The sequence below is a fragment of the Pezoporus wallicus genome, unplaced genomic scaffold (genome assembly GCF_028554395.1).
Source record: "Pezoporus wallicus isolate ANWC-B61680 ecotype Strahan unplaced genomic scaffold, APGP_CSIRO_Pwel_v1 contig_3858, whole genome shotgun sequence".
NCBI lineage: Eukaryota > Metazoa > Chordata > Aves > Psittaciformes > Psittacidae > Pezoporus > Pezoporus wallicus.
The window spans coordinates 273590-345678 of NW_026638754.1; the positions used below are offsets into that span (position 1 = coordinate 273590).

General features: G+C 39.3%; 2 protein-coding genes across 2 annotated transcripts; one reads left to right on the forward strand and one right to left on the reverse strand.

The window, feature by feature from the left end:
* Window positions 1–5915: 5915 nt before the first annotated feature.
* Window positions 5916–32839, reverse strand: PPP1R3A (protein phosphatase 1 regulatory subunit 3A). Its single transcript, XM_057412192.1, has 4 exons — window positions 32018–32839; window positions 11551–11609; window positions 11305–11441; window positions 5916–9115 (listed from the first exon to the last, which is right to left on the reverse strand). The coding sequence occupies exons 1-4, from the start codon at window positions 32809–32811 to the stop codon at window positions 6596–6598; spliced, it is 3510 nt and encodes a 1169-aa protein (XP_057268175.1). The 5' UTR covers window positions 32812–32839; the 3' UTR covers window positions 5916–6595.
* A 9669-nt stretch (window positions 32840–42508) lies between these two features.
* LOC130600675 (defective pharyngeal development protein 4-like) lies at window positions 42509–43698 on the forward strand. The gene has a single exon (XM_057412182.1). It carries the CDS (start codon window positions 42568–42570, stop codon window positions 43414–43416), a length of 849 nt encoding a protein of 282 aa, XP_057268165.1. The 5' UTR covers window positions 42509–42567; the 3' UTR covers window positions 43417–43698.
* The last annotated feature ends 28391 nt before the right edge of the window (window positions 43699–72089 follow it).

Below are 72089 nucleotides of genomic sequence, written 5' to 3' on the forward strand. Positions count from 1 at the left end.
TCTTGGGTTATCCATAACACAGAGGGACAGACAACCATGTAGCTTGTATGAAAAAATAAGGAGTTTTGGAGGAGGTTGATCAAGACTTTCCCCCAAACAGGCCACTGTTGTATTTAAAGAGTTCAGGCTCCTCCTAATTGTCCCTAATTGCCCTGGGAGTGGAAAGTGTTCCTCCCTCGTAAAGGAGCCTTTATTAGAGAGCTGGGTCTTTCACTGTCTATTCCTTGGCAGTTCTCGTCCCCTCTTCAGAGACACTGGGGGTGTAGAGCAGTATGGAGCAGTCTTCTGTCCTCCCCTGGAGGAGGCAGTGCCAGGAGCACAAGCACTTGACACACTCAGCCCCAGAAAGATCGTGTGTTGGAGAAAAGAAATTCCCACATAAATACAACCAGTATAGTGTGGCTCATGTGAGTCTGTATGTCCTGTGATCTCCATGCCATTACACATGCACAAGGCACACTTATGCCCTGTAGACCATGGGAATCTGAGTGTTCTCCTGGAGCCAGGTACAATAAAAAGAAATGAAAGCTCCTAGGTGTCTCTGAACTACACTAGACAACATAGGGATTGTGGTAGATTAACTATTCACAGGCAGTTTTATATTCTACACTAATAAGCACAGGCTGACAAATACTCTTGTTTTCTCCTGATGTCCACAGCATCATGTTGTTGGGGACTTACTTACTTGCGTAAATGGCCACAAGGCAAGTTTGTGGCTTCAGATGGAGGTCATACCTCCTTGGAAGGCTATAGCACCCTGAGAAGAATCCTGTGTTTCTGGTCCTCATAGCTATGTTCTAATCTTGAAACACTGAATATTTAGGTCAAGGGCAAGATAATATCCTCTATAATTCCATTAATTGGTAATTGATAAGTTACAAAAAGAAGTTAGCATATACTTTATTTTTTACTACTTTATATATCTAATACCATATTTGTGTTAACTGTCTAACCTACTCAGAATTTATTAAACTTTCACTTCTCTAGAGAAGGCTGTTCAGAAGCTTTGCAATTAGCCTTTTTGTTTATTATTTCTTCTCCATTCACCCATGAAATCTAGTTCTCACCTTTCCACTCACTTATCCTAGTGCTACCCACACACATATGCATACACATATCTCATATATACCACTAAGTCACATATACATCAGTCGTTAGATGACTCAGCTCACCTAGCTCATGCCTGCTCAGAATGCAGAAATTACCAGTGTCCTTCCATGTACACATCCTGTTTCACAAATTCAGTTCTCACTCAGGCATATGTAGTTTTGGTCAAAAAATCTTCTCTGATACTCAAAGAAGACTTGAGCTCTGGATTACTACCTCAACTCTGAGTGCATCAAAACATCTTAGAATAGCAAAGCACCCTGAATTCTGTCATTGTCCATATACTTCTATGATCTCCTTTGCAGACCGTGCTCTCATTAAGACCTTCAAGTCTTACAAAATTTAGCTGAGATTCAGAAAATGACATGGTTTTCTGAAGTGGGACTGTGGTGGGATTTAAGCACCTTTGCAGGTCTAAAAGAAATCCACAAATTCCAGATGTCTTTAGATATTTACACATTTTACTAGTCCAGTTCCTTGTTCCAGTCAATTTAACTGAGCAGAGCAACGTTGACTGTGCTGGAAAAGGAGGGACCTGACCTTAAAGTACATCTATAACATCAAGCTCTTCAAAAAGCACAGTGGCTCAGCCACTGGAGATGCTACTCCTTTCCCTGTGATTTCTTCATGGCTAGAACGACTGTCGAGTCCCAGCTCTTGAGGCACTGGTGTAGGCTTGGAAGAGTGACTTTATAGACTAAGGAAGAAGTCGACTTCACTTAGGAGACATGAAGGTCTTCATGTCAGTTTTGCATTTTATCTAACTAGAATTTCACACAAAACGCACAAGTTTTCCTTGGAACAGCAATATGCAAGTACGTCCTCTTAGATGAATGTCCCAGTCTATGCTTTAAGGGCTTAAACTTTGCCCTTCTTCAGTCCCAGAACTCTCGGATTGTTTTCTACCAAGTCCTGTTTCTGAAAGCAGCAGCTTAGGTACTTCACTGCACAGGAGGTCTGCAGTATATGAAACCTGATAGGAATAAAAACATGTCCCTGCAACCCAGCATTAAGTACCTAATCCCTCTGACAAGGGCAAGGGTATAAGACTTAACTCTGCCGTCAGGGTTTCCTATCAGATAACTTTGGCAGCTCCCTATTTAACACATTGTCTATTTTGATTCTCATTCATAGGTTCAATGAATAGAGAGCTTAGGCTTTTTATTCTAGGATGTAAATACCACCTAAAATTTAGTATCATGGCTCTGAACATTATCTCTTACATTATCATTAACTAATAACATATTAACTTTCCTTTAGGGATCTTGTTCATACTCCGTCCCCTTTGTTTTTCATTTCCAATATTAAATAGGCCTTTAAAGGCTGTAGCTTGTTTCTGTAGCTTATTTACTGTTGAGCCAGAAGTCACTGACAGATACAAAGGAGCAAGCAGTTAGCAACAACAAATATTTGGGGCATTAGAGATGTAGCTTGCTTTCACTATCCCTTATGAAGGTATCTGGATACAGAACTTCCTCTGACTCCTCTCCCTGCTGCCCTGAATATAGTTTTAAGTAAATTCAACAGATTTAGATGCCTCAATAGGAAAATTAATTTATTTGTTATGCTTACCATAACATGTTATGCTTACCAGCCATGGAAAAAGCCTCCTACAGTATAGGATGTCTGTAGCAGTGCAAGCAATCCTTTTTCCATGATATTATTTTTAATCTATGGTTTCTACCAGAGTTCATGGCCTTTCATGACCAAGGGCTAGCCACAGAGGATTATGATTTCTTTCTGTTGCATAGCCTGAAGAAATAATTGGAAGCTACTAGAATTGAAAGCATTAACTAGAAATATGTTATTGAGGCCTAGTAGGCAAGCTAAATATGAATCATTGCAAAACCACAACATAGCACTTACTCCCTCAAATAATTAAAAGCCGAATATTTTGCCAGTGTTATAAAGGTGTTGCTTCCATTTTACAAACAAAAGTAAGAGGACTTTTAAAAGATAACTTATCAAATGATAAATAAAAAAGATAAAATTACTTGCTTTGTTGTTTTAAGTACATAAGTACTTAAAAGTTCGGGCACCTGTGTTCACAGATCTGTCTAGAGACCTGTTTTGCAATAGTAAGATGTGATATGATGACTAAATATCTTAAATATAGAACAAAAAATCCCATTCCAAATCTGAGAAATGTTAACAGTATTCCACTTGTATGTAGATGAAATATGCCTATTCAAACATTCAAATATTTACCTTAAATTCCAATTCTGAATGACTGTATGTGTTAAAATGGGAGACCCAGATGTTTAACCTGTTGGACACAGAAATACAGCTGTTTGAAGCTAACTTTCTGTAGAGATTGAAGTGATTTAGCAGAATTTTAGCTGATATTTAGCAACTGGTTCAGGTATATTATGGCATACACTAAAAGTCCACTAACTTTTAATGAATGTCTGTATTAATAGATCCTCTCTATTTATCCCCTGCATTCTTTTTGCAGGTCATATTGACTCTCCTGGGCTCTCTGTAACATTTTTTGCTGTTCTCCAGAGATGGATTCAATCCAATGACTTATTTCCATTCACAGTCCTGGGCCCATCAATTATGCCTGACCCCTTTTCTTGCTGTCCAGTCAGACCAAATATTTTGGGTTGAAATAAATGAAAGAAACAATTTTCAACTTGCACATTACATACAGAGGACCAACACAAGGGTTCCCATGTCAAGGCTCACAGGTAAAAGAACAAAAGATTCCTCAGAGTGCACACTCCTTGGAGTCCCCATGATTAAACAGAATACAGCCTCTCCCACTACCATGGTGGCTGAGCTGCTCAGCTCTGCTTGCAGTAAGGCCTGTGTCCAAGATGTTTAAGGTTTTTTAGCTATTTCAGATGCTTAAGTATTTGGACTATATCTGATCAATAGTTCTATAAGAAACAGACATTACTTGCCTCTTTCAAGACCAAATCTCTGGGAGAAGGAAACTCTCCTGGGATGTGAGCTGCAAATGAAAGTGTCTACCCTCAAATTGGAGAAAAAGTAGCTATTATTTTGTTCAGATAACAACTTTCAGCTTAACAGCTCAGAATGTAGGAACCCACCTACACAAAGAGGTATTTCTAAACCCTAGGGACCAGAATCCCCCTGAAAACAATAGTGGTCCAATGGCTGAAATATATCCTGCTGGATGGAAGGCCCAGGTTTGGTAAAGCTGAAGATATTCAAGCAAGGATTTGAATCCTGTGGCTTAGTGAATAGACCATTTATCTAACGAGACAGGAACCTGGGGTTTGGTCCTTACTCCTAATTTTCTGAATTTTGCTTTAAACTGTTATGGGGTACATAGATTGAAGGATATTTTGACTTGGGCATTGAATATAAAGATTCTTATTTCTGGCATGGTGGTTTGAGCTATTAGGCTAAAATTCATCTTATGTGCTTGTTCTCTCTTCCCAAGAATCTGGTACTTGACTGCATGCTGACACTTCAGCAGGACAGATGCAGGGTGTTTTGTTCACTTTTTTAACCGTCTAACTGAAAACCTTGATCCTGTCAGAATATATTAGACACTATTTGAGAACTTCCATTGTACTGGAAAGCAAAGCAATACCTGACATCTCTATCCCAGTGAGGCTGAAATTCAGAAACAGACCAGGGACTTGTCATGCTAGAGAAAGTGAACCACCAAAAATAAGGGAATGCCATGCTTTTTAAAATAAAAAGTACCTGTAAACATCGTGAAAAGGCTAGGTTTTTTTAACATTTGTAAAGAAGTGTTTGCTATCATTATTTTGGACTTAACACAGATTCAACCTCAATCCTCCTTTAAGTCTAAGCCTAAGCTTTTTATTGGATCTAGCTACTAATGCCTACTAAATTAGTTTCTTTATCTCAATGAACATTTTGCTTCTATATACCTTTGAAACTCTGGATACAGACTTCCATGTCACTCTTGAATTCCTTTAGCCCACCTCTGTAACTCATGCATGGGTTTCTGTCAAAAGTTTTCAAGGTATCCAGCCATCAGCAATAGATTACCCACACACATGCTTCAAAATTTTGTCCCTCTGGAGAACAAGAATGCCAAGGTGCCTCCTGTAGCAGTCTCTTAACATCCTGAAACATCTGAATAAGTTTTAAGTAGACTTTAAAAGATTTATTTGGTTGCTAGACAGCTAAATAGCTTCAGCTGTATATTGCAACCATGCCTTTTACTGTTGGTGTGGTATTTCACAGTGGCAGTAAGGACAGACAAATGCAGCTTAAAACCGGGTCTTTTTCCTTCATAGTTTCTAGGGCTCTAGTAACATTATGTAGCCTTGGTGCATCTTTTAACAAACTACATAAGATGGCATTTGTGACCATATCCTGGGAAATGGCTGAAGCTCAAAATAATCTATCCATCCTTTTCCTTCTGGACAATCTCCAGGCATGACTCTATGTGGGACACACTCAGCGTTGGAAGAGTGGAGCCACCAGTGTGCCTGCCCTGTAGGACTCCTACTGCACAGGATCAATCTGGGCTTTCCTTAGGGCAGATACCAGGCTTTTGCACCTCACCCAAACCACAGGAAGTAGTCTCACTGAAAGCCAGGGTTATTCCCTGTGCTTTCAGTTGGTGTTTGATCAAATCTAGGTAACAAGCCATAGAAAAAAGCAGTAAACTGAATTCAGTCATGGTCAACACTGTCATAGCACTCTTTTGTAAAATTTATTTAATGCTTTGTAGATATGCCCAAGCGACACTGATGAAAAATGTTATCCAAAAGGGTTTGTCTGGAATAACAGATCAGTGAAATTCTCAGTCATGTTACACAGTCCTCATTTACAAAAAATGAAAACATTCCTGCACATGAGTGAATAGTAAAATGCCTGGGCCTTTAATCTCCTCAGGGTGGAAACAGCACATCTCTTCTGCTATGCAGTTACATCCTGAAAGTTACATCATGTTACTGAAGTGAAAGCCTTATGTTCTTCCAACAAGGGTACCACTGGAGCTTTAAGTCAAAACAGTGAAATAAAAATTTGGAAAAAAACATTAACCTATCAACAGATGTCATATTTCTTAGAGCACTGGCTAATTACGCTAGCAGATTATCAACTGCAGTGTCAGTACCAAAACACTGAGTTAGTTTTTATATCGTTCCTTGTGTTGTTATGTATTACACAAAGTCTTAAAAAAAACCTTCCAGAAATATATGAAGCTTTACTGCAGAAGAAATTAATGCAAGAAAACAGTGGTTTTAAGTACTACAGATATGAAGCATTGTTTCTTCATATCCTGCTAAGGAGAAAACAACTGTACTTCATTTTAACTTGATGTGCTTCAGAACTTATATTCATATAAGTATTTAATGATCCAAATATTATGGTCCTATATAGTATAATTACTTATACGAAGGCTCAACTTCATATGTAATATTTTAAAAAAGATGCTTTAGTGGAAAACTTTCTTTGGTTCTAACAATGAATAAGCTGTGAAATGCTTTGGAGGCTATTGACCATAAATTTTGAGCACAGTTGACAATCAATGCTATTCCTTCTTGAGAGACTCTTTGCTTCTTCCTCCTTTGCAGTATAGCCAACACAAGGAGAACAGGTAGAGTGCAAGACAAACCATCAAATCATAGTGGTAAAGTGTTGCAGCAAAAAGAAGAAAGAAGAAGAAATAAAAGATTTTGAAAACAACATGTTTTAAACCTGAAGACTCACTAGGTAACTTAGGCGCTTCACTCTTCTGGTTAGAAATACCTGCAGAATCAGAAATGTGCAGGTTTTCCTTCTGTGAGTCATCAAGCCAGTTTGGTGTTTTCCCCTCAGTTATTAAATGGACAGATTGAAAGCCTGTTCCTTCAGCTTCTTTTGTAGGCATACTAATCAAAACCTGTGGACTCCATGACTTCTCCTGTTTCAACTCTGCTTGATGGAAACATTGATCCATACTTCTTCCTCTTCCTTCTCTAGAAATTGCTAAGTCTGAAGTGGAAGTTACTTCTTTTTTCTCAGCTTCAGGATATAGGTTTTTATTAATACAGGTAATTTCATTTGCTAGATTTAAATCATAGCCTGACTCAGCAGCAACCTTATCAAAGTCTCTATACAGATGCTCCATGTCTCCTGCCCCAGTGGACATTTCAGAAGATGCCAGTGAAGAGCTTATGTAATGGTAGCTGGGCACAGTATTTGCACCAGAAGGTGGCATTTTTGTTTCAGCTTTAACATTTAAATGGCAAAGTACATCAATGTGTCTTTCTTCCCTATAGAGCTTTTCTGCTTTCTCACTGTACAGGTGCTTCTGAGCGCTCAGGGGACACTGAGATACTTCTGAACATAAGCCTTGCTTCAGATCCTCCTTCTTTCCTGTGGAAGAAGCCTTTACTGTTTCTCCTACAGGTAGAATATTGCCCATGTCTGGTTGTGCTTTGGCACGCTTTTCCCTGCTATTGCATACAGACATCGTTTCTCCTTGCAGTGTTTCATGTACGCATGCATTATAAATACCTAAAACTGATTCCTTTTCAAATTCAGTGTCATATAATACACCCACTGTGTTGAGTTGACAAAGAGCATAATGTGAACCATCATTTCTCCCTTCATGTGTATCAAACGCTGTTTCCTTTTCCTCTGTGGGCCTGTCACTTAGTGCAGTCTCTTGAGGTAGCTTAGCAATTACTGCTTTTTCACTGGCAGACATTTTTTCTGGAGCACTTTCTGATGTTGTTTTAATTATATAAGCTGTACCTGCCTCTGCTTCTGCTGTAATACCCTGCTCAGAGACAGAAGACTTCTCACAACTCTCTGCCTCCTGGCAGGTAAACAACTCCCTTGTGGAAGCCGTACTCTGAGGCTCTATGCTCCCCCTTGCTCCCCACCGAACCTCTCTACCGGTTTCTTGCCAACTCCACTCTATGGGGTTTGCTTCACTTTCCTTTCCTATCAGTCTTCCTTTACCTGTGTGTTCTGACTTCTCTCTGTCTTTTAACCTCCTGAATCCTCTGTGTTCCCGCGTGTCCTCAGTTCTTCTTTCATCCGCCAGAAAGGACGCTGGCAAATCTGCAGACCCGGGTGGCTGTTTGTTGTCTTCAGCTGACAGAGGCATTGGGCTCAATGCTTTGGTGGCATGTTTTCTATGTGACTTGAAAGGCTTGGGTGCTTCCTCCTCACCAATTATTGTTAAGTCTGCTACTTCGATGACTTTCTTCTCATTCCCTGCATCAGTGTTATAGTTCTTTCGTGACATTTCACCATCTCCTTTTTTTTGTGTATATTGGCTTTGTGTGGAATCTATTGAGACATCAGCACGTGCAAAAGTGTCAGCATATAAATCTCCTCTTAAGTGTACCTGAACTTTGCTTTCAATCATCTTGATTTTTCCTTCATTTTTGTCAGCGCCTGACAACAATGAATCCAGAGGTTGGTGAGACATTTGCAGTGCCTGGTGCTCCAGAGCTGGATTAGCATTGCCATCCAGCGTCCCTGCTATGCATACATTTAATTGTATAGATTCATCATGCTCTGGAGAAATGGTTTCTGGCCTCGTTTCACAGGCCCCTTTCGAGGTATCAACATCATCCTCACTGATGAATAACCTCTCCATCATCTTACTTCCTGAGGCACTATCTCTTTCACCTTTTGAAATATCTGTGTGGCTCTCTCCTTGTCTGCTTGAGACAGTAGCTGTAATATCGATAGCCTCATTCTGCTTTGTCCCAGGAAAATATTTTGCTGATAAAAGGCTTTCACTGGTACCAGTACATTCCAAAGACCGCTCACCACTCTTTACTGAGCCAGCAGCAGCTTCTTTCCCTAATGGCTGACTATCATAACCTCTTAGGGAATACTTGACTTTATCTTTTAATTCTCTTATCCCTTCTGAAGCGTTTTCAGATGAGGAACTGATAGGCACAGGGTGCAAGTGACTGCTTCTTTCTGTCCAGGTTAGCTTTTCCTCCAATCTTTCAGTTTCACTTGGAAAATTAACTGGTTCTATTGTGTGTAAGTTTCTTTCATCTCTGGAAGAGGTACCTCTAGCTCTTGTGAAGTGCTGACTTAGCTGAAACAATAGAACATAAAAGAATGATCAAAAACTGCTTTTGCAAAAAGATTTCTAATGAAGAAGGCAGGATTTTGTTATGGAAAGTTTTGTTTTCAATAACAAAGCTTTTATGGAAACATGTTCCAAACCATTCGCAAAATTTGCATTGTATGTATTTTTTAACATAGGTAATGAGCTTTAGGGTGGTGTTGAAAGGAGTGGGAAATAAAATAGCATTCAGAACTCTCTCTTTATTCATGAGTTCAGTAAGCTCCTAGTGCATTTTATACAAATTAAATCTGAAGAGAATATTTCCTTAAAGGGAGGCTAATTCAGTCTCTATAAATTTGGTTCTAGGTTTGGAGGGAGGGAGTTGTGGGGTGAGGGGGGAGGATTGGTGCTTAAATAAGGGCATTGATATAGTACATCAAAGCCTGGTAATGTACAGTATTGTCCAGTAAAATAAAGACACATTTCACACTGACAAATACTGGAAGGATTATCTGTGCTTCATTTCTCCCAGGGACCATTTTACAGGCTTCAAACCAGACTGTTTTTAGACAGTCTGGTAAGACATGAGTTGGAAATGAGATTAGCAAAGTAAAAGGCCAGAAACTAATCATTCTTCCTCCTAGTTCCCAAATATCATATTGTATTATTCAGCTATGCCTGCTTGTCATTGCACTCACTTTTCACTTTAGCGTAGTCACACTGATAGCACCAGCTAATCAATTAGAGGCTAGCTTCTTGGGCACCCCTTTATGCATTTGCACTTGCTGTAGATACTCCCATTACAGTTTCTCTTATTAATATGTTTTCTGCAAAGCCTCTGCAAACTATTAATAGTAAAACGTCACTCAAAGAAAAGTGAGGGAGCTAATGTCTCTGCAAATTCTGTTTTAATGACCCTCTGCCAACCAGTGCTCAAGTGTATTTGAGTTCTTCGGTGATGCCAACTGTCAGGATTTAACAGTGAGATGCCTGTGTTTTTTTCCCCTCCTCATAACTGACATTTGCATGATCTCAATAATTATATGCAAATCTTACGATTTCCCCTTCTTCTCACATAAGGCTCATGTTACTTGTCAACTGCACAGCTGTCTTGTGAGCCAATGCCTGTGCGTTTCAAAGATTTGGTTGTATTTCCATCTATTATAAGCCTTCATTGTTTAATTCATTAAAGAGAGCATAGTGCAAATTAACATCTAAATTATAGCCCCCCCTTCATTTATTGTATGGACAATCCTGGCAATCGACAAACAAATGGTTATATTTGATCCTGCTTTTAGTAACAGGGTGGACTGAGGACAACAAGGGATTTTAGAGGTCCTCCTTTATATGTTTCACCATTTAAAAAAAAAAAGGTCCCAAAATAGGCAACAATTTTCAACTTTTTAAAGTAAAAGATAAGAAAATTTTATATTCAAATAAGAGGAATTTATTCTCTATCAATAAGAAAAAAAAAAAAAATGAATGATTCTCATCTTCCTTCCCTGTCTGATTCAGTATTCACATTTTCACAGGTGATAGCTATTATAATCTATGATTATGAATCTATGCACCCAAATGATATGAGCTGAGAACAGACACTGAGAATAATAGATTGCTGTACGTGTCTCATTTATTGCCATTTTTTCTTTCATACTGAAAAATGCAAGCCAAAGCACACACACACAAATCCAAACACATTGAATGTTCACTGAGTGTGCAATTTATTTTAAAAAATCTAATGTCGAATACAGATATAGAAAAATCTGCTAATATGAATATATATATTTATTTTGCTCATATAGCATGTTACAGAGTTATCCTTTGAAAAACCCCAAAAGCAAACAGTACCATAAATATAAGAATTTTGCCAAATACAAAACATTTATTTAAGAATATTCCTATCGTACTTTCTAGGAGGACAGGTTTTTAAAATATTACTCTTATAATTCCCTCAAACTGTCATTTAGAGGCTCTGGCAAAGAAGTAAAATGGAGAAGTCATTAATTTAAGACCAGAAAAAGTTGATGCGCTATGTTGAAATCAAAGCACCTTCTATTGTTGAATCGGTTAGAGACTCAATGAAAGTACAGACCAGGGCTTTACATTTGTAAATTAGTACATCAGTCAGCTCTGTTAAAAGGGGGCATTTCACCAGCTTTGAAGCGTAAATGGATTCAAATCATTTAATACTGTAGATATAATTGTATAACACTTACCAGCAACTCTAATTCTTTTTCATCTTCTTCATGATTACCCTGGTTGTATTCTGCATTTTTATCTCTTCTGTTTTCTTTATCTGGTTTGGTGTCTTTGTCTTCTGCTTGTGAATAAACAATTTCTGGGATGTTTGTGCCTGAAGGGTTAACAAAACATACTTGAATAATTTCCATGAGGTTGTTTGTTACACTATTTTTTAATTAACATGTGCAGTAAGGAAGAACTAATTAAACAGGGTGTTGTACCTGAAGTCCTTGAATTATTCCACGTGTCATTGTCAGACGTTGTCACTATTTCTTCTTTGCTGTTAAAGAAAAAGAAACTTGCTGTGTTATTCTGCAAAAATTATTGTTCTAATGTCTCTTAGAGCCAGATATAAAGACCATTAGTTGATTACACAGTATTTTGAATGCTGTTTGAAATACTGAAAGTAACAGCTTTATAAAATATAGCTTTTTTTCTGAATGACCTGATATTAAGCCTTGGTCAAAGAAAATTGGCCAAGAAAATGAAAATGTGTTGACCTTCAGATTACATGGCAAAGCTGATGGGTTTTCCCAGGCCTTTTCTGAGAAAGCAGCACAAAAGTGATTAGATGGGTCAGTGACAGGAGAGCGCAACTTTGGGGTCAAGCAAGGGTCTGGAAGGATATATGTGTTCCAGAGACAGCACCTCTCTCTTGTTTGTATTTTTCAATACATATTTTAATATTTGTACATACGCAGAGATCACTGGAAAAAGACATCTTTGTTACCTGAAATAAATCAAAAGCTTCTCCCTGTGTGTATACAGTATAAATCCTGTTGCTAAGCTGTGCCTGGCCAGCAGGAATGAATTCTACTTCCCTGCAGCCAGTGCAATTTTTACTGCTGCTTTGCTGGCTGTGAAAAGAAAGGCCAGGTCCAACATGACAAACACCTACAGAGAGATGCTGAGCACCTGCAGTCCTTGTCAATATCAATGCAAAGTGATAGCAGTTTGAATTGTGTGCTTATAGGGATTAACCTTTAGTGGAAAGGGGAAAAAAATGTTAAAAGAATGTCACTTATGTAAAATGTAAATTATTGGATCACTGCTAATGACTTCTCTATGAGGAGCCATTTTTTTCTGTAGGTCTTAATTTATGCGTTTGTCAACCAGCCGTCCACCTCTGTTACTGAAAATTACTTTCTAATTTTCAAATATTAATCTTTTCCCCTTCTATTTTCTCACAGCATTTTTCATTTGAATTGATATAGCATTAACTCTGCTACCTAAACGCTTCATTCAGAAGGAGGATGCTAAATTTATACTCTGTTAAAATAATCTAGACATCGACTGTCACAAACTTCTTAAAAACCAGCCTTTATAGGGATTGCCAGGCTAAAGTAGACAGAAGATCCTGCCAGCCTAGCATCTGATCTCTGACGCTGGCCACCATCAGATACCTCAGGAGAAGATGTAAAGCTCTTATATGAGGATACTTGGAGTAGTTGGCACTGCCCTATTAAATTTCCTCTCGGCCTTTTGTTGTTCAAAGCTGTGCTTGGAGCACAAGTTTTAAATCTCTCTCAACAGCTCTTTTTCATCATTAATTGCAGTAATGCTGAATATTCTTTCTATCCATGTGAATGTCATGTCACTCCTGAATTCTGGTACATGCATAGCCTCCGCATATGTCTCACTCTCCTACTCACACTAAGTTGTACTTTCCCCTGCTAGCAGTTGCTACAATCTGCATTTCATCCTGAAAAGGCTTGCAGACCCATACCTTCTTTTCAATAGATCTGTGGGGAGTTTAAGGTAAATCATTATTGCTTAATATTTATACAATTTTAAGGGTTTTTTTTATGATTTAAATGCTTGTCTTACTGTAACATCTTGTTCCCAATTTTCTTTTTCTCATTTGCATCTTTTTCACCCACCTGCTCCCTTCTTCCATAAGCCTAAGCACTGTGTATCTTGGGGCTTAACCATGAGACAGATGCATTAAAGTATTTAGGTGTCAGTAGGGTATATGCAAAAGCCCTGAATTAGGAGCCAAGACAGGTATAAAGCATAAGTGAGTTAGTCACCCAAAATGATACCAAAACCACATGGATACAGCAGAGAACCTCCTAATACTATCCAGTGGGGTCAAAAAAAAGGAGTGTCTCAAAGATTTTCTTTCAGTGTAACTGGCTACCTGCAGCACTCAGCCGTGTGCAGCAGGGCTGGAACTAGATGATTTTAAGATCCTTTCCATCCCAAAACATTCTATGATTCTGTGTGGATGCAACTCTTGGGGAGCAGGGATTTCATCATTTGCTGCTAGAAGGGGCCCTCATCTGTTTCTTAAAGGAATGGATTTTGACATGCTGTTTTCTTTTAAGAGCCATTCCCAGGAGGGGAGAGGTTGATGCCCATATCTGACATTATAGTCTACTGGAAGCCAGAACTTGCACCCAAGATGCAGAGACACTGTTAGCTTCTACCACACCCTGATGTGATTAAAAATTCCACTGCACACACATCCAAAGAATGACCAAATTACCAGGATGTAGACAACTTAGGGAGAAACTGGAGGGCAGATTTGCTTATTGTTCTTGAAGTTGGATATACAAGCAGGATCCTTAGTCTTTAGCTTGTTTTTTATTCTCTGGAGAAAAAAGCAATCCTGGATTCTGTCCCCTGTTCCCTGTATTACCTATGCAGTAACAATTTGAGGGGTTTTATTAGCAACTTTTCAGTGTAAAATATAAACACAGTGTTTGAATTAGGATGCTAAGAAGGAATACCTATTTTCTAAACCTTTAAATGAACAGGTATAAAGCTGCTTAGAGCTGGATGCTTACGGGCACGTGTTGGCATGGGGTTAACCTTATCTAGCTGTCTCAGACAGCAGTGTACATCACCCCTATCTTCACTAGAGATATTAAAACTTAAAGAGGGAGATGATCTATTCCTTCTGTCATGGGCATCACAAGTGAGATGGAGTGACTCATCCTTCAAAGGAGCTTCTCTGCCTCTGGAAGAGACTGACCATAGGAAAACCTAAAGTGACTTCCTTAGGCTGGAATGATAAGTTTTAAATAACTGAAATTAGCTGACTGAACCACACCTTGGAACTCTAAATTCAAACTAGAATATAGCTATTGAGTTTCAGTGGCTGGGGCTGTTAGTGTGTGACGTGGTCCCCTCGGTTTTATTTCTGTTGTGATTAGAGTTGAGTTTGTCCTTAACTCTTGTTCCAATAGAATCTGGAGCCCTGGTCTGCAAGTTTCTTTTCACAACTGCAACACAGGTAATAAATACCAATGATGATAAAGCTTCACAGACTGGACCCACACTGCAAGGCTTGTAACACAACTTCTTGTATGTTGCACTGAATTTTATAAAGATTGCTGGCTTAAAGCCCATTTTCTGTGCACACCTATCCTGCAAATACATCACTACAGTGAAAGTCAGTGTAGCAGCTATTTTCCTTATTTTACTTGTACATCAGAATGTCTGTCCTCATATAATTATTCTGCTGGGAAATCTAAAATTAACCTAAACTGAGGATACTAACACTGAAGTTTTTGAGAATCCTTTGAGTCATTTAACAGCACTATTTCAATCTAAGAAGTGATATGAAGATGCTGAGACTATGAGTGCATACGAATATAGAACAATCTCAAACATATATGTACACCCTAAAGAATTAAATACTTCCCAAAACCTAATGAAAATTAGCCCCTTCATCAAGCAGTGGCAATTAGAAAATGTTTCTTTAGTTAGTATGATTTTTGACTGACTTTTTTCTCCATATATCTCTGAAAAGTTCCTAGCTCACTATCAGAATTCCACGAGTAGATTTTTAAATTATAATATTAATTAAGCATTTGGTTTATAAATTAATTATCTTGCTGTGTTATGGAAAGTGGTCTAAAAGTGCCTACATTTTATAGTGAAAGGCACAAAAATTGTGTTCTTTTAAAAATGTTTACTTTTATCTTTAAGTGGTCCAGCCATTCTAACAACAGTGAAAGTCAGAAAAATCCATGTTATCAGCTGGTGCAGTTCCTTTCCAGCATAAGTATCTGTACACCTGCAGAAGCTCGGTTGATTTTTCTCCTTCAGCTGAGACACATCCTCATAAAGTAAATCAGGAACTAAAGAATTTCTAACAGCTTAAAAAAAAAAACAAACTCCTTATGCTCATATAGTTCCTTCTTGATGGAATTACCATTCACTTGAACTGAGTGATAAAAAGAAATCAAGAACGAAAACAGGTCATCGCTATAATTTTTCATTAAAAAGAAAAAAATGGAAGTTCAGGGGCCAGTTAGTAAAACTGAGAGGACTGAAAAGTTGGTGGACGTAATGCAGAGGAAGTCCTAAAGTTATGTTGACTTGGCATCCCAGAGAACGTTAAACTTGAAACCTAAAGATGTGAGGAGTAGATAGCATCTAAGTGATAGGGGGAAAAGAATTATTTAGCCAATAAACAATACTTCTTTGACTTCAGAAAGGGTTTGGATAAAATAAGACATGTCCAACCTCTGGAATTAGTCTTTTTAAGGTAAATAGGATTTTTTTAGAAGTTTAAAAGTTTGATGAAAATTTCAGATAATCTATGTATAACTCCACAACCAAATACTTCTCCTAAGCTCTTTTTAACACAGCACTAGCAATGGGTCAGAATCTTGTAGGAACAGAGATTGTACAGGGTACAACTGATAGGAACAGAGATTTAGAAAATTACATTATTTCACCCAGTCTGGGAGCAGCACTTAGTGTTTAAATGTGGTCCAATTAAGAGGAGAAGATAATATCCAACCCAAAATACTGAGAGACCCAAAAGAGGGAATCACACATTGTTTTAAACTATTTGCTATTCAAATCTATCAAATTATCCTTGATGCTACTGTAACAGTCTCAGAAGACTAGGAAAAGTAGTAGCTATTTTTAGGGAAAAAAAGAGAAGTAGTGCCAGGGCAACTACAGACCTAGGTGTCATCAAAAAATTTTTAAAAAGATTTATAGCAAAACTTAATGAGAGAATAAATAGAGATAAATGAAAAATGGCATAAAAATGCCAGACTCACCTGATAATATCTGGTTTTGGTAAGATTACTACATTTCCCTTGTCTAAAAATCTAATCTATCCGGACTTCATTAAAGCATTTCTTGTGTAGCCACATGGGAAATTTATTAATTAAACTGAAGAAGAGGGAGATGAGTACAAGAGCTGGGTGGTGGGGGAGAGGCTTGGTGCCAAGTGAGGTCCCACAAGCTGGGCTGCGCAGAGCTGGCAGACATCACTGGGGAATTGGAGAGGACCGGTTGTGTAATCAGACTTACTCAGTCACGTTATTGCAGACCAAGGCACAAAAAGTCAAACTTAAATTAAATCTGTGACAGATAGGAAGTTGGGAGGCATCATCAACACAGAGGACGATTGAATGAAATAGGTGGCCCGGAGGATCAAAAAAAGTAGACCTGGGATGAAAAAAACAAAATTATGAAGTGCCAGGTTATACATTTAGGGACTAGAGTTTCTGCCACAAAATGAGGGCTCTGAAATTGGAAGAAACATTAAAACAAGAAAAATCTGAGTTTGCTCTTGGCAGAAAACATTTCCAAGCCACTGGTGTGAGATGGCTGCAGCAACAAGTTCTCCAGTAATGTGTCAGAGATGGTTTTTCCAGTAATAAAAGATTTACAGGAAAGATTCATGTCTCAGTACCAGGCACTAGTAAGAACTCCTCTGAAACATTTGTATACGATGTTCAAGAAAGATTAGTTCAAATTGTAACAGGTGCAGAAGATGACTACAAGAAGACTGGCAGGATGAAAAATCTATATTAAGCAAGGAGACAAATTGAGTATTTCTATTTTCAGCCTAGCAAGAGGAGAAATAAACGCCCTCTATTCTTACAGCAAAGGGGTAAATACTGAGAAGGCAAAAAAGATATTAGGCAGAAAGACTCTAATAATGTACTAATAGAAAGATTTCACAAAAGCACTTGTTGTGGAATCTTAAAAGAAGATCTGTAAGCACTGGAAAAGTATACCTTGCTATTTTTCAGTGCAAGTACCAGGCACAAGAAATTAAGACGGTCTTGGTATGGAAACATGGATACAGTTTTGTGAATGGGATTATGCAACACATTTTCCACAGGTTAAGACATCATGGTCCCATAGTTCCAGTCTAGCCCTATTTCAAATGCTCCTATGCAGATACATGCCCTCAGAGTTATGCTTTCAGGAGCACATATTTCACTGTGAACAGCAGGTGCTTTGGTCTGGTCTGAAATAGGTTTGGGAATATAGCCAGGAGCTGCCAATCTCTTCATAATTCGTGAGGTTGTTGTAACTTGCCTTAGTTTTAATACACGCAACAATATTTGGCAAAAGTTGTGTATAATCAGTAGCACCATTCACAGTGTTCTGTGTTAGATCCACTTAATACTTAATTCACAAGATGTTTCTTTTACAGAGTGTAAAGGCTAAAAATTTTTAGAATACAGAATATGGAAAGATGAAAATATACCTGTAAAACTCTTAATGCAACTTGAACAAATTTATACTATCTCAAATTTAAAAGAAAATGTGGGACTATATTATTTAGCCTGAAATTTAAAAAGAGGTAAGGGGACATTAAAGTATTTAAAGAATACATTTCTCAAATATTTAGTTAAAAACACTCGAGAGGGAAAAAAGTTTTCAATATAATTTTATTTTTAAATCCAGATAGGCTTAGGGTCTCACAGAATCTTTCATGCTTCTGTTTTTTACTTCAAAGTGGATTCAAAATCAAAGCAATCTTTTTCTACCTTGAAGTTGAGGTGAAGCTGAAATGTCCTCATGAAAAGATCTGGCAAGATATAAGCTGCTAACCAAACAGTAATTCTATTTTAATTTCAGGTCAGATTTCTAAATTTAAGAGTAGCCTAATACAGCAGCAACCTTCAATATAACTAGTGCTTTTGGATCTCGTGCTGAAAATAGCCAGCCTTTCTGAAGAATGATGCCACTGGGATGTAAACAACGTAAGAGATCCTTCAAAAGAAGTAGTTAAATATGTCAGCAATGTTTCACTGAGAAGAAGAAGAGCAAAAAGTAAATTAGTGCAGGTAAGTGCCCAGGTTTGAGGTATCACTGGAGCCAAACAAGCATCCTGCACAAAACTGTAACCCCAAAAGAGCTGGGGAGAGGAGGAACACATGGAGTAGGAAGGGCTGGCAGTTTGGTTTGGTTATTTTTCTGTCATTAGCAACAGACGTCATGTCAAAAGGAAGCATAGAACAAAATAGCTGCATTTATTAAAAATGGAACAAAACAAAAAAAAAAACCAGACCCAAAACAAACAAAATCAAAACCAAGCAACAACCAAAACTATTTTTAGTTGGATGTGCACATCGGAAGCAGAAAGTCTGTAACAGGGTTGGCCCTTTTGGGTTAAAAGAACATTGATGAGGAGGTAAATGAAGGACTTTCCACATGTAATTCTGAACTTCCATACTAGCGCAGGCGATGCCATTCAAAACCCACAAACTTGCAGCAAAAATAAATTTTCAAGGCAGAAGGAATTTTGGAAAGCAGTATGAAAGATTTTGTATGTGTAAAGTTCTAAACAGAGCTTTAAGGTTCTACGAAATTGTTTCTAAGACTCAGTAGACTAAGAATTCAATCCATTTTTTTACTAACATAACCCTCTGCCCCAACAGTTGGCTTACTGGAAAATTACATCATAAATAGTGGTCCATTTATACTGGACTTAAAATACCAGTGGAACAGAGGAGAAAGTATTATAAAAAACAATTAATGGAGAGAAGAAAATGCAAGATGGGAAAAACAATTGGTACTATGGGAAAAAAATGGTACTTGAAAAAAAGAAATTAAAAACATAACCTTGATTCTGGTCTCATTCCCATAGTGAGACTATCACTGAAGATACATCCCATCACCCTCTGGGATCTAGACCTCTCTGTCTTCATATGACGACTCATGAACACCCGTTGGGAGCCACCCAGGATGCTGGTGTGACTCTCCAAACTGCAAATTTTGACTTCTGTTCTGATGGTGTCTCCATAGTTAATTCTGTTACATCTCCCTCACTGAATATATGAACTGAATATTTAACAAGCAAGGATAAACTCATTCCTTGCCAGCATAAAGCTCAGTCCAAAACTCACTACAGGGACAAGTTTCCTACTGATTTAAATTGACAACCATCTTATCTGCTGTTAAGTTGTAGTCTTATAGTACAACCACTGCACAATTTCTTATCGCACATGGTTTTTAGTCTCAAGCCCTACTGCTGCTAGAGAATTCACAGCCTAGCTCAAGAAGGGGAGGTACAACCTTGGCTTGAAGCCACCTTTGTGCTTCCCGGGGCCTCTCCTTATTGCACCTCAGCACAAGCCATGGTCTGTAAGGTAGTGTGGAGATGCACAAGGAGGCTGACAGCCCGTGTGCTGGCATAAAGGAACATATACCTTATTTTTCCTCTGGAGAATTCCTAATGTGGGAGACTGCCTGCTGGCAGTGTGCCAAACAGCCTCCCCACTGAGCAGCGCTTGACCTCTTATTTCTGGACCCCTGTAAAATGTGCATGCCACAGAACACCTGCAGCAGAGCCACGTGTGTTGGGACACCTTTATGTGCAGCCACCTATGTGTTGTGAAGTCATTAAGTGTGTGCTCAGCTTCCTAGGAGCAGACCAGCTCCAGGCACGGAGGCTCCAGTGCCCAGTAGGGCCGGCAGTGCTGGCCATGCTGGAGCCAGCCTGGCTGGTGCACAGCTGCGTCTGGCCTCGCCCACAGGTCTACCTGCAAGTTGGCAGGCTTGGAGCTCCCTGTGGCTAAAGAGAAAGAGACTTGATAAAGCTAAGGAGCAAAATCATTGTTATTGCAGGAACTGCTGCTTATTTCTGATTTGTTTACCTGCACGTTTTGTCTAAACAAAGGCAGAATATTATTTTTATGAACAGTATGCTCTCATTTGGAATTGACACTAATGAATGCAAGGCCCTTTCCCCCTCTTGTTTGTACCATCAAATTAATTAGCTCTATTGTGACATCAGTATTTTTCTCAAGCAGTTCAAGGCCTGAGCATTTTCCTTTCTTTTCCTAAAGGGCATCTTCAGTGCCCTTTGTCTACCATAAGAATCATGCATCGCTTGTATTTTTCACAACTAATGCTGTTTATTATAAAAACTGATTGTGATGTGAAGATTGCTATACTGTGTGGCAAATTGCCCAAACAATTACTGTAAATGCATGAGCCATAAACTGCACTACCAAGGACACTGGTAGGTTAGCTCCTATAAAAGAAACAATTAGAGTCTGAGGTGAAAATAATAGAGATGAGATGACAGTTATTGAAAAGGCAGAACATCCAGTTTAATGTTGTAAATATAGGTTTGTGGATTACACTGATGGTTTTAAAGTGTTCATGTCTTATTGAATGGAATAGAATATTACATACTTTAGAATGGGGCCATAATTATTATTCCTTTTTAATTGTGATGTCTGATGCATTTGTGAGCAGTTGTTGAGAACATCCTCACATTATACTGATTCTAGCTCTAAATTATCATCTTGCTCCAAGAGTGTCTTTTTTTTTTTTTATTTAACTTTTTTAGCATTTTGTTGTTCAGGGTCTGTTCTGAGCAAAGTATTTTCTCTTGAGGAACTTAGAGTGCTTAGAGGGTTACAGCAATAATTATTTCAGTTTCAGCCTACACACTTCACTGCTTTAAATCATCATTAGAAGTTTCATCCCTCAGCAACTCCTGCTGAGACAGTCTTAAACTCTTAGAAACAATTAGATAAGAATAGCTTATCTTTATAGCAATTTGCATATAAAGGTATTGATAAGAATTTGCTAGAAATTAGGGAAATGCATTCTTTTCTTCAGAATCATCTAAATGCACAATAAGGCTTTTTATGATTGCTAAAGGATTTCAATCATTCAAACCAGATGTGCAACATATGAAGATTAGGGTGCATAAGAAAATACGTGCACCCTACAAGAACTGCTGTGGTAGACTATGGTACATATGAAGAAAATACAAGAAAAGTGACATTGCTTCATGAGCAAATTAAATGGCTCTCTGCTCTTTAAAGATAGGACATAGAGATAAAGCCCAATGAAATAAAATTCAAATATTAGACCCTATGGAAAGCACTAAACAACTGGACACAGAATTATGACTGGACAAAAGGCAGAAATGCTGGGCATGTAAAATCAGAACTGGGGAGAGTCAGCCCAGTGTTCGGAGGAGAGGACAAAGTGAGCACAGTGCAAAGATGGCAACCAGCAAAAGACAGTCGGTGTCAACACTGCAACATGTGTGAGCTCTGAAATGCATTGGGGCGGGGGGGGGGGGGGAAGCAGTAAAATGGCTCTGAAAGAAAGTTGCAAGGAAACTATGTACACAGCTGCATCACCTTTTAGGGAAATGTTCTAAGCCATTTTCAAGCTTTTACATCCTGTTAAGGGAAGCTGATCTTAATGCTGGGTAGGGCATCACAGCCCTGCTGGAAACTGATGGTGCTGGGCAGCAGTGCAGGGAGGGGTTGGGGAGCAGAGCTAGGGAGGTGGCTGGGCTGTGGGCCTGGGCAGCTGGCTGTGTCCTCAGGATGAAATATCTGCATCCTACAGAAACTCAAGGTAGAGTCCTGGGAACTAGACTGTAGGTACAGCAGAAACCAACAGCTGCACAAGTTACAGACAGACGAAGACTGCAAATCAGTGTGAGCATGGCATGGAGCATTGTTGTCCATGCTGCCAACAAAGCAGAGAGTGACTGAAGCTCAGTTAACACCATTCCTCAGTTCTGGGCCCCTAATGTACACACCTGAATTTCTACCTGCCAGGTGGCTTTAACCTGAAAAGAGCCAATTCCTACCTAAAAGCATTTTGGCTTCAAATGACCTCTCCTTGTGGAAATGTTGTATTATGCACACCTGAACCATGTAATGTGTGGCAGTATCATTGCCTTCTGTTTATATGGGGTTCTTTGTTTCAGGAGCTATTTAACAAAGATAATCACAAGAGTAAAATAATTTCATTTAAACAATGCAGAAAATAATAATTTAAATTACATTGTTAGATTCCAAACTGACTGAGACCACACAGGAAAAGATTCAGAAATTAAAACAAAAACTGTGAAGAAAATCAGCAGCCATAAATGAATAGCTGAGTGAACATTAAATAGAAATTACTGAATAATATTTTAAAATATTATGCCATTACAAGTGATCCTATTAGAATGAAGCTGTATGTAAAATCAGAGCCCTTATTACAAATCTAGACAAGATTGATTTCGTTACATGACCTTCAGCTACCAGCAGTGTTAGGGAAGGCTCAATCTAGTTCTTAATAAATAGGTGTCACCAAACAAACAGGACTGACACTAATTAGCTCCCTTGTTGATAGTCAGGACACAAAGGAAAGAGGCAGAGACACAAAATGACCCGCTCATCATTAGAGCGTAGGTGAGGATATTTGCACACTGGCATGGCAATGGAGGCTTGAACTGCTGCTACCATTTTGAAACTACGCTGTGAATAGAAGATTGCATTATCAGGACAGTCAGTCCAGCAACCTTCACAGGTATCTTGCATGAAAAGAATAGAAGATCTACTTTAATGTTTGAAATCTGAGGAAGAGAATATTGATTCATAGTATTTCTCCACCTTGAGGAAATAAATAACCCTTAGTTTTAGTCACCTCATCTAAAGGTCTGACACCAGAACAGAAGAAAAGGTAGGTCTGCAAAAGTACAGTAAAGGACTGCTAGTAACTTCTAAAGAAGGAGAAACTGGAAAGGAAGTTTAGAAAGAAAAGTGGAAAAAAATGATCAGAATAAGTGGTATATAGTATGATGATTAATAGTATCGAGAGGGACAATTGATCAAGAGAGCAGCTGTAAGGGAATTCAAGTATTTTTCTGAAAAGGTAATTCCCAGTTGGGTTCAGGCAATGTTTGCAATAAACCTATTTTTATTAAGATTATTGGATTGGTGCTATCCAGGGGATTATATTTTCCAATTACTAATATTTTCATTTTTCAGTCTTAGTTTATGATTGAAGCGGGGACGTAGGTGGCACAGAACAAAATGCATTGGCCTGGTTTGGGATGAGAATAATCATAGCCTCAAAGCAAACAGAGTCCCAAGAAATTAGTCTTTATTTTCTAGCTCATTAAAAAAGACCTTGAGTTTTAATGGCAAAACATTTGTACATTATTTTTTTTTACCATAGACTTATATCTGTCTGTTTGAAGCTTTTAGTGCCATACAGTCTGAACAGGGGCTCAACACCAGTTTCATGCCAGGCTTAAACCTTTAATATAGCCCTGTCTATCTGCAAATCTCATGCCTATAGGTATGAAGACTGCAGAAACCCCCACGTCTAATAAGTCACTTATACCTCAACTGTAACTGAATTGTTACAGCAATTATGATTATGATTATATATTTTTTCAGATTCCTTTATAGCTCTGTCATGATTCTTGTAGCTTATTACAATATCCAAATAACAATGTTGAAAAGAAGACAGTTCAAAAGTCATGTTACGCAGCTGTTTAATACATGGATTGGTCAGAAAATTGTTTAAGCCCTTTGATGAACGGGTTAACTACTTCAAAAACAAAGAATTTCTTTGAGAATTAGTAATGCAGCCCTTACTGTTGAGATGCCTATCTCCAGAGCCAAGCTGTTGAAAAAGAGGAAAAAGTGAGTCAGGACTCGAGTTTGGCCTAAGGTCAGAGAATATGCTTCTTAGGTTGCTATTTTGCCTGCAAGTGGCATGATCAAATATCAAAACGGTGTTGTTGAAAGGAGCTGGGAGTAAAGCCCCTCTGTTCTCTTGCTACTTTCTCCCACTGCTTAAAAGACCGGAGAGTAAAGCAAGTACCACCAATGGGTCTTGAACTTCAAGTTTTTGGATACATCCAAGAAAAAGACATTACCCTGTGTTGCACCTGGTCTTTCCCTCACATGGAAAAAGTAGAGAAGGAGCTGTTCCCTAGTGGCATGCCAGAAGAGTCATTTCCTAGAAGCTGACTGCAGTATGCTGAGACACCTATGCATAAAGGTGACAGATGCCTTAGAGAGACATCTAGATAGATGGCACTCAGGTGAGACTAAGACACAGGTACCACCCCTGGGGAGGAGAACAGAATGGGTGACCACAAAAAAGACTTAGCCAGTCACTCTTGAGAAAGGACAACTATAATCCAAATCTTGGAAAGCATTGTAAATTCAGTAAGTATCTCAGTAGGATAAAATTCCCAGGTTGTACCATGACAAGAGACTTCTATAACCTTTATTTTTATTTTCACATGTTATCTTACTACCACACAGGAAGAAGGCAGCTGTGTAATAGGTATTAATATTTTTATCAGGAAGACATGTAATATAACCTAGGAGACACTGTTGCACATTTACTAGGGTAGCTGGGGAGAGAGGAAGACTGACAAGCTCCCCAGCCCTCTACCTCAACATCAAGTGACCCAGGCTTGAACATCTTATGCTTATCATCCAGCAACCATAAAAATTATTGTAGGGTCAATTATTATACATCAAAGCAAAATGTAAATTCAAAGCCACTTGGTGCACCTAAGTGTAAGGCAGAGAAAAACCTATCAGCTTCACCCAGTTCACATTGATTTGCACAGCTCAGTGCTCTCCAGTGTTCTTTAGGACTATTAGTAACCAGCAGCAATAAATCTTTGGGTTTAGTGTCAGAGTATCACCTGATTCCACAGATCAGGAGGAGGGTGGAGAGACACTTAGAAAACCAAGCCCCCCATTATGCTTTGGCATATCAACTACTGTTTTCTTGTGTGTCAACTGAAGGCCTAGGGATCAAATAGCCACTTCTAAAATGCTCACATGGTGTTTAAAAGGTCTTTCTCTTCCTCTGCATTAAGACAGGGACTGCATTTAACTTGCAAAGTATTTGGACTGTTTTTTCCATTTTTCCTAACTGAGAAGATAATCCACATTTTATCTCAAAAAATATGATGGGGGACTGGTTCTCTGGACTTACAGTATAGCTGAATCAATTGCTTCAATTTCAGAGCTGCAGCACTGTGGCTGGATCACAGCTTAAAGTTCATAATCAGAATAAACAGCTCAAATGACACTGGTAGTGAATGCATTGATTAAATATGACTCCAGTGCTCTCAGTTAATGTTTCACTGATGTTAAACATCTTTTCAAGACTAACATTTAGCCAAGTCAAGGTGAATGTAATGGAACATTTTTTCCCAACTGAACATTTATGAACTGCAATACCTGAACAGTGGACAGGAGACAGATTATTGAAATGGTCATTACCAGAATGGTTCAATCTGTAAAACAGATATCTCCCTCAACAAAAGAGTCATTAAATAGAGGAATATGGGTGTTCATTTAGCAATTCATTCTATTTGTCTGAAGGTTCTTAATCAGTGATCTGAAAGAGTGTAGAACTAAGCTCTAGTCCTGTAAATATTAACATTCAAGGATAATTTTACACATGCAGAGTTCTACAAAGTCCAGTGAAACTCCTGATGTTCATTAAATTATTTATTATGCCTATTGCAGGATCAAGACAGTTGCTGCATTAAAGAGCTTTAAGAGTCAGTTGTGATAGTATTACAGTACTGGCATATGTAAATAACCTGATGAAATAGTAGCAATTGCAAAAAAAGAAAATAAAAACTTTACAAGTGTAAAGCCAAGCAATGCATCTATAATTACAAGTACTTACCATGTGGTTGAGAAATGATACAAAGCATCAGTTTTATATAGTTCTATGCAAACAAGTGAAAAAGTTTTATAGCACAAATTTCCGTTCTGTAACATTGGTGAGAACAGTTTCGAAAGCAGGTCATGGAAGTGAATGAGAAACCACTGATACTAAGATCCAGAGTAAATACTGCACCAAGACTGACAGTAAAGTAACATGCTATTTTCATATGTTGATACTTAAAAATTTAGAAACTTCTTTTAATATTTCTAGTGCAATAAATGGATAATATGCTAAAAAATGAGTAGCACAGTTCACAAACAGCAAAAGGAAAAGTGAGACAGTTTGTCCATCTTCACGTATTCTCTAATTAGGAGACTGTAGGTATGGTTAGCAGGTGTTTATTTGCTTGTGCAGGCCATTCTCATCCATAACTTCCACCTGTTTCTTCAGCATTTCTGTGATAGCATTCAAAGCTTTATGCCATTAACTTAGATACCTATCTTTAAGGTCTTTAATATATTTCGTACTTCAAACAGTAAGTATGCCTGGATTTTGGAATATTATGATTGAACAGATAGAAAAAAAAGGACTATGGAGCATAGTTCCTGGCCAAGTAGGTTTGTTCCCGGCAGAACATTTTTCAAGTGGTTTATCTTAGCGTATTTTAAATGACTTTGGAGAGTTATGCTGCAGCAATTTCCTAAAAGATAACCCTAGAGTCCCCATTAAGAAGCATTCCTAATACTCAGCCTCAGTTCCACAGCTTGCTTTTACTCCTCTTGTTTGAATAGTATATTTTTGATCACCTTAAATAATTATCCTGTGTCCCTGATAATCAAGTCTTCAAGTACCTGAAGAAGTCTTATTTTGGTGCCAGTGCTACCTACTTCTACAAGACAAAGACTTCTACATGGCAAAACTAGCAATGACCAGGAGGCAAGAGAAGGGCTGGGAATACTACATCACATTGAACAGCAGAGGAGTGCCGCTTTTAGCTGGCTCCCTGTGAATGGATAGCTTCTCAAGCAGCTGCTCTCCTGGCAAAAACAGTGACTGCAGTCACTTCCTAATAATAGTAATAAACTTTAGTCAAATCCCATATCTGTATGCTGATCAAGGTGTAACTTGTGACTTGAGATGTCAGAAACAACACTGAGATTAAATAGCAATACACAAAGATTTTTTTTTTAACACCTTTTCTGCTCTCCTTTCCTCTTTCTGATTATGATGTGCAGTAACCAAAGGAACAAGGATTAAAGAGGAACATAATTTAAATGCATATTTTAAATGGACCAGCTGGGAATAATACAGTTGTAGCGAAGTACATGCAAAACTATTTCCAAACATCTAACTCAGAAGTCTTGGATTCTTTTAATTACATCATGGGGTTGTGAGAAAGGCCAAGAAGAGCTGATGCAGAACTGCTTTTCTGGGGACAAGCTAGGCACTGCTCTGCCATCTGCCTGAGGAAAACTGGCTGAGCACAGGGCAGTCCTGCCAGGCTGGGTCTTCAGCAGCTTACTTCTTTGCCTTCCCTCAGAAAGGGGTGAGACAGCAATTGAAGATGGGAGAGTACTCATGCACAGAAGTTTTTTCACTGGCAATTGTTCTAAGACCGTTCAGTATTTATGCTCCAGAAGTTAGCATTGGCAGCCCACAGATGCAGGGGTTTTAACTCCTCCTTCTCCTCACACATTGTACATAGAGCAGCTCTAGTACAAGATATTGCCTTATTTTGTGTTCTGTTTTAAAGTGGCATCATGAAGAGAAGTGAATTGATGCACTACCACTCAAAGAAAGGTACAGTCTAGCAATTACAAAAAAAAAGCACAGGACCAACATCAGTTCAGGGTGGCACACTTGTGGACTCAGAGTGCTAAGAAGAGGATAACTCTAACAGTTCTGGTAAAACCAGTAGCTTCTCCTTTCCTTGTCAGAGAACAGGAGTCCAAATGCACATTTTACTCTTTTGTGAAATAAGTCTCATGCTTGTCAGCCATTTTCCTTGTGCTCTTGCTCCAGCTGCTCTCTTGACAGATGGCAAACCAGGACCAAGCACAGTAATGGGGCGCAGCCTCACCAGTGACGGGGCAAACGGTTTGCAGGTTGTTATCACTGCGCCGTGCAGCATGATCTACAGGAGTTTGCCTCATGCAACACACAACCAATCCCTGTCTGATCAGAGCGATGCAGGAGCCTGGGGTCCACATCAAAATCATGTGGTCCAAACCTGACGACCGGGAGAAATTTGTGTTCAGAATCATTATCCATGTCCCAAAAGCATGAGAGTCAAAAAAAAGAGATAAGAGTGGAGCTGATACAATTAATTTACATTTTTCTGAATGTAATATACAATAGAACTCAGGGCAGTTTACTGACAGAAGCACTTTCTTTTCGAGTGACAGCCTTAAGGTTTTTTTCCCAAAGTATATTTATGAATGTAAGTTAAATGCACAATTTCACATAGACTAAGACATAAATTAATTAATTCAAATGTTATCTTTTCTAACTTTATTTTGTGCCTATGAATCCTTTTTTGAAGACTACAAGAATTACTAACGTTTAGGTTGGAAAGAATTTTAGCTTGGAAAAATGCATTTACAAGCAAATACTTTCTGAAATTTTACGAGACGACTATTTGTTCACACCTAGACAGAGAAGCAAAAGCAAATGAAACATGGAACGAATCAGCAGGGTTTTAAGTCATGTGGTTCTGAATATCTAAATCTAGACAGTTTTCAGTATTAATTACTCCATGCAGTTTTGCTTTCCATTATAATTTTTTTCAGTGCAACTTTTTAGGGTTAACTTCATTTTTATTTTAGTTCTTAATAATGATGTCAGAAGCCATCCCATTGCCCTCATTCACACAACTTTGTCCTGGCTCATATTCATAAGGGTAACGCGATATGGTCATATTGTGTTTCCTCAGTAACTTCCTCTGAAAGTGCATATTATTCCTTTCACTTAACTAATACAACTAATCCTCACTAATGACATTTAATAAGACACACAAGTATGCCCTAGAGTGTATCAAACTCACTGCTTAAGAAATATAACTCTTTAACAATCCTATTTTTCAAGTGAAGAGGTAAATTGCACATTTTAAGAGCAAGTATAAATATCTCAGAGCTAAGATTAAATTAAGGAAAAAAAAGTGATAACAGGTTTCTAAATTTTAAACAGGGGCCCAAATAAGTGTCCTGTTAAAATATCCTTCTATTCAGATTGCTATAAAGGAATCTTTAATTTTAGATGTCCAGCTCATGGGCATGGATAAGAATAGTCCTTGTCTGTGTATTTATTGTATGAACTATAGGTAAAATTGTTATGACTTCAGTGTGTATGTTTACATTGCTGCAGCTCCTAAAACAAGCTAGTTACAGTCCAGGACTCCCACTTTGCTAAGCGTTCTCTAAACATCCAGCACAGCATATATAAACGCTGCAGAGCTTATTATCCGAACATAACACATGAGGTGAGAGGGAGTTGGGCTGGTGGAGTAGAGCTGGGAAACAGGCAGCACTGTTCAACATGATATGAAGGAGTCATAGCACATCAGGAGCCTCCCTTTGCCAGTTTTGGAGGGTTTGTTTTTCTTGCGCTTTTTTCTAGGCATCAAAGCAAAGGAGTTTTAATGAGGGTCTGAAGGAGAATAATGAGGTACTTTTGCAGATGTCTGCAGGGTGTTCCTCCTCACTCAAAGGGGCAACATGTACAAAGACACTTTGAAAAACAAGTGAGCAATGGAGGCTGGCATCTTAGTTCTTTTGAAATAAAAAGCCCTGATGCTGACCTCATTTACACTGGTGAAAGCTGTAACTCCTGTGAAGTCAATGAAGTCCCTGTAGCATAAAATTGGTCCTGGATTACAGTCTGTCAGAACAGTCTATCAGAAGCCTTGGCAACCACTGAAACCATATTCCAAAAATACCTTCAGCTCATTTTTGCATTTACTGCAAGGAGTCTCTTTACATCCATCTACCACTAAAGAGGGCCTTGAAACAGTTAACTATTTGCCAAAAATGTGTAACAGATCTTTACGTAAACAAGAATCTGACCACTTTGGCTTTAATGTCACAAATATACATACATGTATGTGTATATATGAGCAAATATGCACATATACATATATATACATATATACATATATACACAGACATACATATATTCCTCTGCAGGCTGATATGGAAGGAGAAAACTTTGCACTCTGATTAGAGACAAGGTAATTTCATGTTAACTAATAGATATGTTATCTCATTTCTCATTTTTAAAATGGGGACTTAAACTTTTAGGAGTCATTTGACCTTAGAAGTCAAATTGTACCTAAATTTGTAGGTCAATCCTGAAAGATCCTGGAAGCTCAGGACTCACATAAGTTAAGACTCTCCATGTCCATCATCTCCTCTCTGTGGGCTACCTGAACTCAGACTGAAGTCACACTGCCTGCATATGCTGTGGTATTTGATATCATGGCCCTTCTGCAGGGAATCTCAGGCTATCTTATTTACCCAGAATGGGTCGTGTGACATTTCTTGAAGGACACAACTGATGTGCAGAAGGAGGCACAAATGTCAGGATCTAACCACATGGCAGGTAAGGCTTCCTTTCCTCTGCTCTGATGTACTGGGATGTTCCCTCATGGAAGCACCATCATGGTGATCCCAGAGCTTGCCCAAGTGGCACTTATCAGGATAGCTTTGTGGGCTGGCTATGAATCTGGCCTCAGGTTAGCCCCAGAGCTGCTCTTACACCACAGTGTTAATGCAGGCACTAAGCCATATTGCACACCTCTCCTCACAGGGCTGATGTGTGGCATTAGGAATGGCAGAGGCTCTCAGCACCCTCAGTCTGGGTTTTGGGAAGGCTGTTTCTGCACAGGGGAAGCCCTGGCTGTCTCCCTTCTTACGCTGCCACCACTGCTGCAGTTTTGCTCCCACTTCCCCACCAGCTCAGTCCAGTAGAATAGCACCAGAGAAATCAAACAGCACTGCCTTACTTGGAAAGAGTATAGGAACTAAAACCTGAACATGGATGCAGTTCTAGGATCTAAGTATTGCAAAGGCCACTGCAGAGAACATAAAGATTCAGTTCTACAGAACTCCAACTGATTTGTAGCAAATTTGGTGAGCAAAAAATTAAGACTAAAGTTTTTGCAGAGGCAACATTGTTTTGCTTACAGAAAGAAATCAAAAACAGAGTAAGAAGCCAAAAGTTATTATTCCTGAGTGTTTCTGTTTATGTCTGGTTAAGTTATAAGAAGTTAATCACTGCCACTTTATAATTAACATAATACTTGCCTACATTTAATTAGAATAATATAAATGAGAGAAATCCTATATATTTTTTCTTTAATAGATTACCAATTCTGCCTTATCAATCATTATTCATTTCACCATTCATGAAATAGAAATATCAACCAGTGGCAGGAAAAAGGAATTATTACCGTAATATACAGCTTCCGGAATAGCCCAACCACTTGCAGAAAAGTTTGTATCAGCTATTCTAATTACAACATGATCTTTCCCTAAGTTACCAGCTTCCTGAACCACCAGTGTAATTTCTGTTTCAATAATTGCATATACAAAATGAACCATGAAATAAATCATGTGAAAAACCTGTTAAACTTTTGTTGTCTTACTAAGGAAGTGGATGTAAAGTGTTTTAACTGTACAGCTACCTCAGTCTGGAGCAAAGCTCTCACTTATGTCAGCTCAATTTATACCCTACAGAGACCAAAACCAGTACACTCCATGATTTCTAGTCTATCACTCTACTTTTTGATTGAGAGGCATGCATGCCATATATTAAAAGTATGAACCAATCTGTCTGCAGAAAACTCCTCACTGATATACACAAGAGTTTTACCAAAAAAAAGTCTTGGTCTAATATATCATTAGAAAAAAAAATGACAGAAGAAACCAGCATGGGCAGTCTTAGCTCCAGCAAGCACACTTAGAAAGTTAGAATTAGTCAGCTCTGTTTGAATTAACAAAACTTAAGGCATAACCTCACCTGCTTTGTGTCGTCTTTAGGCAGCCTTTAAGTTGTCTATCAGTAATCTCTTTGTGTGGTTTATTATCCACCTTGGACACAGTTTCTTTCTTGTGACAAATCAGCGTGTAATTTTTATCGTTGTTGTTTGCCCAGAAGGTACCAACCGATGTCTCGTAGCGTATACAGAACTCCACCTTAGCTCCATCTTTCTGGTAGGGAGGCACCAAAGAAATCTTAAAGCAGAACTGATCAGTTTCACTGCCACAAGAATTAGGCATGAACTCTGCAAGGATATCATAATAACTGAGCCAGTTATTCAGTGTCATTCGAACGTACACCAGTTTTTCAAAGGATACATTGAGGACTCGTATAATGCCGTTCATACAGGTAATCCCAGGCAGGAACACGACTGACTCCAACAGTACTTTCTGCTCTCTCACTTTCTGCAAAAGTTCTTCTTGTGAAGCAGGCAACATAAACTGTTGAGAGAAAAAATATTCCTCCTGAGGGAAAACTTCATCTTCTATGCTGTCATTTAGACTTGTGTTTGGAACTTCCCAGGTATCAAACTCTTTAACAGACACGAGATCAAACCCAAATGCATCAGCAAATGAAACTTTTCTTGAGATGGTGGTGGGGGTATCTGCCTCCTCCTCTGAAGAAGAAGCAGAATTCCGCCTTCGGGGAAGTGGAGAGAAACGATGTTTAATATCAGGTTTAACATCTTCATCCTCTGAAGAGAAATCATTTATTGTGGGGACTTCTAAGAAGCTAGCCCTGCTAACCCGACTAGGTCCTTCAAAAGACTCCATTGGGCTCTCTGATATAAACTGAAAGAGAACTGTACAACTAGTAGCAGCTGATATTTGAGACACTGTGATTTAAAACAAGGATTAATGTTACAGTTGACATTGCAAAAAGGAGTCAGGCCTATTAATAGATGCTGTGGTGTGTGAGCTATGTTGGCCTGTTCACCATCTGAGAGTATTAGGTGTTACAATTTCAATGAAACATTTAAAATTTTGCATTCCCTATTTTTAAGTGGCTTTAAGTGTCAAGAAGTAAAGTAGTATTTAACTTTGCATTGTTAAATTGCACATATGGAACTACTTTTAGATTACCAACTTATGTTGCACAACAGATTTATCATATTACATAAACAAATCTCTAATTAGGATGTATACATCATCAGGTAAATAGTTTCTGTATTGTAAACCATTCCTACATAACTTTTTAAGGCCATGTTTTTACTGTATTTTCAGACATAAAAGGGCAATGTCACATTCTACCCTGGCTTCTTACCAAGTTAAGTCAGTGGGCCATATCGTAGGACTGTTAGCTTTTTCAAGCTATGGACTAGCCATAATAATTTAAATGAACCAGGAATGCTACGAAACCTTAAAGTGAGTACACTGGAGATGAATGTGCAATGCTCCATTGTAAATATGACTGAATTCACCACTAATTAGATTATGAAATCATCTAGTGCTTGACTGCATTTATCATCATCCAGCCAAATGGAGAGAAAAGCAACTCACAGAATTAACTTGTGCAGCCAGCTGTGAAACACAAACCCTGTTGCCACACAGCTATAAACAAGAGGAAGAAACACAGTGCACTGCTTAAAGGGTTTTCAGCCTCTGTGCAGGACATCGTCCCATGACATGAAATAAAACTATGGCTTCTCAATTGTCCTCAGCATTTGGCTTTTACTTTAATGGCATCCCCCGCATGGAAAGATGCAGTCTTTTCGGTACAAAGAATATGAACTCAAATGTCACAATTTCCCTTCATATTATTTAACCTCTCCTATTTCCCCCCTACCTATGTCAAATGGTAAGCCTAGATTATAATGTAATGGCACAGTGTGAGCTAACAAATATAACAAGCCACATCAGAGACTGACAGCATTAGTGGCCTCATCAAAGATCTCAGCACAGGCTAGAAACCTAGTTCTTCACTCACATTTTCAAATGGCTGAAGTCTTGCAGGCCATTTTGAGTCCCTCCCATAACCACCACTTCTGCCTGCTCCCACTTACTGCTCTGCACATAACTGCAAAGATGATTTGCCACATGCATGTTTTGGCTTTCTACTGTGTGAATTAGGTACAGTTTGGAAAATGAGGCTTCTTGCTCTAGGGGCAACTCAATTTCTTCTGTCAACACGTAATCTAAGAAAATATTACTGTAGTAATTATGCAAACAAGGAGAACTTTTGACACTGTTACCTTAATGGTTACACCTGTTTCTGTGAAAAGCCATTTCCCCTTTCTCATTCTGCATGTTTCTTTAGAAAAGGCTGCATAGACAAATGTAAATGGGAAGGTAACTTCCCCAATGGACTCTGGTGGATTACAGAGATAAGAGGTGCAAGCAGGAGGAGGGCTGCCCACCAAATGTGCTCAGGGAGAAGAAAAGCATACCTCAGACAAAGATGTGATTTGAGAATGAGTTCATTTCTAGTTGAACATCAAAGAAGCATTGCTGCTAGACTGTAGGAAAACAGATTAAAGTTTGATTAAAGAGGGGTTTGATCCATTTATTTGCTGTTGATGTCATTGTTGCTGTTGTTGAAACCAAAACCAAACAGTGATTTGTCTTGGCCCAGTTGAGCACTAGTTCAGTTAAGGAGACCCTTTCCATTGGCTTCAGCGAGTAGTAGGATAGACATTCTGCCTAAGTCATCAAACAAATCACTTCATGCGATGCCAAGGGCTGTTTAGGAAGGAAGGGTGGGCAGCAGGATTTCTGAAAACAAAGATGTATTCAAACACATTTTTTTCTTTTTTTGAATTGAGTAATATTAGCAAAATTAATTAACTCAGATTATTCTGTGCACCTGTGTAACTGTCTTTTCATTCATTGAGTTAAAATCCTTTACTTCTGGGTGTAAGGAAACATTGGTACTGAGAACCAATAGGTTATTTAATAGTTTAGTCTAAGAGGTACCACTGAGAAACATTATCTAGTGAGAAAAGCAGCATCTATTTAGTAAGGTCAGTTAAAATAGGAAATAGAAAAATGTTGTAGAAGAAATAAATAATATAAAATAGGGAAAAGATTCTGACTTCATACAGGAAAGAAATGTTAGTGTTTATAAAGGTGGAGACCAACAAGCATAGCTGAGAACAGAGGAAGGCCACACTCTTCCAGAAAGCAATTTCCAATCCACAATCTTCACCTATTTCAGTGCAGAGGGGTAGAGGTTTATCTCTGTTCTTCACCTGAGTTAGGTCCTACCTGGACAATTTGTACTGGGTCAAACTTTTCATGACGGTGCAAATATTTTATCAAAAGCGTATATAGATTCACACCAAAGCAAGCATTGTTATACATACAAGAACTGCATAAACTGTTTCTATGTGTGAAAATATTTTAATGAAAAATAATATCGTTTTTTCTTTGCATCTTGCAAAATGGTGCCCAAAATACCTAGGAGCAGACAACAGACGATTTTCTTTCAGCCTGTAACAGCAACGGGTAATTTTAGAACATTTTAATGGAATAACTTCTCTAATCACTTCTTCTCTAAAATGTCATCTTCAATACAAATGTTGAGTTAAGACAAATGGTTTCCAGGTGTCCTTAAACACTAAGTAACGGGGGAGAAAACAGATAGAACTGAGGAAGAATGTGTACAGAATAAGACAGCTCTGTATGGGGTAGCTTCTCTGTTGAACAGCATAGTAAGAACATCACAGAGTTAGCAGGCTTGGGACTTAATTAAAACACACAGCAGAGCAACAAACACAATAACCAAACAGACCTTTAATTAAAATATACTTGCACCTGCCTATGTTTTTGGCATATCTATTATTAGCACAGGCCGGCTGATCTTTCTTGGTCTTAACTGGAAGGATAGAGAATATACCTTTCTGTGTCAACTGAGAAACAATTATGTCTTAAGCACGGACTAAAGATGAGCAGTATAAAATCTGGTTCCACTTGGCTTCCTAACAGTGTATTCCCTAGTGTCCTAGAAAACTACACTTCTTCAGCAGAGACTGTGAGATGTATTACTTTGCTGCTATTAAATAAACCTATTAGGATAAGGCATAAAAACACTCTCTCCTTGCAGAGAACACTATTCTAGCTGACTGTTGAATGGTCAAAAGTGCTGAACAAGAGGTAGAAGAAAGATTTTAAAGGTTATATTCTTCAGAAAAAAAACATTGCTGCATATTGTGCAACATATTTTGAAAAAAATCATTCTCAAAGCAGCACAGCATTTCACTTAAGCAAGAGTTTCTCTCTAAATTCAACATGATTGAAGTTAAATATCAGTAATAAAGGCTGAGTGAGGACAAAGGCTGCCCTCAATTGTTTTCTGCTCTATAGCTTGTATGCACTGTCAGAATTTTTTAATGAAACTTTGTCCAATGACTGCAACTGGTCTCTGTGACCCAGAGTAAAATCCAGCTCATTGTTTAAAATTTGTTCTGTTTTCATAATGCCAAGTAGAAAAAAAAAAAAAAAAAATGCAGTTCTTAAATATATATATGTATACAAATAACATATAAAGCTAGAATGTTCTATGCTATGGTGTTTTGTGAGAAATCACAGATTTCTAACCATCCAATGTTTTAGTACCACTGTAGAGACTGCAGTAACAAAAATGGGGATATTTGTAGAAAAATCTGCTTCCCCTGGTTGGAAAAAGTCTATATAGTAAAAGTAGACAGTAAGCTTTCCCTGACTCAGATTCTTTTTTTTTCAGATGAAACCAGACATTGAGCTAGTGAAGGTAGTTCTCCCTCTAACGTAAAATCTTTGCAGACATTTCAGGCAGTGACAAGAAATTTCCCACAAACAGTAAGGATAAACCAGGAATTTGCCTTATAGTTTTTAGAAGTAACCTTGACTTGGGGAAAGAGAGAGATTTTCACCCTTTCATCTTTAAAGATAGGACTCAGAAGAAAATAAAAGTCACTTCTAGAAATAATGTGGAGAAGTATGGGATTAGTATTTTCCTTGAGGTCATATCTGGGAAAAAAATACAATCTTTATCTTGGAGATCGGAGATTTCAGCTCTTCCAAATGTATCTCTTCTTGCTCACACTTTTATCTTTAATTCCCTGTAGAATCTCCCTTCACTTATTGAAAGGCTCGTTCATCTGTTCAAGTATGAAGCCCTTTCTTACACATTTTTTTCTTTCTGCTTAGGGTTTGAGTTCAAGTTTCACGTTGTCAACTTTTGGGCATTTAGTACTGTCCTGGGTTCAGCAGTAGCAGTTATTTTTCTCCTTCTTGGTAGCTGGTGCAGTGCAGTGTTTTGACTTTCGGCTTGGGAACAGAGCTGATAACGATGTTTTGGTTTGGCCAAGGACTCTGTGAGCCTCATGCTCTGCCAGGGAGGAGGGGAAGCTGGGAGGAAGCAGAGACAGGACACCTGACCCAAACTGACCAAAGAGCTATTCCATACCACAGCACGTCATGCCCAGGATGTAACTGGGAGTGAGCTGGAAGGACTGGGGGACTGCAAGGTTGGAGGAGGTATCGGTCAGAGCTTGGTCGGGCTGGGGGGGGGGGTTATCGGTCAGCTGGTGCTGAGGTGTTGTATTCTCTTCCCTTGTTATTTCCTTAACCATTATTATCATTGGTGGTAGCAGTAGTGATTTGTGTTATACCTTAGTTACTAAACTGTTCTTATCTCAACCTGTGGGAGTTGCATTCTTTTGATTCTCCTCTCCGTCCCTCCAGGAGTAGGGGGAGGGAAAGAAGGGGGCGAGTGAGTGAACAAGTTATCTGACTGGTTTTAAACCACGACAGTTCTTTTTGGCGCCCAACGTGGGGCACGAGGGGTTGAGATAACAACGGATGTGACCGGATTAATAGTCATTTGTCACAATGCTGATTTATTGGCTGTCAGAGTTGTTCCTCTTGATCTCACAGCTTCAGAATGTTGTAACTTACGTAGAGCCGGTATTTGCTGTGTTGGTGTTTATCAAGTGTGGGGCCTGGGCTAAGGTTCTTGTCTCACTGTGCTTTATAGCAATGGCTTGTAATACGGGTGGGCTCCAGCAGCAGGGCGGGATGGACGTGGCCGTGGACTTGTACCTGGCCGTCCGGCTGCTCTTCACCGTCCTGGCCCTCACCCTCGCCTCCATCTTTGTGAGGCTGCGGGGAGCTGAGGGGGAGCGGTCCCGGGAGCCGGCGGCTGCTGAAGCAGCCCGGGAGAGCGGCCCCGGGGAGCAACCGGCAGCGGGAGCGGAGCCGGAGGCCGCCAGGGGACGGCTGTCGGTGGGGGCCGTCGGGGCGGTCGAGGAGCAGAAGGAAGCGGCTGCCGAGCAGCGGGAGAAGGCGGCGGAGGAGCCGAGCCCCGCGGAGGAGCCGAGCCCCGCGGAGGAGCCCAGCCCCGCGACGGCCGAGAGCATTCCCCGGCAGCCACCCGCCGAGCCCCAGGAGGATGCAGGAGACCACGCAGCATTTCCCGGCAAGGCAGAGGAGGAAGAGCTGGACTCAGGAAAAGAGAAGCTGGCAGTGGGAGAGCCGGCAAGCACAGCGGCTACACCAGCCCCAGTGACAAGTACAGCAGCATCGTTTGAGATTGCTGAAGGTTGTGAATGGCCTTTGGGTGTCCTTGGGACCTGCCTGCTGATTGTGATGGGGATCAGCATGTTGGCACACACACAGACTGTGTTCTGCACACAACCATTTTGTCTGATCTCAAAAGTTGAGCAGAGTGGGGTTTGGGTCTTGTCTGGGGTTAGACGACGATGCAGGGGGACCAAGAGATTTTCTCCAAGCTTGGACAGTCATGAGTGGCAGGGTGTGTGGGACAGTATGGGCAAGTATCTAGTCCACTGGGCCCCTCCAGTGCTTTGGAAGCATCGGAGATGGAAGGCAGCTGTATGGAGTCCCCAGCAACAAGCTGCAGAAACTGCTGAAGGGGACAGTGAATTATTTTGAGCCTGGTGGGCCCATGGCACTTCAGGCCATCAGAGCAGAGATGCAACATAGAGATGGACTCATGATCGAGGGGTGGACTTAGTAATGGACACTATTGCCCAGATTATTCACATGTGTGAACACTGCACACAGTCTCTCCTGCTCTGAAAGACTGTTACAAGAGATGGAGCCTGACATCATGGACCAGATGGACACAGCAGCTTTATAGCTACTGGTCCATGCACTTTGATAAGAGTGATGGTATATTGAAAATGTGGGATCTAAGCATGACGTGAATGGTATGGAATAAGGGGTGGATAATGTCCTGGGTTCAGCAGTAGCAGTCATTTTTCTCCTTGGTAGCTGGTGCAGTGCAGTGTTTTGATTTTCGGCTTGGGAACAGAGCTGATAACAATGATGTTTTGGTTTGGCCAAGGACTCTGTGAGCCTCATGCTCTGCCAGGGAGGAGGGGAAGCCAGGAGGAAGCAGAGACAGGACCCCTGACCCAAACTGACCAAAGAGGTATTCCATACCACAGCACGTCATGCCCAGGATGTAACTGGGAGTTAGCTGGAAGGACTGGGGGACTGCAGGGTTGGAGGAGGTATCGGTGGGTGCTTGGTCGGGCTGGGGGGGAGAGGGGGGGGAGTTATCGGTCAGCTGGTGCTGAGGTGTTGTATTCTCTTCCCTTGTTATTTCCTTTATCATTGTTATTATTGGTGGTAGCAGCAGTGGTTTGTGTTATACCTTAGTTACTAAACTGTTCTTATCTCAACCCGTGAGAGTTGCATTCTTTTCGATTCTCCCCTCTGTCCCTCCGGGAGTAGGGGGAGGGCAAGAAGGGGGGGAAGTGAGTGAACAAGCTGTCTGGCTGGGTTTAAACCACGACAAGTCCATTTAAATTTCTAAACTCTTCAGTCTGGTTTCCTTTAATAACATGTTTCCTCAGTTTCCGAAAACCTGCCCTTAAACTTGAAAACTGTAATAACATGGTTTTGCTTGTTCATGATATAATTTGGCATTTGTAAACAGTCAAAGTGCAGTCTCAGTGCCTAGTCCTTCTTTAAAATCCTCTCCATTTTCAAAGTCACTACTAAAATGGCAGAAACATGTGATTGATTCTGTGGTTCTTTCTTGAAGACAGGGGGTATGGAAATAGATGATCCTTGCCCTAGTGAGTAGCATTTGTTCTCCAGTTCCATAAAAACACAAATCTCAGTAGAAATAACCTAATAATCTAAAGTGGATCTAGTATTTGTAATTGAAATCAAACTTTTGATGTTATTATTATAGGAAACCCTTTAGGCATGATCTACTTACAGTTGCATCAACAGAAAAGGGATGATTTGTAATAAATAAAGTGCCAGATCACACATTTCAGAGTTAATCTCAGTAATTTCTGCTATGACCTGGCAACCATTCTGCTGTAAGTAAGAAAAGAACAAACTGGGTAAATCAGTCATCAGACAGCTATGAAAAGCCACCAGTAATGGAAAGATGATGGCAACTCTGGGATGTGCCAAGCAGGGAATTTCAGGTGGCGGCAGAACAGGAAAAATGAATGCCTTCAAAATAAATTATTGTTGAGACTTTGGACCCAGGAAAAATAATTAGCATCTCATCATGTCATCATTAGGATTTTGAAACAGCCAAGGCTGTTCATCCCATTCACAATGGTTAGTGGAAAAGTAATCTATTAAATCTTGCAACCAAGAAAGTGGCAATTCTGTCCTGACAGAAATGCTGCGTAACCCATGTGAACTATAGCATTGCACTGAGTCTTTTTTGTGATCTAAAAACATTGTGGCTGCCAACTGAAATATAGGTTGGTGGATGTGAAAGTCTGCGAAAAGACTTATAAATGTCCAGTCAAGATGATCAGCCAGAATGAGAACTTCCGCCTCAGGGTGAAAGTGATCAGTTTAATGGATGCACCTGCCAGAATTAGCATCTATAGGAAGCAACCACAGATTATTTTCAGAAACCATCAGAGCCTGAACTATACCAACTTCAGCCTCATAAGGTTAAGTCTTTGAGGCTGTTGATGCATCAAAACAGATCTCATTTGGAACTATGTATTTTGACCCTCAAAAGTTACCCAAAAGAAGACAATACATGGTCTTTCAAAGCTTCTACCATTTTATTTTGTTTTGTTTTAGAACACAATTCAAGATATTTAATTACCTTCCTTGACTAACCACAGGATGAGCCTCTTGTTCTTAACAGTGTCAGGTGGAGGCTGAGGGCAATGGGAAAGTTCAAGGGACAGCTCATGCTTTGAGGGTCCCAGAGCACAGTGCTTGCTTGCTCTGAGTGGTACTTGCTCCCTCAAGTGGTTTCCTGGGTCAGCAGGACTGGTCACATGCGTACTCATCATGAAAACTAGTTGCACAACTGGGATCAAAGAGTTAACAAGAAAAATGGGGAGTAATCATAGAATCATAGAATAGTTAGGGTTGGAAAGGACCTTAAGATCATCTAGTTCCAACCCCCCGCCATGGGCAGGGACACCTCACACTAAACCATCTCACCCAAGGCTTCATCCAACCTGGCCTTAAACACTGCCAGGGATGGAGCATTCACAACCTCCCTGGGCAACCCATTCCAGTGCCTCACCACCCTTACAGTAAAGAATTTCCTCCTTATATCCAATCTAAACTTCCCCTGTTTCAGTTTTAACCCATTACCCCTTGTCCTGTCACTACAGTCTCTAATGAAAAGTCCCTTCCCAGCATCCCTATAGGCCCCCTTCAGATACTGGAAGGCTGCTATGAGGTCTCCGTGCAACCTTCTCTTCTCCAGGCTGAACAGCCCCAACTTTCTCACCTATCTTCATATGGGAGGTGCTCCAGTCCCCTGATCATCCTCGTGGCCCTTCTCTGGACTTGTTCCAACAGTTCCATGTCCTTTTCATGTTGAGGACACCAGAACTGCACACAATACTCCAAGTGAGGTCTCACAAGAGCAGAGTAGAGGGGCAGGATCACCTCCTTTGACCTGCTGGTCACACTCCTTTTGATGCAGCCCAGGATGCGGTTGGCTTTCTGGGCTGCAAGCACGCACTGCCGGCTCATGTTCATTTTCTCATCATCTATAATTCCATTTCACTAAATATATGTCCCCTGAGCTACAAAATTTGATAGCAAGTTACATTTCATATGCTACTTTCTTTTAGTGCGTAAAACAAATGTTTATTGTACTAAATACAACATGTTTGACTAAGTGTAAAACACAGGAACCAACATGTTGGTTTCAATTTGTTCTGCATATCACTGGAGGGTATAATCCTTTCACAATTATATCTAGCCACCATCACTTTCTCATTAATCATTATGTTTCAATGGGGAACACTGAAGGGTGTTTTCACAGATTATAATGAAGTGAGAGGCTAACGTCATGGTCTGTTTATCTTCATACTTAACATAGTATAACTATTTTGTATTTTTTTTTCATTCAGCTAGGACTTGCACCTTGACTTTTGTAAACATAGGCAATTCAGTTTTCATTGTTAAGGGTGTTGACTTAACAGAGTATAAAATAGGAATCTGAGTACATGAAAGCATCACATTAAAGTCCAACTTTCATTTCTCCTGCTGGTTATATTCAGTGGACCAACTGGCTACTTGCAGCAAAATATCTGAACACGTAAACTAAATGCTAGATTTTAGGCTGCCATAATGAGTGAAGAGTCTTCTGAAAACAATGATGGAAGTCTAGATATCAGTACAGCAGCAGGAGAAGAAGGAAAACTCGTTCACAGGATTCCAGCTCGAATTCCCAGTTCCCTCATATGTGCCAAAAAGGGTCTTTCTGTGACTGTGGATGAAGCAAGATTTCTGGAAAAACCACCCCTATCTTACATAGCCTTAATTGCAAAGGCAATTCTTTCTTCCCCTACAAATAAATTGAATTTAGCTGCTATCTACAGATATATTGAAGATAACTTTCCTTTCTACAGGAACAAAGGTCAAGGCTGGAGGAACAGTGTAAGGCACAACCTTTCACTAAATGACTGTTTCATCAAGGTGGGAAGATGTGAGGATGGCAAAGGAAACTACTGGAGTATTCACCCATCAAACTTAAATGACTTTGTTCATGGGGACTTCAGGCAACATCGAAGGTCGCGGAAGCGAGGGCGTTTAAAAGAGCTGGAGCATTGCCTTGCTATGAATTATTTCATGCCATGGGGACACTATCCTTCCTACCCAGCATCACAGTGGCTTTACCAAACACATTATTTTCTGGATCCTCTGTGGAAAATGCTGAATGCTGACAAACTGCAGTTTGTGCATGAATATCAAAAGTGGAATGTAAACAGTGATTCAATCATGGGGAATTTTTCACCTCCACTGCAGACTGAAAAAAGACATGGCATTTTTGTGGACTGTTTTTATGGATCTCCTGCTACTTCAGTTATGCAGCAGAACATTTTCCTAAGTATTCAACAGTGTTTTCCTAATTCCCTTTTCTTTTCCACTCAAAAGCAGCAGCAAAGTGAAGCATTCAGACACATCTGTAAGTACTAGAAAGTATTTGAAGTGTAGTAACTTTGCAGGCAGGCTGGGAGTCTGTCAAGATAACAATGTATTAATATGTCTTGCATATTTTTTAATACTTGTATATGTTTAAAGGCAGCAAAAGAACTTATTTATGCAAGCCAGTGATTATGAATGAGTGTATTAACTTTGAACTTACAACAATGAATAGTGTTTTTAAATTTCTACTGGTTAATGGCCTGCATAGGTTATTTTGTATAAGAGTAAATCCATTAGCACTAACCAATAAAATTATTTTTAAGTTGTCCTGTATTAATCGTGTTACTGTATACTACTCTGTTAGATTCAAATTAATGCACATGTATGTGTATTTATAACTATATATTCAAACATTTACACCCATATATTTACTTTTATACTTAGTGGAAAGCATTAATTTTTCTTTTGTCAGTTGCGAATTTCTTTGAAATGCTATTTGTCACTTCCCACACTGCTGGAAATACTATGTGAGTTATTCTTCTACTCATTTAATTGTATATCTTGGTTAAGACTCACTTAGCACTATTAATTCTGGTGTCTTGTACTGATCAAAAAAAATCACTGTACATTTATGTATCTTTAGCAGCTCGGAAGGTACTGCTTTTGTTTAAATAAATGTTCAGATAAATAAATATCCCAAGTGAAATAGAATTGCAATATTATCTTTAATATGTTTTTGAGTTCAAATCTGGTTCTTAAATGCATGGCCAATACTAATAAACTACTTAAATGATTAGATAATGATAGCATGACTAATTACAAGTTTATCCATTTAAGAAATTTTAATTTTTCAGATAACTTCACTTACACAAAGTTTCTTGAGCTTATATCTATACTTTCAGTTTACACAGTAATATATATGTACGTGGTTGCCATAGAGTATATTGTGACAAAAAGCACTCACTTAAATATACTTATTAGATGTATGTATGTATCCAGCAAGATCACTGTAACAGGCAATTTATCAGGAAAGTGTAGCAAGATTGCAGTGAAAACACCCAGCTTTTGCTAAGTCATAAACTGCCAGAAAAACTTGCTTTGAAATACTTGCTCACTTAAGATACAGATTTGAGTAGTAAAGCCGCAAAGACCCTGCTATGCCTTAGTCATGAAGAGCCCGAATGTGTAGACAAAACTTGAGACTTGGACAAAGATGGGGAACATGGGGTTCAGGTTTGGACAGATGACGAGACTTGGGTTGAGGAAATGATGGAAATTAACAGAGCTGGGACAAGGAGCCCATACGTGGTAAGCAATGAGCTGTGAGAAGCTTGAGGAATACAAACTGTGAATGCAAGGCAATTACAATCAGACAAAAAATAAAGCTAAGGATAAGAAGAGTCTGGGCAGGTTTGAGGAGCAGCAGGTGGGAAAAGTCGTTGCCTGCTACAGTTTATGTATCAAAATGCCTGGGATGGAATTTCATACAGTTCTTCAGCTGTCAGCAAACTACTTTAAAATTACACAAAACAAGTAACTCCTGTCTGATCTCACTGGCTCCATTAGCTCCCTTGGCAAAAGCTTGTGAAGTGTACCTGAGGACATTCCTAGAAGGACACAATGCTATTTGAGTTCATCTTCCCTGCAAAGAGTCAGAGGAGTGGAGTAAGGGAAGTAGGTGTTAACAGGGCACTTTTGTGACTTATCACCTAACAGGACATCCTTTAAGCCTGGAGTAACCATTTCAGTTTGCTCTGGGAAAAGAATTTCATTTTAACAGATTAGCGATGGTGGAAACATGGCATGTACTAAACCACACACATGCTTTCAGATCTTCGTCCCAGTTTCCTGTGGGAATGCAATAAGAGCAACTCACGTACAGGAGGAGACGTTCCTCTTCTCAGATTTTATTTGAAGACCACTTTGAAATAGTTTTCATATCACTAGTGGTACATGTACCATAGCCTGAGAACTCCCACCTTAGATATTTCCAGTTTGATCATGTAGCTGTCAGTATGCTTTCTTATGGCTTTTTTTAAAATGTGTTTTAACTTTTTGTTTGTGTGCAAAGCACCTGAATGCTGCAGTGGAGGAGGATTCTTTTTATGTAATGAGCAACTCTTAATTTTGTTTTCATCATTCAGTGGGTATCTGTAGCTTTCTTACTTTGCATAGTTTAAACACTGTTCTGAAAACAAAACTACCCAATCCCTATTTGATTACAAACCTTCAAATCCATAATATAATTTACTTTCAAAATAACGTGAGAGATGAGGAACATCTTGGAACATATGCATAAAAGACTGAGGTCAAATGTACACACTCAGTTTGGACATCACGTTTGTGAAATCACTGTGTGGCATTCTGTGTGCTCAAAGCCTAGCTCCCACTTCCCTGGCTTTCAGCTCTGAATGTTCAGAACATTTCCAGTAATCTCAAGCAACAAGGAAACCAGTGACCATTGTCACCAGTCCAGAAATACTGAAGTAGATGAAAGAGAGCAATCTGCCGCTGCCATAATATAGACAACCCTTTTTCCACTGGTAATCCCTAACTGAGTTTGCTAAATACCTTCCAGCTTCTGCAACAAAACCTGCTTCATATAATTAGAATCATTTAATAAAGCATTTCTTCATCACACGATTCTAACCAATCTACAAAACACTCTTACTTTGGATATTAAATGTGGCAAGGGAAAAAAATAGACTTTTTCATATAATTAAAGGCAATATTGTAATGTCTTCAACTGAGGTAAGGGCCAAGTTAGGAATGCGCTATTTAGACAAGATGCCATTTTTTTTTCCCTAGCTTCTGAAAGCTTGACATTGTAATCTTAATAATGTTTTTCATCACAGCTGAAGGGGTAGGGTTAGTATGTCATTTTGTGATGAAAATGTCAAAGTACTAATTTGCAAACAAGTTGAAGTAAAAATTTAAAAGCAATAAGAAACAAATCAAGTTGTGTATTTTATCTGAATTCCAAACCCAAAATCCACTTGGCATATGAAAATAAATAATTTTCTGATCTTGAAATATCATCCTACAATTAGAGGACATTAAATTTCTGATACAGGAAATTACCATGTAATGAGAAGACGGAAAGGTTCTTGAAAATTAAGTGGATGAATTACATGCTTGTACGGGAATGTCTGAGGCAGTACATGTGGTGCAAGGGACTCCTTTAGAAGCAAAACCAGCAGTTACAAATGCTGAATTACAGAACGTTTGACAGGAACACAATATCCAAAAGCTGCGTGTTGACAACTTCAGCATTTTCCAGCTGAAATGCATTACTGGGGTTGATAAAATGTCAGGCAGTTCAAATCTCAGCATTTTGACCATTGTCACCTCTGTTCTGCCCATAAGTAAGACAAAGGTCATCTTTTTAGAGCAGATCTACTTTTGGAGTACACAGATGAAATGCCAACATATCACATAAAGCTGGAATGGAGGTCACGTACGCTCTCATAAATAAATACTGCCAATTGCTCTCCTCTTCTTTTTGCACCAAAGAAAATGACTTCTGCATGATGAAATTATGTTTGAACCATACATTTGCTAACACTTTCAATAAACTGTCTTAATGATAAGCAGTAAGAGAACTAGGCCTGAACATGAGAACCTTTTATTAAGGTTATTACACTTCACAGGTAATAATTTTAAGCCAGATAATAACATTGCCTTTGCAGTTGACCTTCACCAGTTTATACAAATATTTATTCTAAAAGTGCAATAAAATGTCTCAGCCTATAAAGCCCAGAAAGTTAGTATACAGTTTAATTTCTGATACATTTGCTTCCCGGCACAACTGCTGAGTCTGAGACTTGTCTTCTTTCATATTGAAAATAACCACTGTCCAGGATCACAAATAAAAGCTTTGTAGAAAAAGAAGCCTCCGAGCTGTATAGCCACTCAAACTTATGTATAATAAGTTATGCCTACCCAATAGTTATCCATTTCTTGTACTCCTGTCACGGAAGACAACTCTCCCCTTTGGAGTTAGCAGAGCACAAATACCTCTTCCACTCTGGTGAAGCTTGTGTACAGGGATGCATGAGGGTAAGTCAGGTTTGGTCTGTAGTGACACCATGAGGGAAAAAAATGAAAAAAAGAAAACACTCAAGGCCTCTGACAGTTGTTCTGGTTTCATCAGGAATGAGATTATGAAAATGAAAATGCCCCAATCATACAGCAACAATACAGCATCACTGTACAGCACAGCAAGGGTTGATTGATTTATATGTGCTCTCCTGTACCTAAGTCTTTGAATTTCTCTGAAATGTAATTTTAACCAGGACTTTCCCAGGTTTGTATTATCTGGCCTGTGCATGTTAAAATAATTAAACATTTGTAATATCCTTAATCTAAGTGATATGCCAAATAGTGATAATAACTTACAAATCAAGTGCTGTGACAAATTGATCATGCAGACCTGGGTCAAAAATCACAATTTTTGTACTAGAAACCAAGTTTTGAATCTTTTTAGCCAACACAGACTCCTGATCAGGTGCATCCAAGCACCAGAGAAATGCCCTGGAAGGCCCACTTCAAATGGCTGAAAGCCACCATGGCACGTCATGTACTACCTTGTCTCAATGTTGCTTTGGCATAGAGGATGTGGCTGAAAGCTGGAGGTCAGATCTTCTGTGATTTTTGCAGTTCTATGCATTTATGTTTACACTCTGTTTAGGTAGGAAGTTGGATATAAAGTCCATGAATGGTTCCTCTGCACCTTACCTGTTCCCAGTACAAGTGAGGACCTGAGCAGCTGCATTAACTATTTCATTCTCTTTTCCTCCTTCTCCAGTGTTTACTCTGTCCTTATGTGTCTGTGTTCACTTTGCTGTCTTCCAGTTCCAACTTGAATTTCTCATTTAAGATTTCATGTGGCCCAGCCCTATTACCTTCTTCTTATGTATTGCTCAGCCAACACTGTCAAAGCGGAACCCTGCATCCCGATATTCCTAGTTCATCAGAGACAGAACAAAGTTTATATCAACACACAGGAATTAGACTTGAACAATTATTCTAAGAACAATGTAGAAAGATTATATAGAGCCTGATTCTGATCTTACCAACAACCATGGAAACAAGAACTAGTTTAATTAGAAGCACAGAGCATAATGTTAGTAAGACTCAGGCTTGTGGACTTTGTTTCAAATGTAAGACCATACTGTACTAATTTTGCTGTGCCCCCGACAGATTTCTCAGCACAATGTGTAGCAAACTTGAGTCAACCTGATAGCTCAGCAAGCCAAGTCTCAGTTAAAGCACTTGCTCCTGGGAAGTTCTTGTCTCCAGCTAGAGCTGTCAGCCATTCAGAAACCCTCTGGAGCTTTAAACACTTAGCATTTTTATTTAACTGGTTTAACATTCATTTTAGTACTGCACTTTCTGCACACAGAGCTTACCTATTTGTGCCCTTTGAAGACAGTGCATGGTTTACACTACATCTAAGGTCAAGAAGAAACAAGACAAAGAGCCAGGCATGCTATATTTTTAAATGGCTGCTTCTCTCCAAGTGAAGGAGTAGAAAAATAATGGGGGAATCCTCTACACATGGAAGAAACATCAGGCAAATCTGAACTTGCAGTGAAAAATAGCTTGAGAAAAACAGCCTAAAAGAATATTGGTTTGTTTTGGAGAAGGAGACATTTGCCTTTCGAAGCAGTGAGCTGCAACAGAAAAGCTCCCCCACTTTAATTAGTAAGAAAAAAAACACTAATCTGCCGGCTGGAAAAATATTTTCATGTTTCCATGCTGCCCAAATGGTTGTAAGGGAAAGCTTTAATAAATATATGATATTTAACAAAGCCACAATGGGGGGATGGAGGGGAAGGAAAGCCCTATGTATAAGTTAGCATATACCTAATTTTCCAACTTGCAAGAAGGAAGAGAATAGAGCCACCTAACTTGTAACAGAAGCTGAAGCTCTTGAATGTCATGCAGGACTATGAAATTGGAGACTCCTGATCATCAGTGCTCTCCCCTGTGCTCGCCTTCTCTAGGAGAGCCAAGCTCTCCATGCTCAGGAGAGCCCAGTTCCTCTTCTAAACAGTTATACATCAGAATTTTGGACATGAGAAGCAGCGATGTAATAGTAAGTGAATATCATCCTGAACAAACTGATTTAACATGCAATTAAAGCATTTTGCTGTCGTAGAATACAATTCCACTGCAAGTCTAAAAAGAAATAATTAGTGTTGCAGCATCCTACTCCAAGTAATTCAAATGCTCCACTCCACAATGCATCCATTGGTGATGTTGACACATACATATATATTTCTGTAATATAAACAGATTGGACTTAAGTGTATGTGCTCAGACCTGATTTTTTAATAATAGAATATGCAAATTAATTTTTAAAATAAGCATATTAAAAATCAAAGTACATATCTGGAATACTGTGCTGTTTAAAAAAACAATAATTATAACAATGTTAGATACCAATTAAAAAAAAAAAAAAACCAGTACCCCTGGGTTATACAGCTCCACTATAGGAGAAATTTTTACTATCCTTCTTTGCTCCTCTTCCATAAAAATTCTGAAGCTGTGGATCACAACCCAGTTTGTTCAAGGGTTTCAGAATTATTTAGTCTTTCTAATACACATGCAACATGCTAGGTTCCTGCTATGACAGTTATACATGTAAATACTAAGGACAATAAAATTATTTAAATAAGCAAATAAAGCAGCCATTAAATGCAACTGAATCAGCATGTATACCACTCTTCCCAACCTACATATGAATTACACAATTTTATTTCTAACTTTCAACTTTCTATTAGTATTTTCATGGCTATCATTATTTGTAAAGCCATTAAGTAAAATTACTGAAATAAAAAGAAGATGTAAAGGAAAACCATTGCAATCAGAGGTGGCTCTGAATCTGAAGACTGTAGAAGGAGTTTGAGAGAAGCCTGCAGACACTCTGAAATAGATTTTCCTGATAATAGCTTCTAAGAAAGGTTATGAAAGTATTTTTACAGAAAACAGACATAAGCTGAACATCACAATCCAGATGAGTTTTTAGTGTTGAGAAAGCAACATTGCATACCAATTGAACTATTCATATATTTTCTATATAAGACACACTGTAAACAGCTCATCAGTAAGTTATTTTCAGTAAGTCACTGAAATTGTTCATCTAATATAGCAATGTTCACAGACATTTGCAGAATCTGTGTGTGTCTGGGTGTACATGTGTGCATATTTATGAATTTTAAAAATCTCAACCTTAAATGCTTCAACTTTATATAAGTACAGCTGGTATAAAAAGCAAATCAATGATGCTCCAGTATAAATAGCTAGTATATGTGCTGCCTTCAATGCTCCTCATATTAATGAAAGAGAAGCTAGACATGTGGAGAAAATGATCCCATTATGTTAGCAGCACCATCTTAAAGATGAGATTAAAAGCTGTAATTCTACTTAATCCCTGTAGCCTGTGACACAATCAAAGAAAAAAGGTAATGAGAATACAACTCACAAAGAAGTAAAAATAATGTCACAAAGAATGCTCCATCAGTTAAAACCTCTAGATGTACATCTGATTGCTGCAGACGAAAAAATCATTGTATGAAACATCAAGCACCAGGTTCGCAGAACAATTCTGAAATGCAAAGCAACAAATTAAACAGCACACAGTAACAGTCAGAATCAATCAGGACAAAATTTCTGTCATGCTTGAAAGCCTTACTAGAATTCATACAGCAATGCTTCAGTTAGTAGATCTTTTGTTAATTGAGATACAACAATGCGTACCAAAATTTAGTAAGAAATGGCAGATGTGCTACTAGCTGATAATTACTTTGCAAATCTGAATCAAATAATAGCTTTCTAACAATTAGAGTAATCATAGTAATTTTAAGGGTGGAGAGAACAAGGATGATACCAAGTTTGTGATATAAAAAACTGGAATTAATACTTGAATAATCTCCATCATTAATCAAGAAATAAATCCATCTTGCAAGTGGATTTCTTGAGAGCAGTTAATAACTGCCATCACACTTTCCTGAGCCTGCAATCCAAATATAGCTAGAAGAATGACTGATATTAGTTGTCTGAAAGTGACAATTCCCTTCTGAATATCACCAGAACATGTGACCTGTATAATACGGAGTTTTGAAGTTAAATGATCTTATAAGGAAATAATTCAGCAGCCAGCTTGATGACTACTGTGGATCACAAGCATAGAGACTTAGGTAAACCTGCTGTAGCTTAAAGCTGAAAATATAGTGTTTATTTGGTGTGTATTTAGTAAATTAAAAAAAATAAAAAATTGGTTTATACCAATTTCAAGACATTGAACTGCATTCCTAGTATCTGGAGATGATTTGAACCTCAGTTTAGAGGAAGATGCACCACCCAATGGGTCACGGGATATTTCTCCAGCATGCTGATCTTCATGGTGAGGCTGTTCGCCTTGGCATTGCAAAGCTATGCAACATGCAGTCAGTAAGAGCTTAAGTAGATATTGTATGTTACTACAGCCCAGTGGCAAGGGCAGCTTCCTGCAAGAAGGGTAGTCTGAAATGCAGTCCCTGCTGAGGCACAGGCTTCACTATTTACTCCAAATACACGGCAGGTCAAGGGCTGTGAAAGAGACCTTCCTCTGCCTCTCGAAAGAGTTTCATAAACATACTCACAAAGCTAGGTTCTCACTTGGTTTTGTTCTTTCTCCAATTCTCTTTCCTCTTTGATTGTTTCAGACTGTAGTAAGTACAGAGCATATTCAAGACAATCTTATGGTAGTTTGGGGACCTGATGTGTGAACATTTGAGCATGCCAGTAGCACTGTAGCTTGTTAAGAAAAGAAATTAAGCAATAGAAAAATAGAAGAAAAAAACAACCCACAACAGAAAACCAATCATGATAATTCTTAGAATACAAACTGCAGTTCTATCTGTCAAATATATATTATTTTTTTTTTTCCTGATCTTTGACTCATGGAAGTCAGGTCTGATTTTTGTGCCAATGTGAATAACTGTGGGGGGCAGTAGATAACAGGTCCAGTGTACTACAGTGAATACATTAGTTTACAGATTCAAAACATGTCTAAATGCGTTCTTTAAATCCTTCACCAATGTGCAGCCTGACAAACTCCACACAGGCCAATGACTGGCGTATCAAACATTTCAAACAATTAACCAGGGGAAAAATGTATGAATGTGACTAGAAGATATCTATTCATACAGAATAAGAACAGGGAAATGAAACTGCTACAAAAAAATGAGGTGGTTTGAGGTAACAAAGTAATCTGTTTGCGAACAAAAGCAAAGACACGTTTCCAGGATCCAACATGCCAGGCCAAGGATTTGTTCCCAGAGAATGGCAGTTTGATGTATGCATGCAAAAAAGCAACTGCAAGGGCCAATTTTTCTAACTGTACTTCAATAGAATACTCTCTCTTGAAAGACCAAAGAAGAAATATGGCCTAACATGGACAGTGGATGTTGCTGTGAATTTATGCTGTGATTTAAAGAGCACCTTACAAGGCACAAATACAAAAAGAAGAAACAAAATTTTAATTATACTTCAAAACAGAACTTTGTTCTTTATAATAATTTTTTTTTTCTCTGAAAACTATTACAGCAGCTACTCTAAAAATCAAAATTACCATTTTGTCTGCAGGATGGCAAGCTTCTCTATAGTATCTTCACAAAATTCCTGAGACTTGACTACATCAGGGATAGAGTCTTCCAGACAAAGTACATATGCAAACCTATTGTAAACAAATGGTGTCCTGGATTTCACTGAAGGAGCCACTGCACTGAGCCTGCAGCAGGGATGGGAAAACTTTCTCAGGAGGGAGAAGACAGGATGAAGTGGAACAGGCTCTGGCAGAAAGTCCATCCATTCCTGAATTAGTGAGCTTACAAGTCACAAACTACAGCTGCTTCTCTAAAACCTTGTTCAGTCAGGAAGACAGGAGAAAAGAGGAGCAGCAGTGACCTGGCACAAGCTAAGCTACTGCATTCTCACAAAGTTTCATCACTACTTTGGGTCCATTATGTCAACAGTGACAGTCAGGGAACTGGGGACAGTGCTCAGAAAAAGTACTGAATCACAAAACAGTGATCTGCAGCTACGTCTTAGATAACGTCAGAGCCTGCCAGACCTGTGACCTTTAATTAAAGCATATGCAATCATGCCTTTCAGTCCTCTGACTGAACACGCAATCCACATTGCATGAGTGATCTACTCCTGTAGATAACCTCCTCCTTTCCCCTAGACTTTTGTAGTGTCAGTGCTCCCATTCCTTCAAATGTTGGTGACTTGGTTAGATCTGACAGCAAGGGTTACCACCGTTGCAAAATGCAGTGGTGGTTTTCTTCAGTGACATACTGAGCTTTCGAAATAACTGAAACTCCCGTGTCCCTGCAAGTTCACAAAAGGGGTACTAAGCTGTGATTCTAACCTACAGATGAGAACCACTGTGTTCCATTATCACCATGAAAACACGCAGCCCCTGGATTTGGCTTTTTTTTTTTTTCCATATATTTATGTGAGAATTAGCTGGTCAAAAAAAAAAAAAAGTGCTTATCAGTCTTACATTAAAGGTTATCACTGTTGTGAGGGAATTTGAGAATAGCATTATCAACATCTTTATCAAAACCTTTGCATCTTCCTGCAAAACGTAGTATGTCCTACAATGTTTTCCTGATGCTCCTATTTGTCAATGAGTTAAGTACATGCTGATTTAGGGATACATTTTCTACATATTTACCTCCTATTTCTGTCATTTGCATGTCTAATCTAAGTGCAATGCACTGTTAATTTACCCCGTAGTGTTCCTATGGAATATAATTTCTATGCACATAAAAAGTCAATGTAATATCTAGAGATGAAATCCAATGGAAACAGTTTACTGTGAAATCCAGTCTTCGTTCTCTCATTTTTCCACTTCACTGACTGTTGCTTTTTCAAAGTACTCCTAGAGCTCCCTTGCACAACCCTTCATTGTGCTGCATTATTTCTTTATTTGGGAAATAAAACTAAAATGTATTTTTATACAACCTAATTTCCCATAATTGTTGGAATGATAGTAAGACTGTTTTTCAGGAGAGAAAATGCTAATCGATTTCATTTCAAAACCACATTGAAATTCCACATAAATTGGTGCCACAGTGCAAATGCTACTCAACTGGGAATGGAGAGGGAGGGAAGAGAAATATATGCCAACTCTCACTTTAATAGAAAGGATGTGAGATACATTTTATTTGAATCAAATACTATTTGGCAACTTAAACATCTGGAGCACATGTGATAACTTGGGCAAAATGTATTGATTTGTCTATTGATTTTTCTAATATACCTTCTCTATGAGGGAGCTAAAACTTAAAGTAGCAAGTGACTCAGCTAATGCCAACTCTAAATAGTGTGGAGACACTCAGATATGCAAGGTGGGTCATCAGTGAATTGCAGAATATGATGGATCCTTTGCCTTCCAAGCAATACATGGCATTGGCATGTTCCTCTCTCTCAGCTTGCAGGGTTCAATTTTTTTTCAATATTAATCTTTTCATGCATTTTTTCCATTGCTACAAGCAAGTGGCTTTGTTCATAAACTAGATGTATACATGGATTGAGAAAGTAGATAACTCTTACACTACTAAACCTTAACTTTAATTTTAGGATTGAGCATATAGAGCCTTTCTCTTCAGTCCCAAAACCAATTCATATGTGAAAGAAACACACAGGAGTATATATAACAACTGTGGATTTTTGGTCAGCTTATTTCCAGGAATAACTCTGAAACTCTGCAATGTTTGTCACTCTCTCTGGGTGGTTTTACATCAACAAAGGATAGCAGGTAATTCTTGTGCTCTTGAAAATACAAGAACTTCTGCCATTCCCTTCAATGGGACCAGAATTTCCTGGCCACCAACAGAATTCACCGCTACACTCACAGTGAGTTTTACTTTGTGCTGTTGGAGTTAGGCTTATACTCTGTTTTCTGAAATTTAGATCAGTCACAAAACATGGCTCAGAAGCAAAGGACTTAAAAAAAAAGGGGGAGGGGAAGGGGGGGACGGGGGGGGGAGGGGGGACGACAGGGGGGGGACAGACGACAAGGGGAAACATAAAGGATCCAGGAAAGGCAGCCTTGAGTTACACTGTTACACTTTGTATTCTACACTTTGTATTCTAACTGTTTGCACATGGCAAGTAACACTTGAAATACGCTTCTAGCAGTAGGCACCCAGACTGTAAGTTTCAACTCTAAAGGTCCATGAATGGAGTTTCTAAAAACAGAGTATTCAGATCTAAGGTTTTCTGCATGCACTAATTGTGAAGAGAAGGCTGATACTGCTCCTCACATGCTAGTATCATGATGGAAAGGGAAGAGCTGGAACAGATAGGTAAATAACTGCACCATGAGAAATCTTTGCTACTCTTAGTACAGACACATCACAGAATTAGTGGTCACTCTTCTTTCCCCAGCAAGCATTACTCTTACTCCTAATTTTGCTGTTGGACTTTACTGAGGCATTGTTCGCCACATAAAATGGAGTGGAGAGAAACAATTCAAATTACACCACCTTTAACACACTTTCCAGATTAGGCTCAGGGCTTCTGGATGAAGCACTGATGAGATGGCACACACCTGATTTACTTCAAGACTTCCAATTCCAGAAGTCAAAATTTACCCTGAGATTCCTACTTTTATCACATTTTAAAAGTGATTTCTGACCTCTGTCACAATGTTAGAACATTGCGCCCAGCAAACCTAAAAGATGCCCCTGAGATAAATAGTCTGTAAAAAAAATGAGAATATGCATTTTCCAAAAAAGAAAAGTAGACAGAGAAGACATCTTAACTCTGCCCACACTCCAGGCATCACAAACCACCCTGAACCTCCACTGACATTGCAACTGCTGGTAGGGGGTCACCTGCGTGCAGAACCCATTAACAAGCAAAGTTTTATGTAATTCTACACCAAAAAACCCCACAACAACCAACAAAAACCAACCAACCAAGCAAAACACACACACAAAAACCTAAGAAAACAAAAACACAAGCCCCCCCCGCCCCCCCCCAACAAACGAAAAAACAACATTAACAAAAATAAGCTCCCCAAACCCTCAAGAATTTTCTTGTTAAGTGCTACAGAACCCTGGGATCTGTACATCCCTGTACATCTCATACAATCTCCTAGAAACGCCACATCCTTACTCCAGCGCCTTAATTCTACAACGAGTAATTAAACAACGGGAATGGGGCAGGGCGGCCCCCGTCCCCCTGCGCCGCTGTACGCCACGCGGTGGCACCAAAGCGCCGCTCTTCCCTCTGCCACCGCACCGCACCGCACCTCACACTGCACAGCACTTGCACCGCACCGCACCGCACCGCACCTCACCTCACCTCACACTGCACAGCACTTGCACCGCACCGCACCGCACCTCACCTCACCTCACACTGCACAGCACTTGCACCACACTGCACCTCACCTCACACTGCACAGCACTTGCACTGCACCGCACCTCACCTCACCTCACACTGCACAGCACTTGCACCACACTGCACCTCACCTCACCTCACCTCACCTCACACTGCACAGCACTTGCACCGCACCGCACCGCACCTCACCTCACCTCACACTGCACAGCACTTGCACCACACTGCACCTCACCTCACCTCACCTCACACTGCACAGCACTTGCACTGCACTGCACCTCACCTCACCTCACACTGCACAGCACTTGCACCGCACCACACCGCACCTCACACTGCACAGCACTTGCACCGCACCGCACCTCACCGCACCTCACCTCACACTGCACAGCACTTGCACCGCACCTCACCGCACCTCACCTCACACTGCACAGCACTTGCACTGCACCGCACCGCACCTCACACTGCACAGCACTTGCACTGCACCGCACCTCACCTCACCTCACACTGCACAGCACTTGCACCACACTGCACCTCACCTCACCTCACCTCACACTGCACAGCACTTGCACCACACCGCACCTCACCTCACCTCACCTCACCTCACCTCACCTCACACTGCACAGCACTTGCACTGCACCGCACCGCACCTCACACTGCACAGCACTTGCACTGCACCGCACCTCACCTCACCTCACCTCACACTGCACAGCACTTGCACCACACTGCACCTCACCTCACCTCACCTCAACTGCACAGCACTTGCACCACACCGCACCTCACCTCACCTCACCTCACACTGCACAGCACTTGCACCGCACCACACCGCACCTCACACTGCACAGCACTTGCACCGCACCGCACCTCACCGCACCTCACCTCACACTGCACAGCACTTGCACCGCACCGCACCTCACCTCACACTGCACAGCACTTGCACTGCACCGCACCGCACCTCACCTCACACTGCACAGCACCGCACCTCACCTCACCTCACACTGCACAGCACTTGCACTGCACCGCACCTCACCGCACCTCACCTCACACTGCACAGCACTTGCACTGCACCGCACCGCACCTCACCTCACCTCACACTGCACAGCACTTGCACCGCACCGCACTGCACCTCACACTGCACAGCACTTGCACTGCACCGCACCTCACCTCACCTCACACTGCACAGCACCTGCACTGCACCTCACCTCACCTCACACTGCACAGCACTTGCACCGCACCGCACTGCACCGCACCTCACACCGCACCTCGCCACTCTCCGCTCGTCCGCACCTTGCACCGCGCTCCGTTCCCAGCTCCGAGGCCCAGGCTTCTCTGCGCAGGGGTTTCGGTGGGCGTTTGAGCGGAGAAGCCCCCTCGGCTGGGCCGCGCAGGGTGTGGTGCCGCGGGCCAGGCCGCGGTATGGGCAGACACAGCAATGGCCCATCAGAGCGGAATCTACGTGTCTGTGACTGAAGAGAAGAGCCATCTGAAGGGTGTCGTGGCCGATTTGCATTTTACTGCTCTTTAGGTCAAGTGTGAGTGGAGTGTTCACAAGTGGCAGTGTTCAGAGGGTTTCTCTCACACCTTTTTAGCTCTTCCGTGCCCTTGTAATCTTTGTTATTCTGGGCACATAGAAACAGGACAGCAAGTCATCTGTGTACACCAGAAGAGCCATAGGCCCCCTCCTTCTCTGAGCGTGGCTCTCCCCACTACAGCGGTGGTGCCAGCAGAGTTCATGCTGCCACGAGTGTGACAATAAGCAGACATGCTTTTAAGGACTGCTTTTAAACTGCCTTGTCATTTGCCCCGGGTTTTTACTCTACATTCACCAGTCATAATGGTGTCTAAGACCCCAGAACTCTGTCTTGCGCTATGTGGATGCAACTTCATGGCTGTGCAGAGCCCCGGTGTGAGTAAAAACATTCAAGCAGGGCCAGCATCTCACATCTCAGTGACTATATGTGATATTTTGCTGTTATTACATCTATAACTTACAAGTCTCAATCAGGCTCTGACTCTTCTGAACCAAATGCTGGACAAACAAAGCCTCACCGAGTGCCAACTGAAGGCAGCAGAGGTTGGATGGGCCCCATGGGGAGTGTTCCTAGCCTGAAGAGCTTACAAGTCCAAAAAGACAAAACAAACAATGACAGACATAACAGGCATGCAGGCAGCTGCCTTGGCCCTGACCCTACAATTTTTTCTGGTCTGGTTTAACCCTGTCTGAGAGGGTGCATGATCTGGACTTTTATTTTAAATGCAAATGTTGCCTGCTTTCTAATCCAAGAAAGCTGAATATACTTTCTTCAATGTATTCTAAGTTAAGCCTTTAAGAGCAGTACCAGTATTAAATATATTTTCATATATTTAAAGCATCAATAGAAAATAATCAATGAAGTACCATTTTTTCTGCATCTAATTTGCTTCTTTAAAAAATTATATTGGCCCTTCTCTTTTCTTTCTCCATTTTTCATTTTTTTTTTTTTTTTTTAATTAATTATTTTTGGTATGCACAATTTCCTATTTCAGGTTTCTATCTTGTGTGTTTATCTTTACCCATGTGTATCCCCACTAGATATCAATGAAACTATTCACATGCTTAATTAAGTAGAGACAAAACTTTGTAAAATGGTTATTTTGCTTTTCATGCAACCATTAATCCCCAGGTATTCTTTTCCTTGGCTCTTTCCATCTCACCTATCTTCCTATTTAGGCTCTAAGGCAGTGGTTCCCATGTCACTTCAGGTCCCCAACCTTCAGCCACACTGACCACACTGGAGTACAAAAGTCTGCCTCCACCTGCCTCCAGAGCCTTACAGCATTCCCAAAGACTGGTCGTCCCCCTGCACAACCAACCACCCTCCCTGCCGAGGAGGTATCTCATTGCTAGACAGACGTTCGCTATGCAATCTCCATGCAAACACCACTTTGCCTCCCTGTCCACATTGATTCACACTAATGGTTACAGACTTACGAGAAAGAGAGGATGAGAGGAGAGCAAAGCAGGGAAGGGAGGTAGAGGCAGAAAAGAAATGGAGTTGATGGAGAGCAATTGGATGGAAAATTCCAGAGGGTTTTGAACCTCCCTCAGCTCCCCTTCCTGTGGTAGTATTCCCTGCCTGCTTGAGATCTGAACTGAGCTGAATTTATTTGATCGTAAAGACATAAACCATGGGAGTGCCATACCTTTCCCCCTTTTTGTGCAGCCAAATTCTGTATTTCAATAATTAGCTGAGCCTGATTTCAGACAATTGTTCAGGTTAGCCTCTATCCATGTTCAAAACTTCTGTCTGCAGTTCTCTGTCCTCAGAGTAATGAGACTATCACAGGGAAGAAACCTTTGGGTTAGTCTTCATGTTTTGAACACCTGAGGACTTTTTTTTTACCTCCTTGATCATACTGTCCCCAGGAGGAGCTCTAGTTGCTCCTGTTGGAAGCAACTTTGTGTGGATCAACAGTAGGCATCACATACATCTGAGCTCAGCAAAATAACTCCTTATTTTGAGAAAATGTAAGACAGACAATAAGACTCATTTTGTGTTTTCATATTTGCCTATTTTTTTGAGCATGTTGCTAAACTGGAAGTATTAACATGGCTTGGAAGGGATATTTGGTATACCTGTGTGCTTCTTATTAAAGCTCTACCAGCACCTTAGAAAGGCTTCGTATGAACATCCTGTTGTTTACAATGAAGCTGCCTTTGTCTGGATCGTGACAATTTCACTGCAGATTGCACGACAGTGGGACTTACAAACTCTCCCCACCCCCTTTCCTCAATCACATTCTTTACTTTACAGAACACCAGGTTGTTTTTTTCAAATGTTCCTTGGGAGGTATTTAGGATCCCCACCTCCAAACTTGAACTTCAAAGTCGAGCAGTATGTCTAGTGCCCATCTTCTCAGCATATTTTTCAAAAATGAATGATAAACATTTCAAGCAAAGTGCACTTATTACAAGTTTGTTTGCCAAGTACTGCTGCCTCCCTTCCAAGTTCCAGCTATGTCAAAGCATCTGGTTTACAAACAGGTTCCTCCCCTTGGCTGGTACACGGATGCCAGGGGCCAGAGGCTTATCGCTAATGAAGGAGTTTCCTGGATGAAAGGGGAAAACGCCGTGGGAGTCACTTGACAGACTCTCACTTGTCACAGAATGTGTAGGTATGCTGTAGTCACTGAGCAGATGAATGAAGTGATGTGCAGAAGGAGTGATTTCCCTGAGTTCTTCCAGAGCCAGCTCTAAAATTCCCTGAAGTCAATAGATTCCTGTTGATTTCTGTGGACCTGGACATTGGGCTTTCAGATTACTTACTCTAATCATGAGACACTGCCTACCCCAGGTGCCTATCCCAGGTTTATCTTCTTTAGAGGAGTCTGAGGTCATCTGAAATTCCTGAATATTTATGACTTACCTTAACAAAAAAGGAGATAGATAGATAGGTAGATCAGTCTAAAATACTGAAAGCAATGCTGCCCTTTGTCTTATTTTAGCTAGACAAAATGCAACTTACATAAAGGGTAAGTTATTTTAACTTATGCTCAGGTCAACCCCAACTTCAAGAGAACATAAATCTGGCATAAAGCAGTGTGCTTCTTGTGCATCACATTCCACACTGAGATCTACCATCACACAGACTCAGATACAGACCACCTACACGTTTCTTTTTCATATTGTTTTTTTCTATCACAGATTGCACAGCAGAATTAAGAACTTTCAAACACCCCTCTGTAGACTTGTGGGAACTCAGGAAGAGCTTACACTGATACATGTTAGCCTGATCAGAACATCTAATGTGTATGACAGAACTGTTATTACTACATTCTCTTACGGCTCTACTCCTAAATCGTATTTTCCTGTCTTTTACAGAAGATTTTTATATTTCTCCTGTTTTCAGGGGATTTTACCCAAATTTATAGTTACATATCAAATGTGGACTTCACTCAGATGAGAGATAAGTCTTTTCTAGGCTGGTAGAGATTTGTAGAAATCTCCTTTTTTTACATTCCTGCTTAAGGATTTTACTGTCTGTGAGTCTGTTTAAGTGCAGGTTATAATAATAGATATAACATAATTTTCATATTTTCTTTAAATTATTTCATTATATAATGATATATATATATATATATGCAATTGCATAATTTCATTCATAATTTCTTAGCTCTGTATGAGATTGATGCCTGATCCTATGCCATCCTGTACATTGTCTTTCCCTTCCTTTGTTGCAAGGAAGGAACACTGAGTCATGAAGTAGCGATGACAATCCCACTGTCAGAATTATTTGTCTAAATTGGTGGAACTAAGCTTTCAATATCATGGAAAATTTTTGCTGTCTCAGTTACCAAAACAGTGAATTGTGCTTGCTTACTTGTGTAAGTCCTTATAGCACATACATCAGACAAGTTGTCAGATGCATTTTTCACACTCAGTGCCTTGTAGCCTGGATGTTTTGCAAACTGAATGGGTCTGTCCCTATCTTTGCACATGTACGCAAGACTAAAAGGGCAATAGGATGCTCCCTCAGACCTCACGAATTCCTTGCAAAGGCCAAGGCAATGACAAACACAATATTTGTAGAAGACAGAAGGGCTGTTTCAATGTGGCCCTGACCACACAGCACCTCAGCTTCTGGTTGCACCTGCACTGCTGAGTTAGCTCAAGACTCTGGTCCATGTGGGAGCTCACCCTGCACAGCTTACATTCAAGCTTGAGCTCTGGGTCCAGTTTGTAGCATGCAACTAGACACAAGCAGATGAAGCCAATTGTTTTCATGATAGGAGTATCTAATACCATATCTGTATATAATTCTGTACTGTATATTATATACAGTATCTGTATAAAATTCTAGTCAAGTATTCAGAAATTTGAACAGTTATCTTTATTACTGTAAGTCCAAAATTTATAAATAGCAAAGAAAAAATAATGGTGTAGTATTAAGGCACACTGAAAAGTGGAGCAAGAAATGGTTGGCCATATTTGATAGCAAAAGTTGTTAAATCTTACATAAAAAGTTACATCAGAGTGAAAATGGCATGCTGCTAGAAAAAAAACACCTGATTCTCAAATTTGTGTTTGTAAGCTTTTGATTTAAGTAGTAGGAAAACCAGTGCAAGTTCTGCCTCAATACAGCACCTGCCATCTGGCTGGGCAGAAGCAGCATATAACCTTTTCAAGCACAGATCATTCTGTGGACTGCCTAATCTGATGCCCTTCCTGTGAGAATGTGCAGAAAACTCGTCCCATCTCCCTTTTGGCTGCCTCTCAGCTCCAAGTATTGCAGTAAAAGAATCTTCTCTGTTTATTCTGTTATGTTTTCCATTATGAAGTTTATAGATTGTCTTCTTGTTCTTGTACTTGAAATGATGAATTATTTGTCATGATTCTGTGCGACCTGATTCTGATGTTCTTAGTCTAGTTGCTATATTTTTTGTAGTACAGTATTTCAGGGTACATCACTCTTTTGGAAAAGTGTATTCTTTTGTGAAAGAACTTCCATTGTGTGCCTGTTTTTCACAATATATACGTATGGTACCTGCTACAAATGATTATCTGCTATATACATAAAAATAAGATGTTTTAATCATGATGTGCCCATCATTCCTGCTGGCCAATTTACAGTAAAAATTTTAAAAATGTCCTATTGGAAAAAAAAAAAAAAAAAATCCAAGTGTGTACTATTCTCTGCTGTGTTTTCTGAAGCTCATCAAATGTAGGCTGTTTCATATCAATGGCAAGAAGAAAATGTCAGAATTAAAGGCCTTCCAAATTTTCCTGGATCTCAGGAGCCAAAACTCAGAAACATCTTACGTTTACCTCTACTGATGAAGAGAAGCAAAAGGAAGAAGGAAGTCTACAATTAAAAGAAGTCTAGAATTAAAAGATTTTTAAATCATAAGCACAACTTCCAGAAACAAACAGGAAATGTCTGCGATCCAATGAATTTCAGTGTGACATTTTCTACCTCTGAACCACTAAGACATTTTCAAAAGTCCAGGTTAGACTAAAATGGGAGGGAAGGGATTTGTTTCCCTGGTAAGGTTACTTATTTCACACAAGCAGATTTTGACTTGCGATGAGGGCTCTCATTGCCTTAGGAATGTAAGAGGTTAATTCAAGCTGTCTTGATATCAGATAATAATTACATGATTTATGACCTCTGTCACAAAGCATCCAAGAGATCAAAGACCAAAATAATGTTGGCTCATTTTATGTTGATTTTGTTCAATGCTAGTAACAGATGGGACTTGGTGTTTTTCTTGCTAGAAGCCCTTTTTTGTTGTTGTTGCTGTAAGTGCAGTAAGCTGATTGCTGCTTAATATGTGTAATTTTCACCATTTATCCTTGAATTTACTTTATGTTTTCTACCCATAACATACCCATAAGAATGGACATTTGGTATCATGAAAGAAGTTCCTAAATTTTCTAAAAACAGGGATTAAAAAAAAAAAGCATTTTAGATTTGGGGTACAGGACAGTCTTACACTAAAATTTCATTTTGAAATTTATTTTATTTATACCCTTTTAAAATCAGTGCTGCACCACTAATCAGTTTTCCTGCAGGCTCCTTTATATTTTGTAAAGTGGCAGACATGTTATATTGCTTTTCTGTTTGGCTCATTTAATACTGCAAACTTTTTAGCTGTGGTAGCATAGGTATTCTTTTCTGCAAGGAGGTATATAAAAAGTATTATCAATACAGAAATTCAAGGAGTTTAGGTAAGAATAAATTAATTACCTAAGTTGGAATTTTGACAAGACACCAAAATCAGTATTACCTCTTCTGTAAATGAGTGCAATGAGAATAAGTCACAATATAAGAGCTCAAGACTTTACTTTCTATATGTCATTGGAAAGAGACAGCACTTTCAGCATCAGAGTTTCTTTTGGCATGGGACACAGGATTGGATCAATACTGACACAAGAACAGGAACGTCACCTGCCAGTTTCTTTACAGCTTGCTTGGTAGAAAAGAAAAAGTTGGTTAAAGCACAGGAACTGCTCTCAAAAGGCTTTTGTTTCATTTCCAGACAAGTCTCAGAATTCTTCTCTGATCTTGGGCACTCTCTGTCTCTCAATTTGTCTCTGTACAATGCAAATAATTGTAGTTACTAACTTCACAGGATTTCTGAGTGACTTGACTCATTAAGTGTTGTCTATGAGATTTTCTTGCTGGAAAGTAATATGAAAGTGCCAGGTTTTACTTACAGTTATTATTGCTTTATACACTAGTATACACTTAAACTAGTTTGATGTTTGGAAAAAAAAGCTTCCAATTGTATACCTATAGTTACTCTGGAGATTGTTTTGTGTTTGTTTTTTTTTTTTTTTTGTCTGTTTTGGGGGTTTTGGTTTTGTTTGGTTTTTTTTTTTTAATACAGTAATATCTTCTAAAAGTCTTGTTCAGAGAAAGATATGCTACCAGTAAGGACTCTTTTCATTCCTTAGACTCCTAGGTTTTGTACTGATACATTTGGAAGCATCTGTCTTGATGGCTGCGAGGTCCCAAAGCACAGTATTTCCGCCTGTTTTGCAGATGATAAAACCAGAAGTACTATTGTATAAAGCAAGCTGTTATAGCTGCCTACATTTATTCTTGTAAGAGCTACAGTATTTTAGAAAAACATTTTAAAATTGCTGTTGAGAAGGGATCTGACACAGACCTTAGGAAGTTGCTCACTCCAGTTGACAAAAATAGTACCCTTATTTCTAGCATGAATTTGTCCAGATTTTCCTACTATTTTACTTCTTTACATTATTGCTAATTTCATGTATTTGCTAGATTTAAGAGTCTGTAATCAAACCCATATAATTCCCCATGGTAACAGCTTAGAGGTTAGGTCCAAATCAATCTTTAGTATTCTCAACTGATAAACTAAGCAGATTAAGCTCTTTGAGTCTTTTACCCTGAAGCATGATTAACAGTCCCCAGGTCATGTTTGTGACTCTTCTCTGAACTTCTTCAACAATATTCCTGAACCATGGACCCCAGAACTGGACAAAATATTCCAGTAATGATTTCATCAGTGCTAAATACAACAACAGTGTAATAACTCTCGACACCTATCTTCATTCATTATTCCTCTGATGCCTATTTATTAAGCTCATATTAGACATTTTGTGCACTGTGTCACATTGGGAAATTATACCCAGATGACTATGAACTCTGATCCCCAACTCTTTTTGAGAATCACTGCTTCCCAGAACCCAGGCTCCCCTCTCTAATTACAGGCTGAAATGCTAGTTTTTAGAGTTTTAGTTATGTTAAATATATTTGCTATAGTAATCTCAATACTATTTGCAAGAGATTTGCTCACCTGGTATTGGTGATGACCCTATGTACTCACCCTTCAGTCACTGTTTTGTTCTCAGATGTAGGCACTGACGGCCCAGCTCTGTTGATCTACCTGGGGCAATGGTCAATGCCTGAAGTTTCAGCTGATAGAGGAAGACTCTTTTGAAGCATATTCCCACGAGAATGGTACAATTCTCAGCCACATCTTGGTAAGATGCATTTCTGAATCCCACAGAGATGAGTAAGGAAGGTGCTCACTTTTCTTCCACCATTTATAAATCTGGAAGTTGCTATTGATCGTGAAGTATCCAGACCTTTTAAAATAAATATACTTAACACCATCTTTTGGCATTGAATGCCACAGTTCAAGAACTTGTTGTGTAAAGCTGAATTGTCTTTCCTTTGTTCTACATTAACCTGTCACTGATACTGTATTAATGCATGTATTATGATAGCATATACAAAGACTGGGTTAAATAGTTTTAAATTATCTTTGCAAACTTAAAAATTCCAATTAAATATTCTCAAACTATCCTTTTCCAGCAAGACAGGCTACATAACATCAGTACCAGAGGACACACCAGTCCTCCTGAATCCCAGCTATTCGTTAGAACATCCTTTCTCATCTCTTAGCCAAAGAAATTAATAATATTTAATTGAGGAAGCTTTCCAAAATTTACAGTTCTGTTAAAACAAACCAAACCAAATGCAAACTCCTAAACTATAAGGTTTGGTTGAAAGAAACATATTTGTCCAAAGATGCCATTTAAACAAGTCCTACAGAGAACTACAGATTTTACTGGTATACTGAGTAGGTATACCCAGTCCCACACTTGAAGTAAGCATATTGTAGATAATCTCAAGATTTCACTAACCCACTATCCCTCCAACTACTCTCAAATAACAATTTGTTAGTGAAAAGCAGTAAGTAATGAGAAGACAGAGAAATCTTCAGTGGGTAGAAAAGGATAGGTAAATTGTACTTCTTACTATAAATATTACATACATGATATGTGCTTCTTTTAATTTGTAATCCTTATTTTCCTTGGTGCTATTCAGATTTATTATCAATTATATATATGTATTATTACATATATGTATGTTCATATATATGTATATTACATATATACACACTGTATATATATAAATACATTTAATGCTGTAATTTTCTCAGACAAACGATGATGGTTTTGCAAAAGGCTTTATAGAAGGATATATTTGCTGCTCTTCAAAATGTGCACAGGGGAAATGTTGTCGTGTCTGTCAGAACTAGTTACAGCTTCTTCTTTCTCAGCCTGCCCTGTCCTGTCTTGCTTTGCTCCTCAGCTGAAGTTACAGCATAAAATAAGTTTGTGAACCCTATATGGTTCTAATTTATGAAGCTGGCTTTGGTCCCTAAGGGACCATATGCTGGCCAGAAATCATCACGATAAAGATACAGTTCATCTTCCCTCTGAATTTCCCATCCTTTCTTTAGCCTAACATGCTTTTTTGGATAAGACAGAAAGCAGTGGGAACCAGCTCCTCTGGTTTTACACTGCTTGACAGTTCCCTTCAGCCAGGGGAATTTTTACACTGGCATCTGTGACCAGATTCCAAGTTTCTTTACTGTTGAAAGACTGCAAAACAGCTGGGTCAAGGGGCAGAGAGTCTATACGAATTTATTTTGCTAAAGCTTGAGGTCTGGTCTTGCTTAGCTAACAAGATCTCATTACATCATAGCCCATGCAGCTATGCCTTGCAAAGTGTTCCTTGGACAAGACGGTGAAAAGCAATTAAGAAAACGGCAAACACAGAGATTACTCAGCCTAGTTCAAACGCGGATTCTTGCACCCAGCACTCAAGTCTTCACTCAAATTTGATAAGGGGGAGGGGAGCGAAGAGAAAAAGTAAACCAAAAAAGTACATTAATACCCATTGTTTTAGTTTGTGAGGAACATCCCTTGCTTTACTGTAGAGGCTAGATCCTTTGTTTCATTGTAAAACTTTCCTCTTACATGTGACGTTATAGGGAAGTCAAATACAAAACCAACAGTACTACTGCTACACAGATATTTTGTGGAATACGGAACACTGAATTTTACATCTTAGACTATTGTTCAACAAAACAAACCACAAAATACTTGCAAATGTGCTGTCAGTACTTTCATGCTCGTGTTTTCACACTTGCTTCAGCACATTAATGAAGAATCAAGAATAATTACAAGACAGCATCCAGCTAAGCTTTGAACCCAGAATTTTTTCCTGCTGTAATAAAGCGATGCATGCCACATACATGAGTACCCTAAACAGCTATGGCTATGTCTGTTCCCTAGCTACAAATAACTTGTTTTCAAATTGTGCTGCAAGATCCATTGTAAACAAACTGAAATAGACTTTTTACAGCGCATGGTACGACAAAGTCCTCAACTTGCAAGTGTTAACTGCTACTGAAATAGAAATCTTAAATATTAATAACTTTAACACATTTCCATTCGAAATATTTCCTTTTTGTTTATGAATACATCTTCCCACATACAATCCAATGTAGCAGTGTTCCTGAATATTTAAAGGAACGGTATGGATGGTCTCATTTATCTTCATAGGGTGCTAAGTATCTGGTGATGACAGTTCAAACTGCTCATATGTAAGAAAGTCAGACTTGGCTATTGTGATCATGGAGCCTTAACACCTACACCACCCAGCCTATGACATTTTCCTGAATTAATTATTATTTAAATGATAGTATATTTATAGGAAAATATTCACACTTGCTTTAAGAATTAATTGTGATGGGAAACCCCTGACAGCATGTAAGAAATTATTCCAGGATGGTCTTACCATCCAGAAAAAGTTTTACTGTTAAAAATGTTCCTCTGTGCTCTAGTCTGAATTTGCCTCACTGCAGATGCCATCCTTTGGAATCTCTTATACATTGCCTGTGACACGGAAGACTCTTCTATTATCACAACATACTGGTTTGTAGATATTGTGATACATGTTTTCAAATTTGTTTGAATTCCAGTTACTCTTACATTAGCCTTTTCCAGGTTTTAACCATCTCCCTACGACTGTGGACATATATTAGCTCCGATCACAGCCTTGCACTGAGGCCTGAGCAAGGATTTTGTTCAGTCGATTATCTGTCATGATCCCTGTTTTTAGAAGTGCTGTTTCTTATCAACACAGGCCCTTTGTCTCACCCTCAGGCCCTCCCAGCAAATATCCACTGCAGATTTTGCATTCCCTTTTCCTATGCATCACTTTAGTGTGTATTTCATTCATTGTTTGGGACTGATACCAGATTGACAAGCCTATCCACGCTGTCCTGTTTACTGCTTAGAATTACAGTTATAGCTTTTGCGTTCTTCCATTCTTTTGTAACTTCCTTTGTTTTCACAGATTTATTGGAAATCTATATTAACGCTAAAGCGAAAACCTCATCCAACTCTTTTAAGACTCTAGAATATCAATTATCTATGCCTATTTATTTTAAAATCTCTAGCTTTTGTAACTGCTGCTTATTGTCATTTTTTGTTGCTCTAAAATGGAAAACTATTTATTCATCGTGTGCTGCAATTAAACCATTCGGTTTTCTCTTTGTTATTTAAAATTTTGTGATCATGTTTTCCTTATATGTCACCATCCCCTAATACCATGTAGACATAGGTATGTGTAGTAATGTACATGTAGGTATACGTAATTCTTCAAATGTGGGCTTCCTCCTTTTCTCTTCTTCCACATGGATTTGAAATAATCCAAAATAACTGGGTTTGGTGCATCCACACAATTCAACATGATGCTGCAGTGGTAGATTTTCAATAAAGAATGCCAGCACTTCTAACTGGAAGAGATTTTTAAGAAGTCAGGATCCATTTAAGTACTTTTAAAGACCAGATTTTCAAGATTCAGCTGTACACTTTGAGTATTTGATTTCTTTAAAAGGTGGTGACTTCTTTCGTTAGCATGTGGTGGTCACTTGTTTCAGTTCCTTAAGTGGTGACTCCTTTTGTCTGACACATGAAGAACACTCATGGATGGAAGAATACTTCCCTTAATGAGAAAATGTCAGACTCTCTCCTTTGGTTAAGATGCTTGCTGCCAAGTTTTAGGAAGAAAGCCCTCCAAACACACACGAAACTACTGGATGGTTAGACTGAGGTAAGAAGATGCATATGGTTCAAGCATCTGACTCCGTAACATGCTTTCCAAATATTAGATTAAGCTTCAGTTGGTGCCTCATCCTTGGGAATATGGACCACTGAAGCTACCATGGTTCCAGCCTTCAACTGCAATCAGGAGCTATGAATTACTGGAAAGATTTGAGTGCAGTTGCATTTTGTTACTGTGAAAATAAATTATGTCTATCACCAAAAAACTAGACTGTGTAAATAAAAATAATTTCTTTAAAAATTAGTTTTTAACAAATGGGCATAACACTGCTAAACCACTAGCCTTCGTACTCATGTCTAAGGCTACAGACAATACTTCTTTTCTTTACAAATTGTTTGTTCTAAAAAGCACTTTTTTCTGAGTCACTTATCCTTGCCTACTGCTTTGCTTCTTATACAATGAGTAAAATAACTGGCAGACTAAAGTGCAGCTCTATGATATTCACTTGTGTTGACAGTGCGTGATCCTAAATTTCTCTGATTATTCTCCTAGCTGTATTGGCTGTGTAGCTGTAGCAATTAAAAAGCAGGTTATACTGTAGAAGGAAAGTCATGAGTGGTATGCTGAGGAAGCAAATAGTATTTTGTCATCTTTGATTACAGTTTTCTACAAATTTGGAAAACAAGTGACTCTGCTGCTCCTGTATTACAGAGCCCTGTAATTCACTTCTACAGTGAAGTATCTCTATTGCCTTAAAAACACATCTTCTGAGGTTGTGTGCCCACAGTCCTCTTAAACAAACCTAAAAAGGGGCCTGTTTATTTAGCAATTGACTAGCATAAAACTACTGTATCTAACCATATTTTTAACATCCATGGTCTGCTTTCAATTTACTTCCCAAGCCCATGAATTCTACACAAGTGCTTGTGGGCAGAAAGATGACTACTTAATACATATTAATTTGTGTGTATGACATAGAAATGGTTTCTAAAAAGACAGCTCTGACCCTTAATTCTAAATACTGACAAAATTTCCAGAATGCCTGGAATGGCGTTACAGATGTGTAAACGTCACGGAACTGAAAGCAATTTTGCATCTTTAATGTGGTCCTTGTGTCTGTGGTACCAAAGAAAGGCATCATCCAGATACAGCTGTAACTGTTGTTTAGGTTACTAAATATATTTCCCTAAATGTAAGAAGTTATTTTGCTTAAGAAGAAAAGAAAATAACTGTATGTTCTTTTGTTTTACAAAGTCATACTTTAATATCAGTGTTGAAAACTGCATTTGGGGAGGAAGAGAACAATTAACCCTATTTTCTTCTGTGAAACAGAACCTTGTTTGTTTCCTTCATAACATCCAGGTTCTGGCAGATGAATGTCAGCTCTGGAAGAGCAAACCATAAGCCATGGGCAAGTCACATGTGCCCCATGAAGACTTCATGGGGCAAGTCTATCAGAGGTCTTGTGCTGCTTTACCATAAGAAGCCCACTCATTTACTACTCCTCTACCAGCCCACACACCATTTTTGTTCTGAGTAAGGCTGGAGCAGTTCATCTGGAGGTGATGCTTCCCATTGGAGCACAGCTTGTGGCAGAGATGCTTCTACACAACCTTCTGCTGAGGGGTGAGAAAGTACTACAGCTGGAAGAGGAGAGCAGAAGCAACGAATACAAGAGAAAAATCCGCCTGTCAGAAAGGTTTATGCCAGCCTTAATAAAAAATTTCCTCAAGTTCCTATGTCTTAAGTTTTGCTCCAAGGAAATAGAGAAGGGGAAAAATAGAAATAAATGAGCACAAGACAGAAAAGGAAAGGTTGGACTTCGGACATGGGTGGTATTTGTGAAGACTCATTGCTTTATATTCATGACCACATTTTCACTGCTGAGATTGCTTTTTTACTTACCTGGCCCCTACAAGCCATCCCATATAATCCATAAACTCAGGATGG

What these genes read in the sequence shown, in the direction of transcription:
- PPP1R3A (XM_057412192.1), bottom strand. Translation starts at nt 32,811, where the DNA reads ATGGAGTCTTTTGAAGGACCTAGTCGGGTTAGCAGGGCTAGCTTCTTA. An exon ending in GAATAATTCAAGGACTTCAG is followed by an intron (nt 11,442 to 11,550) that starts GTACAACACCCT and finishes TTAACCCTTCAG; the next exon opens with GCACAAACATCCCAGAAATT. An exon ending in AAAAAGAATTAGAGTTGCTG is followed by an intron (nt 9,116 to 11,304) that starts GTAAGTGTTATA and finishes CTATTGTTTCAG; the next exon opens with CTAAGTCAGCACTTCACAAG.
- LOC130600675 (XM_057412182.1), top strand. Translation starts at nt 42,568, where the DNA reads ATGAGTGAAGAGTCTTCTGAAAACAATGATGGAAGTCTAGATATCAGT.